This window comes from Terrapene carolina, unplaced genomic scaffold (genome assembly GCF_002925995.2).
Source record: "Terrapene carolina triunguis isolate 2854851 unplaced genomic scaffold, T_m_triunguis-2.0 Scaffold461, whole genome shotgun sequence".
NCBI classification, from domain to species: Eukaryota; Metazoa; Chordata; order Testudines; family Emydidae; genus Terrapene; species Terrapene triunguis.
Genome location: NW_020664812.1, coordinates 630,611 through 699,035, shown reverse-complemented (window position 1 = coordinate 699,035; position 68,425 = coordinate 630,611). Strand labels below are relative to the sequence as shown.

General features: G+C 49.5%; 1 protein-coding gene across 1 annotated transcript; it reads left to right on the top strand.

Moving 5' to 3' along the window:
* The first annotated feature begins 18,151 nt into the window (after positions 1-18,151).
* LOC112104440 (IgGFc-binding protein-like) lies at positions 18,152-48,623 on the top strand. Its single transcript, XM_029913115.1, has 19 exons — positions 18,152-19,328; positions 19,623-19,963; positions 20,767-21,340; positions 23,286-23,884; positions 26,922-27,489; positions 28,238-28,827; positions 29,342-29,915; positions 30,185-30,384; positions 31,000-31,141; positions 31,851-32,182; positions 33,843-34,416; positions 38,724-39,322; positions 40,153-40,717; positions 41,482-42,077; positions 42,603-43,173; positions 43,625-43,824; positions 46,080-46,460; positions 47,931-48,217; positions 48,572-48,623. Exons 1-19 carry the CDS (start codon positions 18,152-18,154, stop codon positions 48,621-48,623), a joined length of 8,922 nt encoding a protein of 2,973 aa, XP_029768975.1.
* Positions 48,624-68,425: the final 19,802 nt, after the last annotated feature.

Here is a 68,425-nt window from a genome sequence, read left to right as displayed (position 1 = left end):
GAAGACTACAGTGATAGAACAATACAGAAATGAGGATTTCACATCCCAGCTATTGATAAGTGAGTTCTTGCCAGACAGGATGCTATCACACTAAGTTTCCTTTTACATCTTCTAGGCTCTTCCCTTTCTCTGGAGGTGACAGGAATACCAGGACAGGATTGTATTCCTAACAGCCCAATAGCACCTTATTTCAATGTGACTAGTTTGGAATGTGAGGATGTGACCGTTCACTTCTCAGCTTATGGCTGCCTCTGCTGCTTAGCGAAAGGCCTTAGCTTAAGAACCAGGCCTCAGACTGTCCCTTACACATACAAAGAGTAATTTTAATTCTCTCTTTTATACCTCTATAACTAGCTAAGTAATAAGAATACACCTAAATTCTTAAAGTATAGGCCTTTGCAAACAGGCCTAAATATCTATATCCTAACACAGTCATTTCATAGATTCATAGATTCTAGGACTGGAAGGGACCTCGAGAGGTCATCGAGTCCAGTCCCCTCCCCGCATGGCAGGACCAAATACTGTCTAGACCATCCCTGATAGACATTTATCTAACCTACTCTTAAATATCTCCAGAGATGGAGATTCCACAACCCCCCTAGGCAATTTATTCCAGTGTTTAACCACCCTGACAGTTAGGAACTTTTTCCTAATGTCCAACCTAGACCTCCTTTGATGCAGTTAAAGCCCATTGCTTCTTGTTCTATCCTTAGAGGCTAAGGTGAACAAGTTTTCTCCCTCCTCCTTATGACACCCTTTTAGATACCTGAAAACTGCTATCATGTCCCCTCTCAGTCTTCTCTTTTCCAAACTAAACAAACCCAATTCTTTCAGCCTTCCTTCATAGGTCATGTTCTCAAGACCTTTAATCATTCTTGTTGCTCTTCTCTGGACCCTTTCCAATTTCTCCACATCTTTCTTGAAATGCGGTGCCCAGAACTGGACACAATACTCCAGCTGAGGCCTAACCAGAGCAGAGTAGAGCGGAAGAATGACTTCTCGTGTCTTGCTCACAACACACCTGTTAATACATCCCAGAATCATGTTTGCTTTTTTTGCAACAGCATCACACTGTTGACTCATATTTACCCCAGGTTAATCACACCTCAGATCTCACACCAAAGATAATGCTTGTAGATAATCCTATAATAAACGATCTATAGGTTTATTAAAAAAGGAAAGAAGAGAGTTATTTAAAGAATTAAAGCAGGTAAACATACCTATGCAAACGAGTTACAATCCTAAATTTCCAAAGGAAATAGAGCAAGCTCTGTATGTCCTTTAGGGCTATCCCAGGCTAAGCACTGGGGATCGATTTCTTATGCCTAGGAAAACTTGCTCTCCAGGATACAAGCAGGCAGCAATTTACAAGCATTCAATGAAGTCTAAACATTAAGCACATTTTTATAACTCTAATACCTCTTTTAACAATACCCACGCGCAGGTGAGCCAGACTGATTCCAGCCATGTATTTGGCAGTGTTCAAGTGAGGCATGGGGACCTGGGCCTGAGCACCTGGTCTGCCAGCGCCACACTGGTTAGTGGATGGATCATAAACCTCCAAGAGCAATCAGCTGGGGTAAGACGTGCTGGAATGGACACAAACTGTGACTGTCTTCTATCTGACTGATCACAGCCTGGCTTTAGGGTGCACTGAGCTGTAGGGATCTTGGGAGGGATGCTCTCCCTACAGAGTAGGTGCTGACCCCAATGCCGCAGCATGGCGCCAGGGGTGCTGCGCTGCAGGAATTAGGTTGGTGGCTTAGTAGGGGGTGCATTCCCCTCGTAATCCGTGCTGACTCTATTTTCCCATTTTGGGATTAGGGGAAGTTGTGCTATGGGGAGGGCTTAGTTAGGTGATTGTCCCGTGTCCCGACCGATCACTGGCCGGGACGCAATTTGTCTCGATATTTCGCTCCGCCGGCGGACCCTCCCACCTCCGTGTCCCGATATTTTCTTCCTCTCATCTGGTCACCCTAGGCTTAGTAGAGGGCATTCTCTCCATGCAATCTGTGCTGGCTCCAATACCCCAGTGCAGTATCAGGGGTCACAGTGCTGAAGGAAGTGGGTTGGGGGATTAGTAGGGTGCACATTCCTTTCAAAATCGATGCTGATTTTAATGCCCCAGCTTGGGACTAGGATAGGGATCGGCAACCTTTGGCATGCTGCCCGCCAGGGAAAGCCACTGGTGGGCCAGGATGGTTTGTTTACCTGCAGCGTCCGCAGGTTCGGCCTATCGCAGCTCCCACTGGCCGCGGTTCGCCGTCCCAGGCCAATGGGGGGCTGCGGGAAGTGACGCGGGCCGAGGGATGTGCTGGCCGCCCCTTCCCGCAGCTCCCATTGGCCTGGGATGGCGAACCACGGCCAGTGGGAGCTGCGATCGGCCGAACCTGCGGACGCTGCAGGTAAATAAAACCATCCCGGCCTGCCAGTGGCTTTCCCTGATGGGCAGCGTGCCAAAGGTTGCCCATCCCTGGGTTAGGGGGTGCTGTGCTGCAGGAAGCAAGGTGGGGAGACTCAGCAGGGGGCATGTTCCCCTCCTAGCCTGTGCTGACCCCCATGTCCCAGCAGTGTGTGTGTCATCACTAACACAAGCTCTCATCTGACTCATGATTTCTGAGGAAATCACACATTCCTGTTAACTAGTAAACACAGCCCAGCCGACTGATTAATATTTCCCTCTTTTCAGAGTAGCAGCCGTGTTAGTCTGTATCCGCAAAAAGAACAGGAGTACTTGTGGCACCTTAGAGACTAACAAATTTATTAGAGCATAAGCTTTCGTGGGCTACAACCCACATCCGAAGAAGTGGGTTGTAGCCCACGAAAGCTTATGCTCTAATAAATTTGTTAGTCTCTAAGGTGCCACAAGTACTCCTGTTCTATTTCCCTCTTGTTTGCCCAGCTAGAAGGAAGTAAGCTGCATGAAGGGCTTTCCAAGTAGTATGCTCCATCCCTCAGACCCTTTGCATGTGCCAAGCTGGCCCACACCCTAATGTGTTTATGGCCCCAATTCCCCAGATAGCAACTGCTTCAGATTGCTTGGCCTACCTGGGCTTTTACTGCCTTAAGTGCTGGGCTGGCTCACAGGCTCTGTAGACACAGCATCAGTACACAGAGATACTCTTGTTCTTATCTGAAGAGAGATGCCATATAACCCTTATAAAAAGTAAAAAAATGGGCATGGTTCTGATCAGGCCTAGATATACATCAGGAGTAACTTTGCTGGGGTCACTGGGGCCAATTCCCCCTCACTCACATCGGTGTAAATCAGGAGTAACTCCACTGGGTCAATGGCACCATTCCCCTCTCATTCACCCTGGTGTAAATCAGGAGTAACTCCACTGGAATCAATGGGGCCGATTCCCCTCTCACTCATTGTGGTGTAAATCAGTAGTAACTCCATTAATAGAAAAATTGAATAAATTTGCAGAATAAACACTTTGTCAGATCAGTATGGACATGGGCATGATAGATAGATAGATAGATAGATAGATCTAGTTCTCACTCAGTCCCCCTTCCCCTTGAGGAAAATACCATATGGTTTAGGTCACAGGAAATAAGAATTACAAAAGAAATCACTTATTGTGATCCTGCGATGCAGAAACAGGGCAATCTCGAATAGGAGCAGAGAGGTTATTTTACCTCTGTATTTGGCACTGGTGCGACTGCTGTTGGGATAGTGTGTACAGTTCTGGTGCCCTCAATTCCAGAAGGATCTTGATAAATTGGAGAAGATTCTGAGAAGAGCCGCGAGAATGACTGAAGAATTAGAAAACCTGCCTTATAGTGATAGATCCAAGGAGCTCACTCTATTTAGCTTAACACAGAGAAGGTTATGGGGTGACTTGATTATAGTCTATAAGTACCTACAAGGGGGAAAATATTTAATAATGAGCTCTTTCATGTAGCAGAGAAAGGTCTAACATGATCCAATCGCTGGAAGTTGAAGCTCAACATCGCATGCATTCAAATGGGTTGAACAGCACATCCAAGGATACAGGTGCCTCCTAGAGGTCTTCAGAAGGCTGCACTGTTTACTTCTTGTGATGAAGGGCCAGATACCTCAACTCATGCTGGAGGATCACCATTAGCTTTAGCAGTGTAGATCTTGTGACACACAGCGGGGCAGCTGTGATTCTTTTCAGTACAGATAGATCGGTATGTATGGGGATAGACAGATAAATATAGATCAGCACTATAGGCTTGTATAATCATAGAAGTGTAGGACTGGAAGGGGCCTCAGTAGATCATCTAGTCCAGTCCTTTGCACTCAAGGCAGGACTACGTAATAACTAGACCATTCCTGACAGATGTTTGTTTAACCTGCTCTTAAAAACCTACAATGATGGAGTTTCCACAGCCTCCCTAGGCAATTTGTTCCAGGGCTTAACCACCATGACAGTTAGGAAGTTTTTCCTAATGTCCAACCTAAACCTCCCTTGCTGCAATTTGAGCCCATTGCTTCTTGTCCTATCCTCAGTGGTTAAGGAGAACAATTTTCTTCCCTTCTCCTTGTAACAACCTCTTATGTACTATATCATGTCCCCTCTCAGTCTCAGTCTCCTCTTCTCCAGACTAAACAAACCCAATTTTTTCAATCTTTCCTCTTAGGTCATGTTTTCTAGACCTTTAAACATTTTGGTTGCTCTCCTCTGGACTTTCTCCAGTTTGTCCACATCTTTCCTGAAATGTACCCAGAACTGGACACAATACTCCAGCTGAGGCCTTATCAGTGCAAGAATTACCACTCATGTCTTATAGAATCATAGAATATCAGGGTTGGAAGGGACCTCAGGAGGTCATCTAGTCCACCCCCCAGACAGATTTTTGTCCCAGATCCCTAAATGGCCCCCTCAAGGATTAAACTCACAACCCTGCGTTTAGCAGGCCAATGCTCAAACCACTGAGCTATCCCTTCCCTCTAGCTTACAATACTCCTGCTAATACATCCCCAAATGATGTTTGCTTTTTTTTTTGCGCAACAGTGTTACACTATTGACTCATATTTGATATATAATTAAATTAAATTGAATAAGGAATATATAATCATATATAATGTGTGAACAAGTTTCTTTCATTCAGCAAGCTGTGATCTGATTTGGCACTTACTGCTTCCCCCCCCCCCCCCCCACGGGTGGGTGTCACCGTAGAACACTGGCTGCTTCCCCAAGGTGTTCCCTGCTATATAACACCTGGGTGTACAGGCACTGGGCTAGCCAAGTGCATGGGGCAGGTGAGTACAATCTTCTCCTTTCCCTGTTGAGGCAAAGCTGCTTAGATCACAGAGTGATAGGAGCACTACAAATACCATAGCTAGATAGCTCCGGTGGGGATGGATAGATAGGTAGATAGGGGTGTGTGGATGGGGATGGATAGTGTGTTTGGGGATAGCTAGCTAGAGGGTGTCAAGTATCAGGGGGTAGCCGTGTTAGTCTGTATCTACAAAAACAACAAGGAGTCTGTTGGCACCTTAAAGACTAACAGATTTATTTGGGCATAAGCTTTCATGGGTAAAAACCTCACTTCTTCAGATGCAGACTCCTTGTCTTTTTAGCTAGAGGGGTGTGAATAGGGATAGATAGATTAGATTAGATTAGATAGAGGAGTGTGTATGGGGATAGATAGATGGATGTGTATGAAAATAGATAGATGGAGAGATGTGACTAGGGATAGATCGAGGGGTGTATTTGGGGATAGAAAGATACACATTGTTTACAGGGTTGTTGTAGGCATGTTGGTTCCAGAATATTATGGAGACAAGGTGGGTGAGGAAATATCTTTTATTGGACCAACTTCTGTTGGTGGAAGGGACAAGCTTTGGAGCTGCGCAGAGCTCTTCTTCAGGTCTGTGTAGTTTGAAAGCTTGACTCACCCACAGAAGTTGGTCAAGTAAAGGATATTACCTCACCCAGCATGTTTCTCTCAGACAGATAGATAGACAGATACCTGCCATATGTGGTTCTCTGCTTTATGTGATTTTGGACGCAATACATCTAATGCTGCTTTGTTTCAAATTCTTCTCTTGTATTTATTCAGGAAGGGTTTGGGGTTTAGAGCAGAAAGGGCTGGGAGTCAGGATGCCTGGGTTCTGTCCCCAGCTCTAGGAGGGGAGTGGGGACTAGTGATGAGAGCAGGAGGGGGCAGGGAGTCAGGAGTCCTGGGTTCTATCCCCAGCTGTGTCACTGACTCTGCAACTTTGTTCATGTCACTTCAACTCTTTGTGCCTGACATTCCCCATGGAGAGAATCATATTTACCTACCTCCCAGGTAGGCCATTCTGTCCCCATTTCCCAGCTGAGGGAGGGGATAAATTTGGCATCTGATCCCCCTTAGTGTCCTCAGACACTGGCCCTGCCTTCTTTCTGCATTAATCTGACACATTTCCCCTTGTTTTCCAGCAATGGCAATGAAGGGGGCGCTGCTGCTCTGTGCCTGGCTGGTACTTCTGTGTGGTGAGTAAGGATCAAAATATCAGGGCAAAGTTTTCAACCCTGGGTGTCTGAAGTTATGCACGTAGGGGTGGGATACTTAAACTGGGGGGGCTGGTGCTCCTTAATCACTTAGACGCTGTTGAACATTCTGCCCTAAGTGCCTAAATATGGATCTAAGATGAGAGCTACTCGGTAATTTCCCCATTGAACGTTTTCTGTCGAAAATTGTGGCTTTGTGGAACATTCTGCGTAATTTCAATTTAATTGTTTCAGAAAAAAAATTGAAGCAAAGCAGAGAGTTAATTAGTTTTCAGAGAGAGCAGGAGAAATGTCTGCGTGGGATTGTACGATGGGTTGTAGGACCTAGCAGCCTGGGGCTAACTTCCGGTTTCTGTCTTACGTTCCTAAGGCTCACGTTCAGGGTTTCAGCCGGCCGCCATCAGTGGTCAGGAAGGGAATCCCTCCACATCCCCACCTCCTGCTCCTATGTATTCTGGGAGGGTTTTTTAATCTTGTTCCTCTGAAGCATCCGGGACGGCCACAACTGGAGATGGGACATTGGCCAGGGTGAGCCAGGGCTCTGAGGTGGCACCGAGTATTCTCTCTCTCAGGGGGTTGAGGGCTGGTTCTTGCTCATATGGCTCAAGGTCGAACTGATCACCATAGATGGGGTAGGAAGGAATTTTCTCCCAGATCAGATTGGCAGGGATGTTGGAGGGTTTCTGCCTTCCTCTGTAGTGGGTGGTGCAGGTCACTTGCTGGGATTATCTGGGTATATTTAAGTTAGGGTTAACAAATGATTAAAAAAATTAATTGCAATTAATCACATGTTTAAATAAATTAAATGTGATTAATCACAGTTTTAATCACACTGTTAAACAATAATAGAATACTAACTGAAATTTATTATAAATATTTTGGGATATTTTTCTACATTTTCAAATATATTGATTTCAATTACAGCACAGAATACAAGTGTACAATGCTCACTTTATATTATTATTTTTAATTACAAATATTTACAATGTAAAAAGATAAACAAAAGAAATAGTATTTTTCAATTCACCTCACACAAGTACTGTAGAGCGATCGCTTTATTGTGAAAGTGCAATTTACAAATGTAGATTTTTGTTGTTGCATAACTGCACTCAAAAACAAAACAATGTAAAACTTTAGGGCCTACAGATCCACTCAGTCTTACTTCTTGCTCAGCCAATCGCTAAGACAAACAAGTTTGTTTACATTTACGGCAGATTCAACAGTATGATTAAAACTGCGATTAATTGTGATTAATTTTTTTAATTGTGATTATTTTTTTGAGTTAATTGCGTGAGTTAACTGCGATTAATTGACAAACCTAATTTAATTTAATCATTTCCCTGCCATTGCAGGGGCCTCGGGCACTGGAGGTCCTCAGTCCCTCCTCTCGTCTGCCTTGGCATGTAATAGTTTATTTTCCTGTGGGTTGTAATACTTTGGTCTCATTTCAGTTGATGGGTTTAGTGTGCAGGTTCTTGGTGGTTTTTGTGGCCTCTGATGTACAGGAGGCCAGCTAGGTAATTTGGTGCTCCCTTCTGGCCCTAAATTCTATGACTCTATTTCATAGATTCTAGGATTCATAGATTCTAGGACTGGAAGGGACCTCGAGAGGTCATCGAGTCCAGTCCCCAGCATGATTTAAATGATGTCAAAATGGAATATTTGCATGTTTTCAGAATGAAATGTTTTTGATTTTTCATTTCAAAACAGCTTTTCACTTTGAAATGTATTTTCTTGTCTATTATACTTTTTCACAAAATAAAAGCATTCAAAATCAAAATAAAGCATTTCAATTTTATCAAAGTGTTTCGATTGACTCAAGATAAAATATCATTTTTGGGGGGGGAAAAATCAATGTTTCTTTCTGATTTGGGACAAAAAGAAATCTTGAAATCTCAGAATTTCCCATGGAATGAAATTTCCAAGTTTGGACCAGTTCTATTTAAGGGTCTAACTTTAGGCATGCAGATTTTAAATTTTTGTCTCAACTCCTGATAAATTATTGCTGCTATTCATTAGGTGTATTCAGGGCCGGCTCTGGCTTTTTTGCCGCCCCAGGCAAAAAAGCCTCCCGCTGCGCGCCCCCCCCCCCAGCAGGGGAGGGCGGCGAGCTCCGCTGGGGAGAGCAGAGCCCCGGCGGCCAGAGCGCCGGGGGGAGGGCGGCGAGCCCCGCCAGGGCTCCGCTCTCCCCGGCGGCCAGAGGCAGCGCCGGGGGGAGGGCGGCGAGCCCAGCTGGGGCTCCGCTCTCCCCAGCGGCCAGAGGCAGCGCCGGGGGGAAGGCGGCGAGCCCAGTCGCGGCCCCGCTCTCGGGCCGCAGCGCCGCGCCGCCCCCCTCCAGGTGCCGCGCCAAGCACCAGCTTGGTGGGCTGGTGTCTGGAGCCGGCCCTGGGTGTATTACAGTAGAACCTAGGAGCCCCAATCATGGATCAGGACCCCTCTGTGCTAGGCACTGTACATTATTATTGCTATATACTAGGTCTATTATGGCAGCATCTCAGCACCCCAGTCATAGACCAGGACCCCAATGTGCCAGGTGCTGTACATTATTTTTGCTGTTTATTAGGTGTACTACAGTTGCAGTTAAAGCTTTATAACAGTTAAAACACAAATTGTCAACATCCCATGTCAAAATATACAAAATAAATAGCCTGAAATCTAACTCTAATAAGTTCTCAAGCTGCATTTTTCTTACGTTGTCTATCCGTGCATTTTAGTTACTATCAATGGACTTTTTTTGTCAGTGTGTGCATGTATGGTGACATTTATCAATAAAAATATAATCCTCCCAAGCCTAACAGTAGACTGGTTTTAACACACTGGTAGCCTAACTATTCCCATGTGTCTTGAACCCTGGGGCTTCTTATTTGAACATATTCTTGTTGAACTCAAGAGCTCACTGTTAGGAGCCTCTGGGTTTGGGATAGATAGTTAAAGTGTGGGCATGCAGTACTCAATCATTCGGCACATGGACAGCATTGTGAGCAGGGCCGGCTCCAGGCACCAGCTGAGCAAGCTGGTGCTTGGGGCGGCAGATTGTTGGAGGCGGCATTCTGCCCAATCCTAGGGCGGCACGGCCGCTTTTTTGTTTGTTTGTTTGTTTTTTGTTTTTTGTTCTTGTTCCGCTCCAGCCGCCCTGCAGGGGGCGGCGGCGCGGAGAACCAGGGCAGTCCTCTTCCTTCCCTTCCTGCCGACCGGAGCGGAGCCCTCACGGCAGGCGGCAGGAGATGGCGCAGCGGGAGGGGCCGCGTGCTAGCGCCCCTGCTGTAGCCCTGGCCTCTCCCTTCTCTCTCTCTCTCCCCCCCGCTCCCCCCCCCCCCCCCCCCCCGCCCCCCGGCTGCCCCGCCGGTTTTCTTTGGTTTTTCCGCTCCCCCGTTGTGGCCGCCCGTTTTTTTTTTTGCTTGGAGTGGCCAAAAAGCCAGAGCCGGCCCTGATTGTGAGATAGACAGCCCTATAACTGATAATATAGAGGATTGAACCACTGGTCTTTAGAAGATAGGGCCAGGTATCCTGCGTAAGGTTCTGCCCCGGGAGAAAGTGCCAAACGGCAGAAGTGTGAGGAATCGTGGTTGTGTACCAGTGTGCAGAATTGGCTGGTACATGGTGGGGAAGGGGAAATTGATTATTTTCCCCTCTCCATGGGAAAAAATGGTTCCCATTAGAGTGGCTAAACATCATGGCTAATTGAGGTCTCATGAGTAAGGCTAAGGTTTTGTCATGGATATTTTTAGTAAAACTCACGGCGAGCTCATGGGCAATAATGAAAAATTCATGGAAGCCCATGGCGGCTGGGAGCTGAGGGGGTCCGCCTGCCTCCACAGACGGAAGGGCACCCTGCAGCTCCCTGCTGGCACTGGCGGAAGTCACGGAGGTCTTTGGAAGTCATGGATGCCGTGACTTCTGTGACCTCTGTGACTAAATCGCAGCCTTACTCATGAAAGAGTGAAGACTCAGCAAGTTAACCTACAGTTATTTATATTAAAGAATAGAAGGGGAAACACAACTTCTGAGACCACTGCTTCTTCTTATTCTCTTAGCGCTGGGATGGTGGAGAGTGAAATGGGTTAAGGGGTGACTTGATCACAGTCTACAAGAGGAGTGGCCAAACCGCGGTTCACGAGTCATATGCAGCTCTTTTACAGTTAAAGTGTTTCTCCATCACTGGCAATTTTTAAATTAAGATCAGATGTTTTTTCTAAAAAGTCTGCTCTAGTTCAAAGAGGAATTATTGTGGGGAAGTTCTATGGCCTCTCTTATGCAAGAGGTCAGACTAGATGATCGCAGTGGTCCCTTCTGGCCTTAGAAATAATGAATATGAAAGTCAAAACAAAATAAATCAAAAAGATAAAGTCAAAATGAAATATCTTTACCATATTGAAATGACATAGTTCCACATTATCAAATCAAAACATTTCAAAATGGTCCCAAACTGAATTGTTTTGGAATTTCCATTTCACTGGAAATTAATTGGAATTAATTCCCCCCACCTCCCCACTCCACCCAAAAGGTCAGAATTTCCTGCAGAACAGAAATCCTGTTTTCTGATCAGCTGTATTGTCTGCAGTCAGGAGGACCTGTGACATCTTCAGTAACTCCAATCCCCAAAGTTCAAAAATCACGAGTCAGACTCTGACCTCACAAATGATGATATTAGCCCCTAAATCTTAGTGGGCATAATTGGGAAGGTTAAGCTGTAAATAGGGGCTTCTCAAACAGTATGCTGGAGTCAGGATGTCTGTGTTAGCTAAAATAATCAGTGACACCCTGATGCTAGGAACTATGGACAAAGTAAATCTGGAATGTGAAGACCAGGATCCATGTGAACAGCACATGGACAGAGCACGCTGTCAGGGATTGGTTCCTGCAAAGTAACCGAGCCAGTCCAAAAATGTGTGGTGCAATGGATAGCAAATGCAATGTAATATGTAAATGTATATAAAGGAAGAGGTTTGCTGTGTAACTTTGGTTCTTCTTCAGGTAGTCACCCCTATGAGTGCTCCACTGTAGGTGCAGTGGTGCCTCCTGTGCCTGGGATCGGAGAGTAGCAGTGCCCGTGGGGCCACACATGCACTCCGCGCTGTGAGCAGTGTCTATATAGCGTTGTGCGCGCCAACCACCCTCAGTTCCTTCTCAACCACCTTTGGTCTGGGACTGAGTCCTGAGCAGAAATAAAAGTAGAATTGCAATCCGTGTTCTATAAACTAGACAGGATTTGAATCAAGCAGTGTCTCACCCTGATGGTGTAGTTCCTTCATACACAGGCTGGGATTCTCCTTTCCAGTCTGGCACCACCTCCCCAGTTCAGTCTTTGTTCTCCAGATGTGTTTCCAGGGGTTGAGTTGTGATGGGAGTGAGGACAAATGATGATGTCACTTCCCCTCTTTTATAGGTTCTTCCAGCTTGCTGGAAAGATCTTTTGCTATGACATGAGTCAAGCAGTGTCCTCTGTCTATATGCTCCTTCTGAGAAGTCTTCATTGTATATAGATCCTGTGATAGTCCTTGGTAGTGTGGATTCCCCTTAATGGGCCATCAGTGCTGTCTGGCTTCTCCATTGTACCTGAAAGGCTGGTTGTGGGTATTTCCAACTTCACAACATATTTCAGTAACACACACACACACAGCAAAACTTCGTAACTTCACATACAATGAGAGCATGTACAATCCAACAGGATATTAATGTTCAATAGATCAAGACTTTTAGAATGATGCCTCACAAGGCATACTTTGTACAAAACATATCATAATCATATCACTAGGGTAAATATGGGGGTACCAGGGTATTGCTTTGGGGTACAGAGTGTCACATTTTCCCAAACTAACCATGGAGCAGAGGCAGACACAAAGATGATCTCCATCTTCATCGGTCTCTAGACTGCCTGATATGGAACAAGAAATGCTAGTGGAACAGGAGGAAGAAACTGAGGAAGAGGTGACAGCACCAACCCACTTCTCCTCATCTTCCCCTGATGAGGCCATCATGCCACCACCTCCAACATCTGCAGACATTTTCAAGAACTGTTCGATAGGATGGTGGAGGAAGTCAGAGAGCAACAACACAAGTTGCCTGATATCCTGCAAGCCTCTACATCTGCCAAAATAGTACTGTCAGTCAACGAGACCTAGTTTGACCCCATCAAGGTAATCTGGCAGACCATAGCCTCAATATCATCCACCTGCAAGCAAGTGAACAAGAAATACTATGTCCCCACTAAAGACATGGTGCTTCTTTTCTCCCATCCTACTCCAGACTCCTGGTGGTCAATGTGGTACAAGAGAAGAGGTGGCAACACCACTCTATAATATCCCCTTATGACAGGGACTGGAAAAGGCTCGACCTCTTAGGTTGGAAAGCCTACTCGCCAGCTATACTCCAGTTCCACATTGATAATTATGAGGCACTCCTGGCAAAATACAATCATATAAACTATTCGAAATGCCAAGACGTTTGTCAACACCCCCCAGAGGACAAAAGGGAACAGTTCCAGGCACTGATCACGGAGGGAGAACTCCTAGTCCGTACAGCATTGCAAGCCTCTTTGGACTCCACAGACACGGCTGTCCACTCAAGCGTGGGGGGGGAGGTGAGGGTGTGGCTCCTCTCCCCTCTGTCAGGAGGCTGTTCAACTGTGGGAGTTCTATATAGCCCACTCCATTCACCAGGTGGCATCCTTCCTCCCCGGGGTCCAGAACATGCTGGCGGACCGCCTCAGCAGGTTCTTCTGCTTGCATGAGTGGCCGCTCCGGCCGGATGTCATCCACCCCATCTTCCAAAGGTGTGGGATTCCCCAGGTCAACCTGTTCACCTCCCGCAGCAACCGGAAATGCCTGGCGTTCTGCTCCTTCCAAGGCTGCTGCCCGGGCTCCCTCTCAGATGTGTTCCTGCTCCCATGCACGGTTCACCTGTTTTACGCCTTCCCTCCATTTCCCCTTGTGCACAAGGTCCAGCTCAAGATACGCAGGGACAGGGCGCGCGTGACTCTGGTGGCTCTGGCGTGGTCCAGGCAGCATTGGTACACCACGCTGTTGGAACTGTCCGTGGACGCTCCTGTCCTGTTGCCTCTTCTTCCTGACCTGCTCACTCAGGATCGCAGTCGCCTCTGTCATCCCGACCTGCAGTCTCTCCACCTCATGGCATGGATGCTGCATGGCTGAACCCTTCAGAGCTTCTGTGTTTGGAATCCATACAACAAGTACTGCTGGGCAGCAGGAAGCCCTCCACTCGAGCCACGTATCTGGCGAAATGGAAGTGGTTTTCGTGTTGGTGTGCCCAGCGCCGCACACCCTCTCTCCAGGCACTGGTGCCTCTCATTTTGGAGTACCTCCTGGACCTGAAGCTGCAAGGCCTGGCACCATCCCTGTGAAGGTTCACCTCGCGGCCATCTCGGCCTTTCACCTGGGCGTGTCTGGCTGCTCTGTCTTCGCCAGTCCGATGGTTGGTCATTTCCTCAAGGGCTTAGATTGGCTCTACCCTCAGGTCTGGCAGCTGGTCCCTACGTGGGACCTTAACCTGGTCCTTTCAAGACGGGGCAGCCCCAGCAGCGCCAGACAAGTAGCTCTGTCAGCGGAAGTCTCGCCCCGCTCGTACTGGGCATGCTCCAAATGCTCAGGGAGTATAAAAAGAGGGAACTCAGCTCAGTCTGGGCTGGCGGCCGCAGGAGAAGCACCTATAGGGAGAGCTCCAGCAGAGGACCAGCCCGCACTCTTGAAGCTACCGGGAACGGAGGCCTCTCCAGGCCGGTGCGAAGCCCCACTGCAGGAGGAACCAGAGGAGGCAACAGACCCCGAGACTGGCGGAGAACCAGGGGACCCGTGGGAGACCCCAACGGCTGAGCTGGTAGGAAGTGACCCGGGGGGGGAGTGACGGACTGGTATCTCGGCCCGGTAAGCCTCAGCGTGTTTTGGTAGGACCCCTCTGCTGAGTCAGTAACAAGGTCCTACTGCCCTGTGACGAGGGCTAATTCCCTGGACTCTGGCCACTAGGCCGTGCTGCCCTGTGACTCGGGGGTTAAACCCTCACACGGCCCCCGTTCGAGCCACTGGCCATATGCTCCCATCTATATCTCTCTTGGAAGACAGCTTTCCTTGTCGCTATCATGTCGGCGAGGCGTGTCTCCGAGCTGAGGGCCCTTACCTCAGAACCGCCTTACACAGTCTTCCATAAGTATAAGGTGCAGCTTCGACCTCACCCGGCCTTTCTTCCCAAGGTGGTGTTGACCTTCCACACCAGCCAGGACATTTTCCTGCCAGTTTTTTACCCTAAACCGCACTCTGGTCCCTGGGAACAGTGGCTGCACTCCCTCCATGTCCGCAGGTCCCTTGCCTTCTACATCGAGCGCACAAAGCCATTCAGGAAATTGACCCGGCTTTTCGTTGCGGTGGCAGACCAGATGAAAGGCCGCCCGGTCTCCTCTCAATGGATCTCTTCATGGATCGCGTCCTGCATCCGCCCTTGCTATGAGCTGGCCGGTGTACTGACCCCAGCTCTCACCGCTCACTCCACTAGGGCCCAGGCCTCGTCAGCGGCATTTCTGGCCCAGGTGCCGATCCAGGAGATCTGCAGAGCAGCGACTTGATCCTCCGTGCATACTTTCGCCTCACACTATGCCATTGTCTGGCACGCAGCGTTTGGTAGCGCGGTACTGCAGTCCACGTTACCAGAGCCCTTTAAATCCCCGCCATGAAAGCCGGTGCGGTCCGGCACGGCGTACTGGCTCTTGCCGGTACGCCGTACCGGACCGCACCGGCTTACTTTCACCCCTGCACCCCCTACAACTTAAGTCTGATCAACTCAGCATAGTTTTGCCAAATAAAGGAACCTGAGTAATGAAATCCAGACTCAAACTGAGTGCTTTGGATCCCAGAGAACTGGATGAAGTGTTCTCCCAGAACTGGACAAGGTGTTCTGGATAAGCCAAGTAGAAGAAGATTCTTGGAGGGAATCCCAACAATGAGATTTTTTAAAATGAAGACGATAGAGTGTGTTTGGACTGTCTTTTCATTTTTGAACCCCCACACTCCCTGTGTGTGTGAGAGACACTGACAATGCTGCTGGCTCTCGCAGATGTACAATGACATACGGGGTTTTGACCCTGCTGCAGAACCTTTTGCTAAAGGACCCGATAGAAAGCAAAGTGCTCAGATCTGTATAAAGTGCCACCAGACTGTGCTGAGCTCACAGATTCTCCCTGACCCCTCAAAATGCCAATTAACTAATGCTGTACTCCTCCTCTGGCCCCACATCTGCCACCCCACATCCTGTTTTGACAATTTCACAACAAAAACAATCTGTTTCTTTCATTTCAAAGTGACTTTTTGTTTTGACCTGTAAATTTACTTATTCTAAAACTATGTGAAAAAAAGATCAAAATTGGAATGAAATGTTTTGAAATGATCAATTCAAAATGTTTCAGTTGATTCAAACTGAGAAAAAATTCAGAGTTTTGGTTTGCAAAAATTTTCATCATTCCACATTTCATTCCAATTTGGAATGGGGAAAAAATTAGAAATATTGAAAATTCTCAATGGGAATATCATTTCCTATCCAGTCCTTATCATCAAAGTGCTTTATAAAGCGGGTCATTATCATGATTCCCATTTTACAGTTGTGGAAATTAAGGCACAGAAAGGGGAAGTGCTTTGCCTACAGTCACCCAGCAAGCCAAGGTCAGACCTGGGAACAGAAACCATGTCTTATGAATCCCAGTGCCCAATTTTAGCCACAATACTACACTGCCCCTAAGCACCATTCAAAGTTGCACAGGTGTCTTCAGACGGTTAAATAGTCCAGCTGGCTTACGGTTTTTTAAATTAAAACGATTCTTATTAAAAATGGCCTTTTTAAAATAACTTTTGCAAAACTGATGGGTTTCCCCACCTTGAAATTTTTTGTTTTTTGAAAAATGTAAATAGAAACAATAAACAAAAATGTGGCCTGTTGGTTTTACTATTTTTTTTCTTTTTTGATTTTTTTTTCATCTTCCTTTTTAGCCTTCTTGTGCTGAGTCATGTCTATGTTTGGTCTTCTTCTTCCTCTACTTATCTATGGTAATTCATTCCTTTTTTATTTGGTTTTCTTCTTTGATTGAAATTCTTAATACTTTTTGTTCTTCTTTCTCAATCTTCTTCAAGTTGGATTTTTTCCATGCTCATTCTTCTTCCGTCTTCTTTATTCTCAACCTTTTTATTCAAGTTTGGATTTCTTCATGTTTCTTCTTCATACTGTTCCATCTTCTTCATGCTCAATCTTCTTCTGCTGTGTTCTTTTGTTCAATATTATTATTCAAGTCTGGATTTCTTCATGCTCATTCTTCTTCTGTCTTCATGCTCAGTTTTCTTCACTTTGGGATTTCTTTGTGTTCACGTAACCCACACACCTCCTGGGTGTGGTGTTCTGTCCCATCTAGTGGCATCGAGACCACTTAGAGAGAGAGAAAATGAGTCTGCTCTACAGCCTTAGCTAACAGCCAGTTGGCTTTTAGCTCATGCTGTAGAGCAGTGGTCCCCAGTGCGGTGCCTGCGGGCGCCATGGCGCCCACCGGGGCATTTATGTGTGCCCACCTAGTGCTCAGCAGGGGAGAGAAGCCACAGCCCCACACCTGCCGGGGACAGAGACAGGGTTGCAGGCTGCGGGCGCCGGTGTTCTCTGTCCCCGGCAGGCGCGGGGTCCACCTAGTGCCCAGCAGGGGAGAGAAGCCGGGGCCCCGTGCCTGCTGGGGACAGAGTACTCTGGGGCTGCGGGCACCGGTGTTCTCTGTCCTTGCGGCTTCTCTCCAGCTTCTCTCTTCTCTCTGGATTCATATATTATGTAATATTAAATATGATGTTTTTTGTATAATTTAATGTACAAATACAAAATAAGCCTTGAAAAATTGTTGGCGCCCGCCACACTCTTCTGAAAACATGAATGTGCTACTGGCCGCAAAAAGGTTGGGGACCACAGCTGTAGAGGCTCATGCACTAACCTCCAAAGGTCCCCAGTTTGACCCCCGCCCACCAACGTCTGTCAGCATTGCACTCACTATCTTGTTCTAGCTTCTTCTTGCTCAATCTTTTCTCTCGTTAATGCTCAGTCATTCTTCTCCATCAGTTTTGAGTTTCTTCATGTTTGGTTCTCATCTTCTTGGTTTTCTGGTCTTCCTCACATTTGGTCTTCCTTGTCCTTGTGTTTGTTGGCACTTCTTTGTAGTCTTCTTCTTTGTGTTCATATTCAGTGGTTCTTGTTTTTCAAATTCAGGCATCTCTGCAATGGTTGATTTGCTTTCTTCGTTTTTCACATTTAACCTTCTTCTACCTTTATTAGATCCTTGTATTTGCTCTTCTTCATGATAGATCTTCTTTTCCATGTTCTCCCTTTTCCAGGAGGAGAGTGATAGTCTAATGGTTAAAGCAGAAGCATCTGGGAATCAGGACTTCTCATTTCTACTTTTAAATCTGGAAGGAAAGTGGGATTTAGGGTTGAACTAAGAGGGCCTAGGAATCAGGACTCCAGAGTTCTATTCCCACCGCGGGTGGGTGACTAGTATCTCTTGCTTAGAGCAGTGAATCTGGAAGTTGGGACACTTGGGTTCTTTTCCCAGCTGTGATTTGGTGTGGAGTTTCTGATCTTCTTTCTTAACCCACAATCTGTTACTTTCAGGTCTTTGCAGAGCAAGTTTCCGTGGGAAAGAATTCATTACGGTCTTCATGCAAAACTATGTCCAAAATGTCAGAGCAGATTGCAAGCTGTTCATCACTGGTTACCATGCCTCCACTACGGTTACTGTGACGGTGAACAAGGGTACGTTCCGGAAAGTGACGCCTGTTGGAGAAGGACAGACAGTGACCGTGCAGATCCCAGCCTCGGTAGAGATGTTTGGGAGCCAAACATTTGATAGCACCATCCTGATTCAGGCTGACAAAGACATCTCTGTCCTGTCAGTTAACTCAAAGCCCAATTCCATCGATACCACTGTAGTGTATCCCATTGAGAAGTTGGGTACTGTATATTACGTTGTGACTCCCCCTGGCAAATATGGAGGCAGCTACAAAGAGTTTGCTGTCGTAGCAGGGCAGGCTCCCACTACAGTTGATATTTACTTGAAAGGGGCTGTAATGTTCAACCGGTGGATGTATGCTGCTGGGAGCAAACTCACTGTTGCCCTCGCTCCCTACCAAGCCTTGCAACTGCAAAGTGCTGCAGATTTATCTGGCACCAAAATCGAGTCTCGGGAACATGTGGCCGTCTTGACTGGGCACAGCTGTGCTGAACAAAACACCGTTTGTGATCACGCTTTCGAGCAGCTCCTGCCCGTCTCCAGCTGGGGCAGCACATACATCGTCCCTCCTCTGTCCTTCCAGAACAAGTATGACATTGCGTACATCGTCGCCTCCCAAAACACGCGCATTGACTATCAGTCAGGGCCCACACGAGCTTCCCGCAACATATTGGCCGGGCAGGTTGTTGAATTTGAAGTCCGAGTCTCTCACCCACTTTACATCTCTGCTAGTGCCGGCATCCAGGTTCTTCTCTTCTTCACTGGTTCTAAAAATGGGAAATCCACATATGACCCGTTCCTCATCAACATCCCACCCGTCACGAACTACTGCCAATCCTACCACATTGATGGGGTGAAGGATTTTGAGAACCATGTGCTGATCATAGTCAAGAGCTCAGAGTCCAGCAGGATCATCTCTGATCAGAGAGCCATAGGAAATGTCCAGTGGAGGCAGATCCCCGGCACGGAGTATTCTTGGGGAGAGTACAACTTCGGCACAAAGATTAGTACCCTTTCCATACAGCACCCGACCTCTCCCTTCGGTCTGCTGAGCTTTGGAGGGAGGGTGCGCAGTGGATATGGCTCGGCTGGCCTTTGTGCACGCAGTAAGTAATTTTTGTGTTTCTATAATTCCCAGGCAATAAGTAATTTTTGTGTGTGTTTAATATCCAGGCAACACTCCACCCCCCAAGAACTGCATAGGATGGGAAATGACAACAAATATACACAAAGAGGCTGTACACTGCTTGAGATCCAGCTTTGCCTCCTTTGTTACAAGGCCCCCTCACCCTGCACAGAGATACCTAGTGGCTGAAAAATGCAGTGCAAACAAACAAATCATCCTGCCAGTACATGGCATACGTGAGTTCTTGTATAACTGGCTGGTTGAATCTTTCTAGGTAACCCGACCCTGTACTGCAGCACTGTTCAATGCAGGAAGAAAGAGACGTGTCAGATTGTAGATGGCCGCCCGGAGTGTGTGGCTGAGTCAGAATCCACCTGCTGGGCTCAGGGAGACCCACATTATCACACCTTCGATGGGCGGAATTTTGACTTCATGGGCACCTGCACCTACACCATCGCCAAGACCTGTGGCTCAGACTCAACTCTCCCGTCGTTCAGTGTCAAGGCCAAGAACGACAACAGGGGCAACACGCGTGTTTCCTATGTTGGTTATGTGACGGTTGAAGTCTATAATGTCACTGTCTCAGTGGTCAGAGATGAGACTGGATTTGTGAGGGTAAGAGAGCAATATGAATAGATAGATACTTTGTTTTCTGCTTATGTTTTAAGGATAGATTTGGTAATGCTAACATAAAATCGCATTTGCTAGAGGCAGCTGCTGGAAAGTTTTACTATAGAGATTCACACTTCTACTTTAGATCTGAACAATGACTCACTGCTATTCCAGCCTCCCTTCCCCTTCATCTCTACTTCTCCTTCCCCCCTTCCCCTTCATATCTGCCAGTGCCCCTCAGTCCTGACCCACAGCCCCCTGCTACTCCGGCTCTGGGCTCTCCTCACACAAAGTGGTGCCAGTGCCTCTCAATCTCAACTCACAGTCCCCCAGCAACTCCAGCCCTGGGCTCCCCAAATACACACAGATCAGCTGATGGTCATCAATCCAGCCCCCGAGTCTCCTCCCCCCACACTATCCCAGCCCTAGGCTACCCCCACAGCCCCATATACATACAGCTTTACTATCCCAGCTCTGGGATCCCTTCCCTCTCATAATTCTGCTCACGTAACTCTCTACCTCTGTCTTCAGCAGAGCATGACAAGCTACATGGTGGCTTTATATAGAAAAATCTGTGTCTGAGATTTCCAAGGATGACTTGGGTATGTAACTACATTGCAATTAATGGGAGTTGTGTGGCTAAATCCCCTAGCTAACCTTGCAAATCTCAACCTATTATTATTTATTATTTGTAGTGCAGTGGCACATAGCAACCTCAGTGCAGGGCCAGTAAGTCCTTCACTGTGCCAGATTCCTTTGGGTAATGCACCCAAAACAATGTCTGTTTCTTGTGGTTCCTTTCCCAGGTGAATGATCAGCGCTCCCGCCTTCCCATCTCTCTGCTCGAGGGGAAGCTGAAGGTGTATCAGAGTGGAGGTTCTGTGGTCATTGAGACTGACTTTTCCCTGAGAGTCTCCTATGACTGGAAGAGCTACCTGGTGGTGAAGATCTCCAGCAGCTTCTCGGAGAGCGTGTGCGGCCTGTGTGGCAACTACAACGGGGAACCTGGGGACGACTTTGCCACCCCCACGGGGGCACTAGCTGCCAGCCCCGTTGAGTTCGGGAAGAGCTGGAAGGTGGAGGATGGGGACAGGTTCTGCTGGGACGACTGCCACGGGGAATGCAAGAGCTGCTCCCCAGAGCTGGTCGGCAGGTTCAAAGCTGAGCCCTTCTGCGGCTGGATCACCAAAGAGGGGAGTGGCCCCTTCAGCCGGTGCCACTCCGTGATCGACCCCAAAATTTACCTGGACAACTGCGTCTATGACTTGTGCATGAACGATGGCCGCAAGGAGATGCTGTGCTGGGCGCTGACAACCTATGCTGATGCCTGCCGGAGAGAGGGGGTGGCCATCTCCGAGTGGAGGATATCCACAGGGTGCTGTGAGTATACCCAGGGTGACAAAGAGATGCTGGCTCATGAGCTAAAGGCAGCAGGTTTTAGTAGCAGAGTTTGAAGCCAATGGCAAAATGGAAACAGGTCCCCCAAGAGGTCTAAAGTGATTTGTAAAACTAAGTGTAAATATCATGGCGACTCTGAGATATCATGGATGTGGTAGGACTGCACAGATAGATGTTTAAGGGGCTTTGGAACATCACAATGAGAATTGATCTCTCTGTATCAAACCTCAGTGGTCCCCAGTTGGCTTCTTTTGAATCTCTGTCTTCTTTTAATACTTGTGCTGTTTGTTAGGCACCTATAAACTATTTCCCTGGTGGAAATCAGCATGATTTCTTTGATTTCAGCAGAGGTTCTGGCCTCACCCTTGGCTGTTGGGGGAATTTGAAAAATGGCCAATGCAAATAATGTAAAGAAGCGGGGGGAGTGAATAAGAAGGAAACAGTCAAAGGTGTGCCTGTGCATAGCTTGGCTAACTGATGACTCAGGCCAGGTCTATGCCTGAAACATTTGCCAGTATAATAATGGCAGTTAGGACTGTGATTCTTTGTGACATTTTTATACTGGCAAAAAAACCTAGAGTAGACGCAATTACACTGGCAAACATAGGACTGGAAGGGACCTCTTGGATCATTGCGTTCAGTCCCTCCTGTTGCAGCCATCCCGTCATACAATCCTGTTCATAATTTTATCAAGCTCCATCTTCAAATTAGTTAGTTCCTTTACCCAACTGCTCCTATTGCAAATCTGTTCCAGAACTTCACTCTGCTCTGATGGTAAGAAACCTTCTAATTTCAAGTGCAAACTGACTCATGGCCAGTTTAGCCTCCTTTGTTCTTGTGCCGATGTTGTCCTTTCGTTAAAATACCTTTTCTCCCTCGATGTATTTATGGAGAGCAATCACATCATAGGCACCGACTTCCTGAGTTCCCCGGAGGTTCTTGACCCCCGTCTCCACCCCAGGCCCTGCCCCCACTCCGCCCCTTCCCCCAAACCTCCACCCTGCCCTGCCTCTTTCTGCCCCTGTTTCTCCCCCTCCTCCACAGCACCTCCTGCATGCCGCTGAAGAGCTGATCACCGGCGGGCGGGAGGCACTGGGTGGAGGGGGAGGAGCTGATCGATGGGGCTGCCGGTGGGTGCTGAGCACCCACTATTTTTTTCCCCTGGATGCTCCAGCCCCGGAGCTCCCATAGAGTCAGCACCTAATCCTTTCCTTTGCTATATTAAATAAGCGAAGCTCTTTTAGTCTACTCTCGTAAAATAGGCCCTCCATTCCCCATATCATCCTACTAGCCCTTCGCTACACCTACCCTAGTCTGATTTGATCTTTCTTCAACATGGATGACCACAGCTGGACAGAGGACCCAGCAAAGACCTTTTGCCATTATAGCTTAATTCATTCGGGGAACTGGTATGAGCTATATCAGCATAAAAACTCTTTTGCTGGTATAAGCAGTATCCCGACTAGGGGAGTTTGCTGGTATAGGTATACTAGCATACCCTTTCTCGTGTAGACTCACCATAAGCAGTGGATGAGACAACCCTCTCAGGATCTGAAGAGTGAGGAAGTGGGTAGGGGAAATGTTCAAGGTACTCCCAGTGGGTATATCTAACAGTAATGGGACAAGACGCAGCAAAGGGGAAATGATGAAGTCTATCAGCCTACAGAATTATCTTCTCCAGTAGATGGGTGGGAGCCCCATTACTTCAGTCTTTTAAAGGTAAACTGGACAAAGCCATGGACTGAAAGTGATGGGGGCTGTAACATCTCTAGGTCTATGGGTCAGAGCTCACTCTAGGTTCAGGAGTATCATTAGGGGCTGCTATGATGCAGAATTTCCAGCTGGGCCTCCTCAGACCTGTGCCAAACTGTTTAATGCTACAGGGAGCAATGTTCCCAGTGACCTCGGTGTCCTGTTCTTTTGACAGCTCTGCCCTGCCCAGAGAACAGCCAGTATAAGGCTTGCGGCTCTGCATGTCCTGCCACCTGCAATGACCAAGCGGCCCCTAACAACTGCTCTTCGCCCTGCGTGGAGACCTGCCAGTGCAATGAGGGCTTCGTGCTGGATGCTGGAAAATGCATCCCCAAGGCTGGATGTGGGTGCGAGTTCCAGGGGCGTCTGTATGCTCCCGGAGAGCAATTCTGGGGGGATGGTGCCTGCACCAGACGGTGCCTCTGTGACCCCCAAACCAGGCAAGTGAGCTGCCAGGCCACAGGGTGCAGGACTGGGGAGCAGTGCCGGGTAGAGAATGGCATCCGGAACTGCTACCCTAGCAGCTACGGAACCTGCTCCGCTTCGGGGGATCCTCACTACATCAGCTTTGACGGGAAGAAGTTTGACTTCCAGGGCACCTGCCTGTATCAGTTCGCCGGGATGTGCATCAAAAGCCAGGACCTGGTGGATTTCCAGGTCCTAGTTCAGAATGACCATCGGGGCAGCCAAGTTGTGTCCTTCACCAAAGTTGTGCAGGTCAAAGTCTATGAGGTCGACATTGTGATCAGCAGGGAAAACCCTGGCAGAGTCATGGTGAGTTTATCAAACCTTTCTATCCTTTCCTGGTCAGTCATCAGAAGTGTCTTCCTTTGCCATGTTTAGCCACCGAAACTTTCTTTCTTTCCTGTGGTCAGTCATCCTTCTTTTCTTCTTTCCTAAGTTCACTCATTTTACCTTTTCTTTTACCCAGGACACTGTGATTAGATGTTTAATTCAACCACATTTTTAACACACACTGAAATTGCCAATGTATATTTTGGACTTGAGGTGGCTAACGGTTTTCATACCAAAACTTTTTTGGTAAAAAGTGCAGGTTTGGCGAAACAAAAACACTTTGTGAGATTGTGTCAGTTTCACCAAATTGTTTCAACTGGAAAGAACCCTAAAAAAAATAAATCCAAACAATCAAATGTTCCATTTTGACATTTTAAAACATAAATTCAGTTCAAAATGACTTTTAATTTCAAATTTTCCTTTATGATAGTTTTAGAAATAAAATTAAACACAAGACCTGCTTGAAATTCAACCAAAACATTTTGTTTTGGGTCAAATGGAAAGTTTAGTCCCATCCCATCACCCTCCCTCCCCCCATTTGCTTTTTCATTCACTGAAAATTTTGGAACCTTTCATTTTGGTTCAATGTGATTTTTTTTTTTTTTTTTTTTTTGGTTTTTGTTTTTGGAATTGCCACCGAACTGAAAAACCCGTTATTCTCCCAGCTAGAATTTGGAGTTGTCTGGAGCTGCATCCAGCTAGGACATGCCCACATCTGCCTCCCTCTCAGTTCTAGGGTTGCCAACCTTCTTATTTCTGAAAACTGGACCCTTTTCCCCATCTCTTCCCCCGAGGCGCCGTCCCCCATTTGCTCCTCTTTCCCGCCTCCCCTTGTCACTCACTGCTCTCCCCCCTCAACTCCAGGGTGAGCAGCCCCAAAGGACTTGCCAACCCCACCTCCAGCAGGCTGCCTGGTAGTGCAGGTCAGAAGAGCTCTGTAGCCACCAAGGAGCAGCTCCACTGAACTAGGAGGCAGCCCTCCTGCACGGCAGCCTCCCACCTCCCTCTGCGCTGCCTGCCCAGCAGCCCCCTTCCTTGCCCGCTCGAGCCCTTCCAATTGGGTTACCAACTTTCTAATTGCACAAAACTGAACACCCTTGCCCTGCCCCCTGTCCTGCTCCTTCCCTGAGCCCTGCCTCGTCTCTTCTCTGAGGCCTGCCCCCACTCACTCCAACCCCCTCCCTCCGTCACTTGTTCTCCCCTACGCTCACTCACTTTCACTGGGCTGGGGCAGGGGGTAGGGATGCGGGAGGGGGTGAGGGCAACAGCTAGGGGTGAGGGTTCTGGGGTAGGGCCAGAAATGAGGGGTTCAGGGTGCAGGAGGGCACTCTGGGCTGGGGCAGGGGGTTGGGGTGCGGGGGGGGGCTGAGGGCTCCAGTTGGGGGTGTGGGCTGTGGGGTGGGGCTGGTGATGAGGGGTTTGGAATGCGGGAGGGGGCTCAGGGCTGGGGTAGGGCATTAGCGTGTGGGAGGGGGTGCGGGCTCTGGGAGGGTGTTTGGGTGTGGGAGAGGGTTCCGACCTGGGGCAGGGGGTTGGTGTGCAGGGTCTGGGAGGGAGTTAGGGTGCAGGAGGGGGTTCTGACCTGGGGCAGGGGGTTCGGGATGTGCTCTCCAGCCAGGTGGCACTTACCTCGGGTGGCTCCCGGTTGGTGGCTCAGCAAGGCTAAAGCAGGCTCGCTGCCTGCCCTGGCTCCGCGCTGCTCCTGCAGGTGGCCGGCATGTCCACTTTTCGACTGGACTTTCCGGTTGAAAATGGCACATTTGGCAATCCTGTTCAGTTTCCCCAGCTCAGATGTAATTTCATGTAGATAATCAGCCAAACCTTACTTTTGGCATTGCTACTATACAAATAAGGCCTTCTCCGTGTATGTCTGCATGGCAAGTGGAGCTGAGTGAAATGTGGACTGTGAACCACAGAGGAAGTTTAGATATTTCCAAATTGTGTTTTCATCCCAAAATGGGGTAAAAAGTTGAAATGTCAAAATATTACATTTTAATATGTTCAAGTGAATGAAATATTTCAAGCAACTCAAACAGAAATGTTCTGATCCAACTTGTTGAGCCACATTTCAAGATTAAATTGTATTTCCCTATTGCCTGATAGGAGCTGTAGTTCTTGACACCATTTTCTCCTTGGGGACTATATCACCCATAATACAACTAGAGTCGTGATACCCATGATGCTCCAAGGAGCGGAAATCTATTACAGGGAGTTGTAGTCCTCCAGGGAGTCCAGCCCATAGGAGAGAATGGGGACTAGAACTACAACTCCCATAAAGCAATGTACAATAGGGAAAAGAAGCTAATTTCTTTTTAATTGACTCAAAATGAAACATTGTGGGGCAGTTAAAAAATGAAATATTCCAGTTCAGGTCGAATTGACCCAAAATGAATATTTCATTTGGGTTTTCTTGTCAGGAAAATAGATTTTTTTTTCAGGAAATCAAAATTTTCTGACTGCATTTTCTGCTGTAAAAATCATTCTGATGGAGAATTCTGACCAGCTTTTGCAAGTTATTTCTCCTCAGATTCATTAGCTTTCTTCCTTTTCTATGTTCATTTGTCAGCCTTTCTGTGTTTCTTCTCTTTTTGTGTTTAGTTGCCATAACTTTCTTTCTTTGGCATTTTGTCATTGTACCCCTATCTCGTATTCTTCTATCTGCAGTCATCGGTGATTGTGCATTGCGCTTCATTTGGGAGGAGGTTTGTATTGGCAAATTTAATCAGTCACCCTGCTGACAAAACGTTCCCAAATTGAAAATGTTTGATTTTGGAATCAATAAAATTTCATTTTCAAAAACTACTTAATCTCCAAATGGAAACATAGTTAAAAAGAGTTTTTTAAAAAAGGAAAATAAAAAATGAAGAGAATGAAAATGAAATCAAAATTCACCATTTGGGTTTTGTTTTCAACCAGCTCTACCTGTAAAGTTCTTTAGAGGGCCGGGGTTCTGCAGGTTCAAAGTTGCTTGCTCAGTGTCAGACCATTCTTACTGATCCTTTGGCATTGGTCCCAGGTGAACAGCGTGCTGATCAACCTACCATATAGCACCAACAACAGCAAGATCTCCATATATCGGAGGGGGCAGGAAGCAGTGATCCAGACTGACTTCGGTCTCACCGTCACCTTTGACTGGCAGGGCTGGATCACTGTCACTGCTCCAAGCACCTACGCTGGAGCCGTGTGCGGTCTCTGTGGGAACTTCAACGGGGACAAGGGAGATGAGTTGACCACGAGGGGCGGCACATTGGCCCCAAACCCAACGGCCTTTGGGCAGAGCTGGAAGGTGAAGGATATCCCCGGCTGTGTGGAGGTTGCCAAGGATGAGTGCTCAGATCTAGCAGCTATTGAGAGACGCCAAAGAGGAATGAATGGGGAGTGTGGGATCCTCCTAGACAAGAGTGGCCCCTTCCGAGAGTGTCACAGCAAAGTCGACCCTGAGGGCTACTTCCAAGACTGCGTGTACGATTATTGCTTATTCAAAGGCCAACAAGCCGTGATATGCCAGCTTATCACCAGCTATACTGCAGCCTGCCAGGCCACCGGGGTAACTATATATGCCTGGAGGACCAACTCCTTCTGCAGTAAGTGGAAGCAGCTTGGGACCATCTTCTGGGATGAAAGTTAATGTACGAGGGAAAGAAAACAGGGTCTTTGCTCAAGGGAAAGACAAGTTGGTTGGTGTTCAGGGAAGGGGATATGAGATGTTTCTGCCCTAGGGGGTGCAGGCTCTGATCCAGCCCCAGGGTTGGGGGACTGGCCAGGTCAGGATGGGCATGGGAGATGATATGGGGCTTTTCCCCTCTAGGGGGCACCAGCTCTGATCTCACCCCAAGACAGGGGACCTGACTGGCTCAGGGGCAGGGAATTGGAATTCAGGGCCTGTTGCCTGAAGGGTGCGAATTCCAATCCAGGCCCTGCCTGGGGTCGAGAAGTTGACTCAGTGTGGGTTGTTCAGGGAATGGGATATGGGGCCTGTATTTCATAAGCATGTGAATCTCATGCAGGTCCTTACTGTACAAATGAGCCTGTCACAGAGCTCATGGTAATAACTGGAACTAAATACCCCTGAGTTGCCAGTGTCAGAAAAGGCCAAGAGCTGAAGGGGCCATGGAGACTGAACTCTCCTCTGACAAGGGGTCCTGCAACAACATACTGGCAAGGCACAGTATGAAGGAAGCTTGCCTGGCAGCTTCCCATACTGCACCCAACAGACTCCATTCTCCAGGGCTGTCATCAGGCTCCCTTCTCCAGCCCTGGCATTGTTACATAGTTCAGAATCCATCTAGTTTTCTTTTATGGGATGCTAACGTCTTGTTGTTTCAATGGCAGGTCTCTCCTGTGCCCAAAACAGCCACTACGAGGTCTGTGCCCGGGGCTGCCAGTCGACCTGCAGCAGCCTCTACGCCCCAGTTCAGTGCTCGGCCCAGTGCTGGGAAGGCTGCGTGTGTGATGAGGGCTTTGTGCTCAGCGGTGATGAGTGCGTCCCTATATCCCAGTGTGGATGTGTCTACCTGGGATTGTATTATAAGGCTGGGGAGACCTTCCACCCAACGTGCCAGGAGCAGTGTGTGTGCCAGGCCAGCGGAGACGTGGTGTGTAAGGGGTTGACCTGCCGCCCTTATGAGGAGTGCAAGCTGGTGAATGGCATCCGGAAATGCCAGCCTGTCGGATCCGCAACATGCTCCGCAGCCGGAGACCCCCACTACCTCTCCTTCGATGGAGTCGCCTTCGATTTCCAAGGCACCTGCACCTACATCCTGGCCAAGACCTGCACCAACACCGGGAACCTGATGTCCTTTGCTGTGAAGGCGGAGAATGTGCCCTGGGGCAATGGGAAAGTGTCTGTCACCAAGCTGGTGTCCGTGGAGGTCTACGGGCTCACACTCACCCTGCTGCAGAACAAGAAGGGGCTTGTCATGGTAAGTCCTGCTCAAGATGATCCTATGGATTTGAAACCGGCCAAGGGGCAGCCCCAGTGATGTGGCAATGCAAGAGGCACTTGTCTCACAGGTCAGTCATTAGAATTAACTCTCTGGGGAGACCCCAACTGAGATCAAAGACAGAGTGTGTGATCCTGACCTCATTGACACCAATGTAAATCCAGAGGCCTCACACTGAAAAAAGTGGACTATGGATTTTGAATGGTACAAGTGACACCAGAATCCAGTCCTCACCCCATTGCAGTGAGTGGATGATTGCAGATTAACCCCAGGGAACTGAGATCAGAATCCAGACCTGACCCTGTTACACTGAAAGAAGTGACTCTGGTTTTACCTTGGGATCAGTGAGATGAGAATCTGGCCCTAACTTAATTCAGTTCAGTGGAGTCACTACAGATTTAACCAGGTGTCACTGGGACCCTATCTTGTGCCCATAAGCCACCCCTACAGCATCCACGCCCCCGGCTCACAGGGAATGCTCTGTCTCTTTCAGGTGGACGGGGTGTCCCACAACCTGCCTGTGGTCGTGGCTGATGGGCAGCTCCAAGCATATCAGCATGGCGGGAATGTGCTGGTGCAAACGGACTTCGGCCTCACCGTGAGCTACGACCTGGTTTACCAGGCCAGAGTCACCATCCCAGGGAACTACCAGGGCCAGATGTGCGGCCTGTGCGGGAACTACAACGGGCGTCGGGATGACGAGTTCCTGCTCCCCGATGGCAGGGCGGCCCCTAACGTGGCAGCGTTCGGTTCTGCCTGGAAAGTCCCGATCCCGGGGGCGGCCTGTGAGGACGGATGCGCCGGGAACAACTGCCCGGTCTGTGAGGAGAGGAAGAAGGATGTCTTCAAACAGCGCAACTACTGCGGGCTGCTCACGGCCCCCGATGGCCCCTTCGCCGCCTGCCACAGCACAGTCAGCCCCACTGTGTATTTCAACAACTGCCTGTATGATCTGTGCCTGGGCAACGGGGACTCCCAGATCCTGTGCCAGAGCATCCACAGCTATGTGACGGCCTGCCAAGAGGCCCGGGTCACTATCCAGCCCTGGAGGAGCACCTCCTTCTGCCGTAAGTGCCATGATGCTGGTATAGCACAAGGGCCTGTCCCACTCGCTCCCCTCCCTCTGCAGGGCGGGGACAGTGATTCTAGGTATCTCATTCCAGGCCTCTGGGCTTCTTCAGAGACTCCTTTGGGTGGGAACCAACAACTTCATGTTCCGTTATAAAGGTGACCTGGTCCTCTCGTTACTGTTAGATTCTCCTCTCCTTCATGTCTGTCCCTCTAAGCTGTGGGGTGAGATCTCTCCAGCCATCAATTACTTCTCTCTCTGCTTTAGCTCTGAGCTGCCCGGCCAACAGTCACTATAAGGTGTGCGCCGACCTCTGCACCACCACCTGTGCCAGGATCACCGACGCCAGGAAGTGCCCAGACACCTGCGCCGAAGGCTGCCAGTGCGATGATGGCTTCCTCTTCGATGGCCAGGGCTGCGTGGCTCTACAGAGCTGTGGGTGCTTCAACAAGGGGATATATTACAAGGTACCGCCCCCTGCTGGGGTATTAACTCCTATACGTTCGCTTCCTCCACGCCCTGCTCTCATCAGCCATGTTGTGTCAGTCCGTTGTCACTTGCCAATGGCCAAAACATAAATCTCTATAGAAAGGCAAACAACACTAATGGTGCAATTCTCTTTCCATGAACCCTGGCTCTGAAAGGGGAGTTTGGTCTAGTGGATTAGAGCAGGGTGGCTGGGAATGATAACTAATAGCTTCTGTCCCTTGCTCTGGGAGGAGAGTAGGATCTAGTGGTTTAGAGCAAAAGGGGGCAGGGACCCAGGACTCTTGGGTTCTATAGCCGGCTCTCAAGGAGAGTGGGGTCTCTGTCAAATCAAGTCAGGGATTTTATCATTGGCTTTTGGATCAGGGACTTGACAGTCAAGAGGTAAAGAAAAGAGCAAGGGGGGTGGGAGCCAGGACTCCTGGGTTCTGTTCCTGGCTCTAGGAGAAGAGTGAGATCTGGTGAGTTAGGGAGGCTGGGAGACAAGAGATGTGATTTCTGTACCCATATATGGGCTACATATAACTGAAAACCTCCTCACTGTAAAACTATATTTGTCTGGGTTACATTGTATTATTTCTCCTTTTTTCAAACAGCCCAACAACACGGTCCTGAAGAACAAGTGCCAGCAAAGCTGCACCTGCATTCCTTTCCAAGGATTCACCTGCGAGGCCCACAGCTGTGCCAGTGATGAAACCTGTGAGATCAGAGATGGAGTCATGCAATGTATCAACAAAGGTAAAAGAGAGTGAGTGAAAGAAGAAGAGAGGTGATTGTAGAACTGGACATTAGAGGAGACTCAATGGAGTCACAACAGCTGAGGGTCTGGCCCAGAGTAGAGTTTCTATCCTTAGATCTAGGAGGGGAGTGGGGTCAAGTGGTTAGAGCAGGGGGGCTAGGAGCCAGTTCTCCTTGGTTTTATCCCTAGTTCTAGGAGGGGAGTGGGATCTAATGAGTTTTATGGGTAGGAGATGGAGGGCTGGGAGGCAGGACATGTGAAATCAAGTAATTGATTTTATCCTTGGCTTTTGGATCAGGGACTTGACAGTCAAGAGGTAAATAAAAGTCTCCTCTGTTCCTGCCTTTTGGGTCAAATGTTGAGGTCCTTACTCTCCCTATTTACTTAATCCCTACTCAGGCAGAGCTTCTATCCTGCATCTTAGCAGGAGGTTAGACTACATGACCCTTTCGGTCCCTTCTAACCATCTGATTCCATGATTCTACAGAAGCCAAGGGAATTTCTTTCTCATCAATCACTGAGCAGGGACATAGTCTAGGTCTGTCATCTGTAGCAAACTGTCTCTCATTGAATCCTCTCTGGTTGGCCCCTCTTCCGAATGACTTTGGTGGGCCAGTTGGTTCTGGACAATAACTGAGCCTATGCTGAACCGAGCTTGCCTGGCATCTAGCTCTCACTCATGGACTGCTGGGATTTCTCCCCTTTCAGATCCTTGCAAAGTCCTGAAGTGCCGGACCAAGGAGACGTGCAAGATCGAGAACGGCCGTGCAACGTGTGTTCCCAACTACACTGGAACCTGCTGGGGCTGGGGGGACCCGCACTATCACACCTTTGATGGGCTGAAATTTGACTTCCAGGGCACCTGCACCTACACCATTGCCAAGTACTGTGGGACCGATCCCACTCTGGTGCCCTTCACCATCAATGAGAAGAACGATAACAGGGGGGGCAACCAGGCTGTCTCCTATGTGCGTCTGACCAACATCTATGTCTACGGGTACATCATCTCCATCTACAAGAAGGAAGTTGGGAAAATCAGAGTGAGTACAAACTGCAAAAATGATTGGAGAGGTTACATTTGGAATAAAAACTTCCCCCCGTCCACCCTCCCAAATATATCTATCTTTGAATCCATCTCCCCTTCCATCCTCGTACACATCTATCTGTCCTCATACCTGTGCATCCATCCTCCCTTCCACCTCCGTACAAAGCTCTTTATCTATCCATCCCCATACACATCTATCCATCACTCTGTCTATCCCACACAGACATCTCTTTTTCTCTCCGTCCATCCTATCCATCCTCATGCACATCTATCTATCTATCTATCTATCTATCTATCTATCTACCTACCTACCTTGTTGAAGACCAAGTATTTTTTGGAGAATTGCAAAATCTTTTTTGTTCCATTCATACAAAAAGGACCAATATTTTTGTTTGCTTTTCAAGAATTTCCACTGAATCATGTCATTCATTTTGAAATGGGTAATTCAAATTATATTTAGAAATTTCAGAATTGAAAACTTTTGGATTGTCATTGAAAAAAATCCGCTTTTTGTGGTCTCAAAGTGTCCATGAAAAGAAAAAAGATCCAAAATGCTAACATCACATAGGAATCTGAACAGCCAAAAATGAACCGATTTTAAATTATATGCTCCAGGCCCCTGGGTCCTACCAAGTCATCAGGGCAATCTTGTCTCCATGAACCACATGGGCCACCTGGTCCCCTTGGGCCTCCGAGAATTCCTGTTCCACTAGTCTCCCTAGGCCACATTGTCCCTCCAAATCACACAGACTAACTGGTTCCTTGGATTGAGCACATTGAAGGACAGTGATGACCAAATGCAATACAGGGCCATGGTGGTTGAACACCAGGAAGAACAAAGATGATGAGGACCAAACCTGGTACAGTGCAAAGATGACCAAAACCAACACAGAACAAGGATGAGGATAACCCAACCCAACAAAGGGTGATGAGAAATGACCACAAAGAAGAACAAGGACAATAATGACCAAACAGAAAGAAAAACAAAGATCATGATGACCAAACTCAATAATGGGCTGTGATGAACGTCCATAAAAAAGAACAGAGACTACAGTGATCATACTCAGTAAATGACAGGAACAACCAAAAACAAAAACAAGGATGACCACGGCTGAACACAATAAAGAGTTACAGTGACTGAACACAAAGAACAACATGACCACGCACAAAGAAGAAGAAGGATGCTGACAGTTTGTATTCAAAGAAAACCGATAATAAAGAAGCCAAGTTTTTCATTTAAAACATTTTGACCATCTCTCTCTCTCTTTTTCTCTCTGGTTTTGTACTGCCAGCCAACACCACAGTATCTAAGCATCCTCTGCATAAAATATATATTGACAATAGTAAATGCTCTGGTGAAATCCATGGAGTTTTGGGTGGGTTTCAAGCTGTGAATGTCATTGTCATTATGGTGGGAAAGCTTTATGATATGGGAGGGTCTTCCAGCATTTCCTAAAGTTGGTCAGACTCTAGATTTATCTATACTGCACTGGGAATACATTCCACAGCCAGGTCCCTTGGACAGAGAACATTTTATCGCTGAGCTCTCAAGTACTTAATTCTGGGCTTTCCAATCTGTATTGTCCCAGAAGAGCAACTTGTAAGAGGTGAGATTGAAAGAGAAATAATGATTGGTTCTTTCCTCCTATCTCTAGATCAATGACGTGATCACCAGCTTGCCGGTGACCCTTGAAGACGGTAAAATCAAGCTCTACCAGAGCGGTCTCAATGCTATCCTGCAGACAGACTTTGGTCTGCAGGTGTCATATGACTGGAATTGGCACCTGATCATCACCCTCCCCAGCAGCTATTATGGGGCCATGTGCGGCCTTTGTGGGGACTTCAACCAAAACCGTGGAGATGACATGACATCACCCAATGGCACCAGAGTCTCTTCCATCGTGGAGTGGGCCAAGGGTTGGAAAGTCAAAGACCGGGACCCTTTCTGCTGGGATTATTGCCCAGGGAACTGCCCAACGTGCGATGAGAGCAGGAAGGAGGCCTATGGGGGCGACGAATACTGTGGTTTGATCAGCAAAGCACCGGGAGGGCCCTTCAGAGAGTGTCACCCCAAAGTGAGCGCTGAGGACATTTTTGACAGCTGCATCTACGACGTGTGTCTGAACGGGGGAGCCAAGAACATCCTGTGCCAGGCGCTGGAGGCCTATGCAGCCATCTGCAAGAAACAGGGCATCACCGTCTATGACTGGAGGACACCGTCCGGCTGTGGTGAGCTCTGTGGTTTGCTTTCTTTATTGACAAAAGCAGCAATAAGACAAGCCAATCTTCTTACTCTACCGCTTGAGGAGATGTTGAGGGGGGTTAGCATCAGGCAGATAAGCTTAGATACTGCACCTTGGCAACTAGGCACTATGGGGATCTGTGCACTAGAAATCCCTGGAACAGACTAGATAAGTTGACAATGGATAGACACATGGGTTTGGTAGATTAGATTAGAGAAAGAGAAAGACTCAGTATATTGTTGGGAGGAATAGATGGATTGCATGGATAGGGAGATTAAATGGATTAGAGGTAAAGATTGGTAGATTAGACATTAGACAGATGGATGGATAAATTAAATGGATTAGGTCATAGATGAGACAGATATAGATACTCATGGGTGTACACATCAGATGTGTGGTGCAAACATCAGGTGTACACAATAGATGGAGGCATGGGAGACAAAGAAAATGACTGACTGATCAGTAAGGAGAATTTCCATCCCATGGGAAATTCTGATGTTTTAATATTTCCATTTCTCCCCAAATGGGCCCAAAATGTCAAAATATTCATGTTCTGAAAAAAATTAAATTCAAAAATGTCCAAATGAAATATTTAGATAGAAGCAAACATTATGATATTCCCAAATCGAATGTTTCAGATTGGGGTTCTGAAAGGAAACATTTATTTCACATCAGCATTAATCTCTGCTCCTGCCGGAGCAGCCACATAGGAGCTGTAGTTCCGGAGCCCTCGTACTCCCATTCTCTCCTACGGGCATTGCTCCCTAACCATCTCCCATGATGCACCATGGTCTCTCCCTGCCCCATTATGGACCACAAGAATTCTGCCATTTCTTTTTAAATTTCCCACAGAAAATTTAAATTTTGACAAAGCCACATTGTCTGATGGAAAAATATTTTTTTCAAGCTTTTTTCAGCCAGCACTATTAGATAATTGCATAAAATCATACAACTGGAAGGGACCTCGAGAGGTCATCTAGTCTGGTCCTCTGCACTCAAGGCAGGAATCAGCATGGACAAGCTGGTTGGGGCATGGTTAAGGAATCATCACTGAGCAGCTAAGTTCCCTGTAAGCTGCACAGCCGCACGGCCGTGCAGCAGTCTAGCAAGGGCCGTGCAGGTGGGGAGAGGTGCCCCTCCCCTGGCCCGGCCCAGCCCCGCCGGTGCTGCCATGGCTGGGGAGAGGCGCCTCTGACTTGGCCCTGAGCTGCTGCAGTGAGAGAGGGCTGGGGGGAGTCCTCTCTCCCCACTGCAGCCCTGGAGCAGCCTGCACCCCAAACCCCTCATCCCCAGCCCCATCCCAGAGTCCTCACACCCCCCACAACCCAACCTTCTGCCCCAGCCCTGAGGCCCCTCCCACACTCCAAACCCCTCATCCCCGGCCCCACCCTAGAGCCCGCACCCCCAGCCAGAGCCCTTATCCCCCCACAAACCAACCCTCTGCCCCAGCCCTGAGCCCCCTCCCGCACCCCAAACCCCTCATCCCCGGCCCCATCCCAGAGTCCTCACGCCCCCACACCCCAACCCTCTGCCCCAGCCCTGAGGCCCCTCCCACACTCCAAACCCCTCGGGCCCACCCCCGCAACATGAATTTTGGTGTGTGCACCAATATGGAGGTGATTCATTCCACACATGGTGGGAAAAATGAGAGGGAACACTGCTGAGCAGGTGTGTTTCCAGAGGGATTGCTAATTACCATTTTATCAATGACCCAGATGCAGGAGGGTACAAAAGGGGGGGCAACAAGGGGCATGGGCCCCCCAATAATTGGCAGGTGGCACAGAGCTCTTTGAACGCCCGGGGGCCCCACCAGGAAGAGCTCAAGCTCCTCCAGCCCCCAGGGCTCTGGCAGGCTCGGCACGCGAGCTCCTCCAGTGCTGGAACCCCGACGGGAGCTGACAGTTCCTCTGTCCCTGGGACCCCGGCAGGGGCACAGAACTTGTCCCTCCAAAAATGCTGGAATCTAAATTCCTGTGCACGCCCCTGCCCAGAAGAAAACATCAAATCATCACTGATCAAGTTTGCAGATGACACAAAAGTTGGGGGAGTGGTAAATAAAGAAGAGAACAGGTCACCGATTCAGAGCAATCTGGATTGCTTGGTAAACTCAGTGCAAACAAATTATATGTGTTTTAATACAGCTAAATGTAAATATGTAAATCTAGGAACAAAAAATGTCGGCCAGACTTACAGGAGGGGGACTTGATCCGGGGAAGCAGTGACTGTTGAAACGATTTGGGGCTCATAGTGGATAATCAGCTGAACATGAGCTCCCAGTGTGATGCTGTGGCCAAAAGAACTAATGCAACCCTGGGATACATAAAGAAGGGAATCATGAGTAGGAGCAGAGAAGTAATTTTACCTCTAGCTTTGGCATTGGTGCGATTGCTGCTGGATTCCTGTGTCCAGTTCTGGTGCCCACAGTTCGAGAAGGAGGTTGATAAATTGGAGAGGGTCAGAGAAGAGCCAGGAGAATGATTAAAGGATCAGAAAACCGGCTTTATAGTGATTAAGCTTAGCAGTGGTTAAGGGCTGACTTGATCACAGTCTATAAGTATCTAAATGGGGAACTAATATTTAATAATGGGCACTTCAGTCTAGGAGATGAAGTTATAACGCCCCCCAATAGCTGGAAGGTGAAGCTAGACAAATTCAGACGGGAAATAAGGAGTAAATTTTTAACAGTGAGAGTAATTGACCATTGGAACAACTTGATAAGGCGCATGGTGGATGCTCCATCACTGACAATTTTTCAATCAAGATTGGATTTTTTTTTAACAGGTTTGCTGTAGGGTTTATTTTGGGGCTGTTCTCTGGCCGGTGGTATACAGGGCTAGATGATCATAATGGTGCCTTCTGGTATTAGACTGTAAATGTAGCCTATACTTAGAAGACCACGGTTCCAATCCCTGTTCTTCCAGCTGCTTCCTGTGTGACTTTTGACAGGTCACTTCTTCTGTTTCCATGTGTACAATGGGGATAATAGCACTGCTTTCTCTCACAAGGAGGAGGGAGGGTAAATATATTCTATTTTGTGAGCTGCTCAGATAGTATAGTAATGTATGCTATATAATTACCTAAAATAGGCAGATAGTCTTTGATGCAGTGGATTTCATGATTTATTGGATTATATGGATGGATTAGATCAGTGGTCCCCAATGCGGTGCCCGCGGCGCCATGGTGCACGCCGGGGCGTCTACGTGCGCCTGCGTACTGGCCGGCGGACGAGCATCCGCCGAAATGCCGCCGACAAGCAGCGTCATCCAGAGGCGTTGCCACCGAAATGCCGCCAATCTTCGGCAGCATTTCGGCGGTGACGCCTCTGGATGACGCTGCTTGTCGGCGGCATTTTGGGATGCTCGTCCGCCGCCACGGTCCTCCGTGGCGCATCATCTGGTGCCCGCCAGACGAAAAAGGTTGGGGACCACTGGATTAGATAAATGGATTTTTTTTTAATGGATGGATTGAATGCTTTAGAGAAGTGTTCCTCAACCAATGAGTCACAACACACCCCTCCCCCCCAGCAGAATTCACAAAAGACAATTAAGGGGTGTTGGGAGGCATTGAGCATTTTATTACAATCAAAAGTAAAGAAAATCTCACTTTCTCCTCTCCCTGTGCATCCTAACGCTTCAAGGTCAAGTATTCTCAGCCAACCTTTGGAAACACATCCACATTCCAGTTATGTAGCTGTATCATTGTATTCATCAATATATTTTTTGCTCTTACCAGTAAATGTAAGGAGGTTGTGAAAATGAATGACGTCAAATAAGGGGTCGTCAATATTGTGTAAGAGGGATGTAACTGAGGAACAGAAGAGAGGTATGGATTTGGTGGGTGGATTGGATGGAAGAGAGTGATGAATCAGAAAGAGATGGAAAGGTGAGACCCATCCAAAATACTACCTGGAAATACAGGATCTACTTAACTGCTCGACTTCAATGGCACAGGTGCTAAATCCTAGGCCATCTGGCATGGGTGGGGCTTCCAGATGAGGCCTTGACAAGTGCGGTCTAGTCTGCTCTGGGTGCACTTTGCAGATCTTCTTGGATTTTCTATATGAAGAGAGCATTTCCCTGCTCTCCCAGCTAGCAAACACCCTTGCCCAGTGGGGTTGTTCCCCGTGCTGTGCTCCAGAGGTGGCCTTGCTGTGGCTACTTGTACATCGGGCCTGTGATATAGAGGATGCTGATTGCACATTAGAATTTGTCTCTGGCTCTTGCTGCATCTAAGCAGGTGTTTTTAGTTCATTTCCTGTGATGTTAAATCTCCCCCTCTCTGACCCCCTCCCAGTCCTGCCCTGCCCTGAGAACAGCCACTACGAGGCCTGTGGGAACGCCTGCCCGGCCAGCTGCTCCGACCGAACTGCCCCCTCCTCCTGCCGGGAGCCCTGCGTGGAGACCTGCCAGTGTGACGATGGTTACGTCCTCAGCGCTGGCCAGTGTGTCCCCGTGGGGAGCTGTGGCTGTGACTACAATGGCCGCTACTACCAACCCAACGAGGAGTTCTGGGCTGATGAGAACTGCCGCTCTCGGTGCAGGTGTGACCCCAGCCTGGGCATGGTGGTTTGCCAGGAGACCAGCTGCAAGGCCAGCGAGAGATGCGCCGTGATCAACGGGGTCCGTGACTGCCACGCAATCAGCTACTCCACCTGCACGGCCTCCGGGGACCCTCACTACACCACCTTCGACGGGAAAAAGTACGATTTCATGGGCACCTGCATCTACCAGCTGGCTGGGGTCTGCTCCGAGGACCCCACGCTCACCCCGTTCAACGTCAAGGTGGAGAATAACAACCGCGGCAGCAAGGCCGTGTCCTACACCAAAACGGTGACCTTGGAGGTCTACGGCAGAAACATCACTGTCAGCCAGCAATATCCCCGCAAGATCAAGGTAGGGATGCAGAACTACAGGGTAATTTTGGAAGCTGTGAGCAGGAACTCTTGCTCTTGATAAGTTGCCCCTGATTTCAGTCCTCACTGTAGAACCAAGTCCTGTGTCCATTGTACACTGAGCTGGTGGGTGTGTGGGAAGTAACTGAGGGCCCCTTTGTGAATATAGAATGAATGATTTTCTCCTCCCCATAAGTGCAGTTATGCCATTGTAACTCCTCTGCACTCAAACAACTTACTCCTTTAGCTGGGGATTGGGCGCAATGGACTCCGATGGAGCTATGGCCAATTCATGCCACTCTGATATCCGGCCCCATTGACTCCAGGGGAATCAACAGCCCTAAAAGCTTCCTCTGCTAAGGTACCTGACCCTGACGTGTGTTGTGCTAAGGCCCTTTACACTGCTCTGCCAGCCAAAGTTGAAATAAATTGCACTTATACTGCCCAAGAGGTGTGAAAGGGACTTACTATAACTGGGAATTCAGACCTTGACCATCCCTGACATGTCTTTTCTACATGGATCGCATCTTTGTGGACTGGATGAGGGATAGCTCAGGGTTGTGAGTTCAATCCTTGAAGGGGCCATTTAGGGATCTGGGGCAAAAATCTGTCTGGGGATTGGTCCTGCTTTGAGCAGGGGGTTGGACTAGATGACCTCCTGAGGTCCCTTCCAACCCTGATATTCTATGATTCTGTCCTTCTACATTCTCTCAAGACTAGACCCCACACCCCTTGCAGAGCCAGGGATAGAACCCAGGTGTTCTGGATCCCCACTCTCTGCTTGCAGTGTTCATTCAAAATTAAGCCCCGGTCCTGCCACATCTGTTCCAGGTGGATGGAGTTTTCATGGACCTGCCGTTCTACCATGAGGAGAAGCTACAGGCCTACGTCAGTGGATCCCACATCGTCATCAAGACCGCCTTCGACCTGAGGGTGACCTTCGACGGGAGCAGCGTGGTCCGGGTCACTGTTCCCAACACCTACACCAATGCCCTCTGCGGCCTCTGTGGCAACAACAACCAAACTGCCAGTGACGACCTGACCATGAGGGACGGGAGCCGGGCAGCCAACGCCATCCAGTTTGCAGAGAACTGGAAGGTGGGGGAGGTCCCTGGATGCTTGCCCAGTTGCACCAAGGACTGCCCAGTTTGCAGTGAGGCTCAGAGACAACCCTACAAGGGAGATCGGTACTGTGGGGTCATCATCAGAGGGGACGGGCCGTTCAGAGAGTGCCATGAGGTCATCGACCCAGCCCCTTTCTTTGACGACTGTGTCTTTGATACCTGCCAGTACAAGGGTCACCGTGACGCTCTCTGCAGTGCAATCAGTGCCTACGTGACAGCCTGCCAGGCCAGGGGCATCCAGATAGGGCAGTGGAGATCGGCCTCATTCTGCAGTGAGTGTTGCTAATTGACTTCGCTTTATGTGTGCATAGTGTGCATGTGCAGCGCCATCTACAGGGTGGGCTCAGAATGGCTCAGTCATGCGTCAATGGCCCTATAGAGTTATCATCTTGCAGTAGTTTTCCTCCAGTGTCACGGACAGTAAGGGTCACCTGCTTTAACTTTATTCTGTAGTAACGTAATGCTGTCTGCTTGCCGGCACCTTTCTCCCAGGTGTCGGAAATACTTTACAAACACTAGTCATCCTTCCCATAAGAGAGCAGGAAAATAGAGGCAGAGAGAAATAAAGTGATTTGCTCAAAGTCACACGAGAAGCCAATGCCAGAACCCAGGAATCCTGACTCCCAGTCCCCTATCGCTACAATACACAGCAGCCCACTGCCAGAATTCAAAACACATTGGAACAGATCCCCTTGTCTGCAGCTCTTACCACTAGACCAAACATCCCTCCAAGAGTTAGAAAGAAAATCCAGAGTCCTGACTCCCAGCCCACACTGCTTTAACCCTCTAGACCTGGCCGTCCTTCCACATCTGGGATACAACCCAGGAGACCTGACTCCCAGCCTCCCTGCTCTAACCACTAGGCCCCACTCCCCTCCCAGAGTTAGGAATAGAATCCAGGAGTCCTGGCTCCCAACCCCACCAGAACAATCCTATTGTAAGTGATATGACTTGAGAGAGATTTTTTTCAACTTACCTTTGCATTTCTTCTTTCTCTCATCCCTATCTGCACGTTCTCTCTGATCTTCTCCTTCAGGCCCTACCTGCCCCCGTAACTTCCACTACGAGCTCTGTGGGAACGGCTGCCCTGCCACCTGCCACGGCCTCTCGGCGCCGGACGGCTGTGACGCCCCCTGTGCCGAAGGGTGTTTCTGCGACGCCGGGTTCCTCCTGAGCGGAGACCGGTGCGTCCCCATCGCGCAGTGCGGCTGTGTGCACCAGGGCAGGTACTACAGGAAGGGAGAGGAGTTCTACGCCAGCACCTCCTGCCAGAAACGGTGCCGGTGCAAAGACAATGGGATCGTTGAGTGCCAGGAGGCTTCCTGTGGAGCCAACGAACAGTGCAGGGTGGAGAATGGAATCCTAGGCTGCCACGCCACGGGCTGCGGCAAATGTGTAGTGTCTGGTGATCGTCACTATCTGACCTTTGATGGACGGGCCTTTGATTTCCAGGGCACTTGCACTTACAGTTTAGCCAGAGTCTGTAGCAGTGACGCTGGGCTGGCAAACTTCTCCGTGGTGGTAGAAAATGAGAGCTACGGTAATGGCCAAGTGTCAGTGGCACGGATGGTGGTGGTCTCCGTTCATGGTTACACCATCACCATGGAGAGAGGAAGGAAGTGGAAAGTCATGGTAAGTCCCTGTTTGAGATTATTCTCATTGTAGCCTAGAACAGTGGCTCCCAGCCTTTCCAGACGACTGTACCCCTTTCAGGAGTCTGATTTGTCTTGTGTACCCCCAAGTTTCACTCACTGAAGAACTACTTGCTTGCAAACTCAGACATAAAAATACAAAAGTATCACAGACACACTAGTACTGGAAAATCGCTTACTCTCCCATTTTTACCATAAAATTATAAAATAAATAATTTGAAATATAAATATCATATGTACATTTCAGTGTATAGTATATTGAGCAATATAAACAAGTCATTGTCTGTCTGAAATTTTAGGTTGTACTGACTTCACTAGTGTTTTTTATATAGGCTGTTGTAAAACTAGGCAAATATGTGGATGAGTTAATGTACCCCGTGGAAGACCTCTGCATACCCTTGGTTGAGAACCACTGGCCTAGAGTGACTAACATTGTGTGTTGTAACCAGGATACAGCTGCTGAGTCCCCACTAGTGACAGGTGAATTTCCCTCTCATTGGCACAGGTGGACGGGGAGCTCTACACTCTCCCGCTGTCTATGAACGACGGGAAACTTCGGATCAACCAGGAGGGGAACAACATCATTGTCCAGTCTGCCTCTGGCCTCAAAGTCCTTTATGACACCTCCTATTATGTCCTAGTCTCCATCCCCAGCTCCTACAAGGGACACGTGTGCGGCTTGTGCGGCAACTTCAACGGTGACAAGAATGACGATTTCCTGCTGCCCAGTGGGAAGAGCGCCCAGAATGCGGATGAGTTCGGGGCCTCCTGGAAGGTGCCCGTTGATGGTGCCACGTGCACCGACGGCTGTGGGGAAAGATGCCCGGTCTGTGATGCAGCTAAAACAGCGCCGTATCAGGTCGATAGCTCCTGTGGGTTGCTCAAAGCGACATCAGGTCCCTTTCAATACTGTCACTCACTGGTCAGCCCTACCGAGTATTTCAACCATTGTCTCTATGACATGTGTGCTGCCAATGGAGCAAGAGAAATCCTCTGCCAGAGTGTCCAGGCCTACGCGACCGCATGCCAGGCAGCTGGAGGCACAGTCAGTGCCTGGAGAACAGCCTCCTTCTGCCGTAAGTTTACAGAACAATCTACAGCCTGCTCTTATTTTCAGCTGTATTTGCAGCTAGTGAAGTGGTATCACAATCTCTCTGCTTGTCAGACACCTTTGCGAGGAGTGAGTAGCTGGTTGGCAGCATGCTGCAGGGGGTGGGATGGGTGAGGCAGGCCTGGTCTACACTACACCTAAAAATTAGATTGACCTAGCCACATCGCTCAGGGCTGTGAAAATTTCACACCCTGTGTGACATAGCTAGGTCGACCTAACTCCACAGTAGACACAGCTGTGTTGATGGAAGAATTCTTCCATTGACCGAGCTATCGTATCTCAAACGGATGGGAGAGCCCCGTCTGCTGATGTAGGAAGCATTTACACCAGGGTGCTACAGCAGAATAGCTGCAGTGCTGTAGTGCAGACATAGCCTCAGGTTTTCATCCTTTTCTCATTCGCTTCTGTCTCTCCAGCTTTCACCTGCCCGGCCAACAGCCACTACGAGCTGTGCACTAGATCCTGCGATTTCACATGCGCTGGCTTGTTCTCTCCTGCCCAATGCACTGCGAAATGCTTTGAAGGCTGCCAGTGCGACGCCGGCTACGCATTCAATGGGGAAACGTGCACGCCCATGGAAGGATGCGGCTGCGTGCGTGACGGACGCTACATCAAGGTGGGTGCTGGGATATGAGTCGGCTGTCATCCTCGATGCTGGCATTTGGCATCGGATGCCCTTGTAGGTGTGGGATTGTCCTAGCTTCCCACAGGGAGTTACAGTGACTGTGTGTCTGTGCCCTTCAGTGCAGCGACACATAAAACCTACAGCTAGGTCCTGCCTTCAGTCACCCATGTGACTTCCGCTGCAGTCAGTGGCACTTGGTTAGATGAGCATCGAAACACCTGCCCTGTGTGATCCTTGCACGTGGAAATGAAACTATGCCATGCGCTAGGGATTCATCACAGGAAAACTATGGGATTGGATGGAAAATGGCATATGGAGCCTTTCCCCACTAGAGGGCGCCGGCCCTGATCTGGCCCAGCATGGGACACTGGCTGGCTTAGAGGGTTGGGAAAGGGACATATTGCCTTTCCCCTCTAGGAGGCTGCAGGTCTAATCCTGACCCCAGTTAGGGTAAGTGGCTGGCTTGGAGGATGGGGAATGGGACAGGTCCTTTCCCGTCTAGGAAGTTCATAAACTTATCATGCTCCGTCTTCAACCCAGTCAGGAAGCACTTCACACAACACACAGTCAACCTGTGGAAGTCATTGCCAGAGGATGTTGTGAAGGCCAAAACTATACCTGGGTTCAAAAAAGAATTAGATACATTCAAGCAGGATAGGACCATCAATGGCTATTTGCCAAGATTTTCAGGGCTCCAACCCCATGCTCCGGGTTATCTCTAACCCTCTGACTGCCAGAAGCTGTGAGTGGATGACAGGGGATGGATCACACACTAATTGCCCTGTTCTGTTCATTCTCTCTCCAGCATCTGGCACTGGTCACTGCCAGAGACAGAATATTGGGCTAGATGGACATTGGTCTGACCCACTATGGCCATTCTGATGTTCTCACTCGAGTTCAGTGGTTCTTTCAGCCCAGGTTGGCCGGCCCATCCAGGGGGTGGGGTGGGGTGGGAGTGGAGTGGGGGTGTGGTTGGACCCTGGGTGCTGCTTACACTCAGGCTGGTAACAGGCACTTTGCCATGAAGACACAGGCTAAATCACTGATAGCCCTCCGGTGCCACAATTCACTGAGGAAGAATTCCAGTGTCATGGATTCACAGGGACTGGTCTATGCGCCAGCCTATAACTAGTCCCTTAGGGCGACCTCTTTAGTGTGCCGGGCCCCAAGGACCCACCAGCTCCACAGGGGCAGGTCCATGGCCCTGTGAGTCCGCAACTGGCCCTTTGGGCACCAGTGATCCCTTGTCTCTCCACGGCTCCCTGCAGCGAGTCCAGTCAAGCCGGACTCCTGTGGGAGTTTTGTTCTTACCTCTTCAGGGTGCAAAGCTCTCAGTGAGAATTTGCAGCGACACCAGGCGGCCTTGTCAAGGTAACAGCTTGTTAGTCCCCTGGCTACAGCATCTGAAAGGTCTTGGGTTAGCGCAGAGAAGCAAAGGTCACGGCAGAGTTCAGACTGGCTAACGCCCGGGCTTCCTTGAGCCATGCTGCTGGAGGAACCATGTCACTTCCTCTCTTTGTCTCTGTCCCTTTGTCTCCATCCCAGGAGAGAGCCCCTGTGAACTAAGCTCTTCACCCAGCCACCTGGCACCTTTCCCCTTCATTCTCCAGCTCAGGGCCTTTGCTCTGCTTCCTTGCAGCTAAATTCCTGTCTTTGGTAGTTGGTCAGTGCGGGTGAATGTCCCGGCCTTTGGGGTTTCCATTGTCTCTTCCAGACCCTCTGTTCACAAGCCTAGACTTTATTCCATTTGTTAATGACTCTGGCCTCCAACCAGGCGACTACATGAGTCCAACACCTCACCCCTTCCCTTTACACTCAGTGCACAGCAGTACAAAGCGCCGAGGGAAACTGAGGCACACATAGACCTGATAAAATATTACCAAAAGTCCCACATTTATTGCAGCACAAAGCACCACGGGATATGCCCCCAGAAGTCCCAGCGGCACACACAGTGGAGCTCAGCACCAGGGGGGACAGAGTAATTTGGGTAGGGTTTGCGGTGTGACCGCTCACACCTGGGCTAGGCTACCCCAGAGAAAGAAAGATCTCCCAAGATAACTCTGCAGTAAAGACGGGGCAGGGACTGTCTCTCACTATTTATTTGTACAGCACCCAGTGCAATGGGACCCTGACCTCGGCAGGCTACAGTAATGTAAATAATCAAAGGGAGCTTTGAGTTGATCCCATCCCGGGCCTTTTCTCCTGCTGCTTTCCTGTAACAAAGTTGTTTGGGAATTTCCCTGCAGGCCGGGGAGAGCATCATCTCTGGTGCTTGCTCCGAGAAGTGCACCTGCCAGGCCTCAGGCGGACTCGTCTGCAAGCCACACAGCTGCCCCGACAAAGAGATCTGTGCGCTCCAGGACGGGGTGCGCGGCTGCGTGACGCAGGAAGGCCGGTGCACACTGCTCCCCGGAGCCCAGCTCACCTCCTTCGACGGCGCCTCTGGAGGAGATCTCCACAGTGGAGCTTACGAGCTGGCCTCTCTCTGCAACGACAGTGCCCCCTCCTGGTTCAGGGTGGTGGTGGACATCAGGGCATGCGGCGACGGGGCAGCAATGGCTGGGACGACCGCCTACATTTTCTTCCGAGATGCTTTCATAGCTGTGAAAAGGAACAAGGAGACCTGGGTAAGAGGGGGCCACGTTAGAACAGCCTGAGTCGAAGGGGCAAGAAGTTCATTCAGCTGCCACCGAAATGATGAAAAGACTAGAAAGTACAGTGATGTTAATCCTCTTAACTGGGGCTGATCTGGGCATCAAAGATCAATTCATTCAGCCTCATGAACCCCCGGTGTTGACAGGACGTGGTGTGCAGGCTGTGGGGGATGACCTGAGTTATGGATGAACAATTATTCAGTAGCAAAGACTGAATTAGAACCCAGGAGTCCTGACTTCCCCCTATTCTAACCCACTAAAGCCCACTCCCCTCCCAGAGCTGGGGATGCAATCCAGGAGTCCTGACACCCAGCCCCCCTCACCCCTGCTGTGTTCCACCTCTAAGGTTGGAGGAGAGGCAGGGAACTGCTCTAGGAAGGGTCTCTGTAACCCAGTAGGTTCCCTGGGAGATTCCTCCTTTCGCTGGGGCACCTCTCCATTGGGGGAAAGACCCCCCCTTCATGGGGGGACCTGTCCATTGTGGGAGCAAGATTGCCCCCAGGGGACTGAGGGAGGAATCAGAGGCAGTATCATGGTGTCACACTCAGAACTCGGTAACCTGAACAGCTGTTTGCAGTGTTGTTGTAGGCGTGTCGGTCCCGGGATATTAGAGACACAAACTGGGTGAGGTGATACCTTGTATTGGACCACCGTCTGTTGGTGGAAGGAAGGAGCTTGCAAGCTGTACACGCCTGAAGAAGAGCTCTGTGTAGCTTGAACGCTTGTGCTGCTACCAACAGAAGTTGATCCCATAAAAGATATTACCTCACCCACCTTGTCTCTTTCTTGATTGGCTGCTGTCATTTATGCAAATAAGTGCAGGTATCATTCATCAAATATGTAAATTAGGGTATTAAAACATTTGCATAAAATCTTTTCCCACTAAGAAACATAATTGCTCACAGGTCAATAACATTGAAATCAGGAGGGACTTTAGCCAATCAAGTTGCCTATGCAAATCAGTGCACCTTCATTGGGTATTGACAGAATTGGAAACATTTGCTCTCCAGAGCACTGTTTATTGCTTGGCTTCTCAGTCAGTCATAGTGTTTTCTGCACCTCTCAGTGTAAGACTATTGCCTTTTATTGTGGCCCAGACTCTCTAGTCCCCATTGCCTTATAATGGGGCCCACAGTCACTAGACCCTTTTGCTTCGTAACGTGGCCCATAGACTCTAGACCCCAGGCCCCATTGCCTTCTAATATGGCCCATAGATTCTAGACCCCGTTGCTTTTTATTGTGACTCATAGACTCTAGATCCCATTACCTGGTATTGGGGCCCATGGACTCTAGATCCCACAGCCTTACGATGGGGCCTATAGACTCTAGAGCCTGTTGCCATGTAATGTGGCCTATGGACTCTAGCTCAGCTCCTGGCCTATTTCTATTTCATTCACCTCCCCATTCCCCAGCTCTCCTCTGACCTATGTCTGTGTGTTCCAGGTGAACGGGCGCCTGGTGCAGCTGCCGGTGAACGTCTCCGGTGCTGTGTCTGTGAGCAGGTCTCAGGGCGGCGTGGCCGTGGTCCAAGGCTCGGGGATGCAGGTTCTGTTCAGCCCCAGTGGGGAGGTGACGGTGAGAGTCAGCGAGAGCCTGGCTAACAAGCTGTGCGCGTCCTGCGGGAACTTCAATGGCGACGTCTCCGATGACCTGCGGCTGCCCAGCGGGAAGGTCGCAGGAAACATCGCTGAGGTCATCGATGCCTGGAAGGCCAGAGACTTCTCCGGGTGGTGAGTGGCTCTGCAGATGCTGCCCTTTCCATGATCTTTCTGTGATGGTCTATAGGTACCTCCCTGGGGGGGAAAGAGTGGTTGAAATTCCCTGGCCTGTGCTGACTAGATGATCTGGTCCCTTCTGGCCTTAAAATCTATGAATCAATTGCAAAGGAATCTTACTGAGACATCTTCCCAGTCCTGAAGGAGGCTGACTAACTCCTCTCCTGTTTTTTGTCTTCTAGTGACGTCTAAACAAAATCCTGGCTGCTGAAGCATCTTCCCTCCCTGGAGTGAACTCCGCTGCCATCTTAGCTAGGAATTGTTCATAGGGCCATAACTGTAGCCCTCATGACTTTCTGTGTCCTCTAGGGTATTTAATGAGGAAAAAGACTTTGTTCTGATTGTCAATAAAAACAAATAAACCTGCAGACATGATTGTGAAGCAATACACTCATTTTTGCAAACTTCATCCAGTGATTTTATTATAGCAGCCTGTTTCTTTCTATCTTAAGGTAATTTCCTGACTCAGAAGAAGAGAACAAGACAGTCTTTTTGTTCCGTGTCTGTACAGCGCTGAGCACAATGGAGTGAAATCGCCATACAAATAGTTAACAATAATAATAGTAATAATACTGCATCCTGCTACTAAAACTTGTTAGTAAGGATGAAGCTTTATCCCACGAGTTAGAGAAGTCCGTGTTTCTCGAATGGACGGTCCTGAGTTGTATTCCCCATGGTAGCTTCTGTCTTTGTGTTACATTGGGCTTGGGGGGAAAAAAGATAACAGATGTGCAGGAGTTAACAAGCTGGCTACATCATTGGGGGCAGAGTTGGAGAGGCTTCAGCAAAGAGCTACAAGGATGCCTGAAGAACAGGGCCAATAGAGCAAGACTTAAGGAGCTCAATCTTCATCAAAAAAAAGGTTAAGAGATTATTTTACCTCTTTATGTGGCACTGATGGAACCACAGCTGGAATACTGTCTCCAGTTCTGGTGTCTACAGTTCAGGAAAGATGTCGATAAATTCTAAAGATGTTCAGAAGAGAGATACGAGAATGAAAGGAATAGAAAACACACTTTTATAATGAGAGACTCCAGCAGCTATCTATTTAGTAGAACAAAGAGAAGATTAAAGGGTGACTTGATCCCAGTCTATAAGTACCTACATGGGGAACAAATGTTAAATAATGGGCTCTTCGATCTAGCAGAGAAAGGTTCAACACAATCCAATACCAGGAAGTTGAAGCTAGACAATTTTATACTGGAAATAAGGTGTAAAGTTTTAACAGTGAGCGTAATTAGCCATTGGAACAATTTATCAAGGGTTACAGTGAATTTTTCGTCACTGGCAATTTTTAAATCAAGATTGGATGTTTTTCTAACAGATCTGCTCCAGGAATTATTTTGGGGAAGATCTCTGGGCTGTGTTATAGAGGAGGTCAGACTATATGATCACAATGATGTCTTCTATCCTTGAAAGCTATGAATCTAAAAGGTGTCTGGACTAGTGCCTGTAAACTAGAGCAGTGTGAATAATGAATGTTTCAGTTTGCTGGCAATTTGGAGAAATAAAAAAAATCATTTTGATTTTGAGCGTTTCTTTCCATTTCTGATTTTTTTTAAATATCTGTGTTTGAAGAATGTTTTGAAACAAAAAGTCATTTTAACCTCAAAAATCAAAAATGTTTCATTTAGAAATTGTCACAGACTCCCAGGCCGTGCCCACTCTTGGCCCCGTGCGGTCACTGTGGGACCCTTCAGTGTGACAGCCCTTCTCGGGGGTCCGCTCTCTCTCGGAGTTTAAGCCCCTCCGCCTCTTGGAGCCGCACCTTTCTGAGCCATAGCACGCCTGTCTCTCGCTGTGGGCCCCCTCAGGGAGTCCACTCGCTCTGGACCCCCGGGGCCTCCACTCCCAGAAGGAATAATGCAACCCTCCTATCTAGATGGGAGCGACTCTCAGCCAGCGTAAAACAGGAGGGTTTATTGAGCGTCTGAACACAGCATAGGAAACTCTCAGGGCCCTCAGGCCTGGCCTCCCTCAGGACAGCACGTCCAAGTCTCCCCTGCATCCAGGTGGGCTCTGCCTGCTCTCTCTCCCCAGTCCCAAGCCCCTCTGCAGGCAAACCATTGGAAAAACCAAGGAAACCCCCCACTTCATTACATCTCTCCCCCCTTCGAGTCTGAACGGAGCAGGGTCACTTAGCCAGTGACCTCGGGAAGTTCAGGGCCCCCGCCCTGTGATAAAGCATCGGCTATAACATTGGCACTCCCCCTCACATGGCCCACCTCCATGTCATAACCCTGGAGGAGCAGGGCCCATCTCAGCAGCTTGGCCTTAGCCCCTTTCATTTGGTGCAGCCACGTCAGGCGTGAATGGTCAGTGTACAGAGTAAAGCGCTGCCCAAATAGATACAGCTGCAGTTTTTTAAGGCCCACACCATGGCCAGGCATTCCTTCTCTATGGCCACATAGTGCTGCTCCCGGGGCAGCAGCTTCTTGCTCAGGTACACAATGGGGTGTCTCTCCCCCTTAGTATCAGTTTGCATCAGCACCGCACCCAGCCCCATGTCTGAGGTGCCAGTGAACACCAGGAAGGGTTTGTTAAACTCTGGGTTTACCAGCACCGGACTTTGGATAAGTGCCCCCTTCAGTGCATAGAGAGCCCTCGGGCACTGCTCGGTCCAGACCACCTTCTCCTGCTTTCCCTTCCTACAAAGTTCTGTGAGGGGAGCTGCCAGGGAGCTAAAGTGGGGCACAAACCTCCGGTAATATCCCGCCATCTGAATGAAAGCCTGGACCTGCTTCTTAGTCTGGGGAGTGGGCCAGTCCTTGATTGCCTCCACTTTGGCCGGCTCCGGCTTCAGGTGGCTGCTCCCCACCTTGTGGCCCAGGTATGACACCTCTGCCATCCCCATCTTGCACTTTCCAGCTTTTATGGTCAGTCCTGCATCCTGGAGGTGGCCCAGCACCCTCTTCACCTGGGACACGTGTTCTTCCCAGGTCTGGCTAAAGACACAGATATTGTCAATATACGCTGGAGCAAAGTCCTCCATCCCCCTTAGCAACTGATCCACCAGGCGCTGGATGGTGGCAGATGCCCCCTTGAGGCTGAAAGGCAGGACCAGGAACTCAAAGAGCCCTATTGGGGGGGTGAAGGCAGATATTGCCCTGGCCTCTGGGTCCAAATGCACCTGCCAGTAGCCATTGGTAAGATCCATGGTAGTGAGGTACTGGGTGCCCCCCAACTTGTCTTGGTCCTAGGCATGGGGTAGGCATCGGATATGGTGATGGCCTTGAGCTTCTGATAGTCCACACAGAACTGGATCGACCCATCCTTCTTGGGGATCAGCACCACGGGCAAGGCCCAGGGGCTGGAGGACGGCTGGATCACCCCTAAGTCCAGCATGTCTCCGACCTCTCTATCCAGGTCCTGGGATGTTTTCCCAGTGACCCTGAATGAGGAACACCTGATGGGAGGGTTGGCTCCTATCTCCACCCGGTGGACAGCCAGGTTAGTGAGCCCAGGCCGGTTGGAGAACAGCTGCTGGTATGAATGCAGCACTGCTCTGATCTCTGCCTGCTGGGCCAGGGTTAGCTGGTTTGAGAGGGGAATTGATTCTAGCGAGGGGTCAGCCCCAGCCTGAGGGAGGAGTCCCGCCAGGGGATCATCGCCCTGTTCCTCCCACTGCCCACACACAGCCAGCACCAACTTCTCCCTGTCCCAGTATGGCTTCATCCTGTTGACATGGTACACCCGGTGGCTGTGTGCCTGGTTGGACAGTTCCACTACATAGTTCACCTCGGTTACCTGTCTGATGACCTTGACGAGGCCGTCCCAGGCAGCTTGTAACTTGTTCTTCCTCACGGGGATGAGAAGCATCACCTGGTCCCCGGTGGCATAGGAGCGGGCACGTGCTGAGCGGTCGTACCAGACCTTCTGCTTCCTCTGTGCCCTGGCTAGGTTTCCCGTGGCCAAGCCCATGATCTCCACGAGCTTTTCCCGGAAAGTCAGTACATACTCCATCACTGGTTCTCTGTCAGGAGAGGCCTTCCCCTCCCACTCGTCCCTCATCAAGTTGAGGGGTCTCCTCACTCTCCTCCCATACAGCAACTTGAACGGGGAAAACCCTATGGATTCCTGGGGCACTTACTTGTATGCAAACAGCAGGTGGGGTAAATACTTGTCCCAGTCCTGTGGGTGATGGTCCATAAAGGTTTTCAGCATCATCGTTAGGGTCCTGTTGAACCTTTCCACCAGCCCATTGGACTAAGGGTGATACACCGAGGTCCAGGTGTGTCAGACCCCACACTTCTCCCACAAGCACCGGAGCAGGGTTGTCATGAAGTTAGACCCCTGGTCTGTAAGGACCCCCTTGGGGAACCCCACTCTGCTGAAAATGGTCAGCAGCACGTCTGCCACAGTGTCTGCCTCGATAGAAGACAAGGCCACTGCCTTGGGGTAGCGCGTAGCGAAATCTACCACCACCAGGATGTATTTCTTCCCCGACCAGGTTGCCCTGCTGAGGGGCCCCACTATGTCCATAGCCAACTCCTGGAAAGGCTCCTCTATGTTGGGCAAAGGTCTCAGAGGTGCTTTACACGTATCCCGGGCCTTCCCCACCCTCTTCAGGAGTCACAGGACTTGCAATACTGTTGGACGTCAAAGACCCCCGGGCCAGTAAAAGTTCTGCAGCAGCCTCTGCCTGGTACGCCGGATGCTCTGATGCCCCAAAAGGGGGATATCGTGGGCCAATTACAACCGTCTGCGGCGGTACCTCTGGGGGACCACCAACTGCCTCCTGACTTTCCAAGGTTCAGTTTGCCCCAAACCAGCCCATTCCCGGTACAGGAATCCCTTCTCCCAGAGGAATATCTCCTGGCGGTCCTCCCCCTGGGATCCTGCACTGCTATGGCCAGCCAGGGCCCTCAGCTTCTCTAAGGAGGGATCCTCCTGCAGCTCTGTCTGGAATTCAGCTGCTGGGTTTGAGGATGTGTGTCAGCCCAATGCGGCTCTGCCTCCTTCCAAGAAGCAGTCAGACCGGCTGATGCACTGTGCTTCCCCTATCCCTCCAGGATAGGAGCAGAGCGGGCAGACGGCACAGATCAGTAGCTAGTAGAGGTTATGGGGAGGTGTGTGGTCCAGTGCCTGGGTTGCTGGTCTTGCACTCTGAAGAGCTGAGTTCTAATCATGACTGAGCTGTCTAGCAAATTGCTTCATCTATGTTTACGTCTGGAAGTCTATGAAAAAAGGGAGGCCACTGAGTGTGCTGCTCTCTGATAGACAGCGAGGGGAGTGTGACATTTTATACCTTGGGGGAGCATACTATAACCCCCATATTCCTCATTTACATATAATCGTGATCTTACTTATAAAGCATGCCTTGTAAGGTATCAGGGGAAAGGTTATGATCGGCTGAAAGTCATTTCTCTATCCATAGATGTGTATCATTAATGCATATGAAGTTATGAGAATTGTGTAGTATGGTGTAGAATTTGTGTAGAATTGTGTAGTAGGCAAGTCTCCCAGCTGCATAGGTAATCCATCTCCCCCAGAGGTGGTAGTGCGGTCGACGGAAGAATTCTCTTGTTGACCTACCCAGGGGCACCGGAACCTTTGTAAAAGTGTGGGAGGGAAGCCAGAGTGGTGGAGGAATTAAAATACTACTTAAATATCCGGCAGAGAACAACGGTAACATAAATAACCAGAATATAAAATGTGACCACATTATATTTCAGGTATAATTATAGTATGAACAAATGAAGAAAATAAGACAACTTTAGTTCTAAACATCGAGACTACATTTTATTTTTGAACTTCATGTAATGTTCTTCACTTTCATTTATCGTTTTCTGCGTATACTCAGGATACAGATGCTAAAATTAAAACACCCAGGCTCAGAGTGAAGTAAGATCAAAGCAGAAGGCTACTAGCATCAAGATTGACACTCCTCTCCTAAGTGGCCAAGATTCATGCTCTCAGTACATTCGGATGCACCCAACAGGGCTATAATGACAGGATTCACATTAGAGAGATGAGGTGGGTGATTTTGACTGGGTCCCCGGGGTGCAACCTGGACTGTGGGACTCCTGAGCCCTCCAAACCCACCAGCCTGAGCTGCCTCTCACACTGTGATGCTGTGACAAGCTACAGCCATCCCCAGGCAGGACACACCCAGCTGGGTTACATGAATGATCTCCCAGCCACTCCTGAATCATCAATAGGGAGGCTCCAGCCAATTCCCCCCAGCTCCCCAGTCTTGCATCCCAGGACTGTACTGTCTTGCACTGGTCAAAAGCCTGGCCAGTGTAAGCTCATTACCCAGTTCGCCACTTCTTCATAGGAAAGTGGACATGCACCAGCCTTTGTAATCTGAGCTGAGATCCTCCAAGCACTTCCAACTAAAACACACTGTTTTCGGTAAAATAGAAAACCGATTCTTAGATTTTAAGTGATTACAAGTAGCAAGTGTAGAGATCGGAGTTTGTACCAGTTAAAAGATAGGAAACAAAGGGTAGGAATAAATGGTCAGTTTTCAGAATGGAGAGAGGTAAATAGTGGCGTTCCCTAGGGGTCTGTAATGGGATCAATACTATTCAACATGTTCATAAATTATCTGAAAAAGGGGTTAAACAGTGAGGTGGCAAAGCTTGCAGGTGATACAAAACTACTCAGAATAGTTAAGTCCAAAGCAGACTGCGAAGAGTTACAAAGGAATCTCTCAAAACTGGGTGACTGGGCAACAAACTGGTAGGTGAAATTCAATGTTGATAAGTGCAAAGTAATGCACATTGGAAAACATAATCCCAACTGTATATATAAACTAATAGGGTCTAAATTAACTGTTATTACTCAAGAAAGAGATCTTGGAGTCATTGTGGATAGTTCTCTGAAAACATCCACTCAATGTGCAGTGGCAGTCAAAAATGCTAAAAGAATGTTGGCAATCATTAGGAAAGGGATAGATAATAAGACAGAAAATATCATATTGCCTCTATATAAATCCATGATACGCCCACATCTTGAATACTGCGTGCAGTTCTGGTTGCCCCATCTCAAAAAAAATATATTGGAACTGGAAAATGTTCCGAAAAGGGCAAAAAAAAATGACTGGGGTATGGAACAGCTTCCATATGAAGAGAGATTAATAAGACTGGGACTGTTCAGCTTGGAAAAGAGATGAATTGGCGGGGTATGATCGAGGTATAAAATCATGACTGGTGTGGAGAAAGTAAATAAAAAAGTGTTATTGACTCCTTTTCCTAACACAAGAACTAGGAGTACCTGATTAAATTAATAGGCAGCAGGTTTAAAACAAACAAGAGGAAGTATTTCTTCACACAATGCACAGTCAACCTGTGGAAGTCGTTGCCAGGGGATGCTGTGAAGGCCAAAACTATAACTGGGTTCAAAAAAGAATTAGATAAGAACATAAGAACAGCCATACTGGGTCAGACCAGAGGTCCATCCAGCCCAGTATCCTGTCTACCGACAGTGACCAATGCCAGGTGTCCCAGAGGGAGTGAACCTAACAGGTAATGGATAAGTGATCTCTCTCCTGCCATCCATCTCCACCTTCTGACAAACAGAGGCTAGGGACACCATTCCTTACCCATCCTGGCTAATGGCCATTAATGGACCTAACCTTCATGAATTTATCTAGTTCTCTTTTAAACCCTGTTATAGTCCTAGCCTTCACAATCTCCTCAGGCAAGGAGTTCCACAGGTTGACTGTGCGCTGTGTGAAGAAGAACTTCCTTTTATTTGTTTTAAACCTGCTGCCCATTAATTTTATTTGGTGGCCCCTAGTTCTTATATTATGGGAACAAGTAAATAACTTTTCCTTATTCACTTTCTCCACACCACTCATGATTTTATATACCTCTATCATATCCCCCCTTAGTCTCCTCTTTTCCAAGCTGAAGAGTGCTAGCCTCTTTAATCTCTCCTCATGTGGGACCCGTTCCAAACCTCTAATCATTTTAGTTGCCCTTCTCTGAACCTTTTCTAATGCCAGTATATCTCTTTTGAGATGAGGAGACCACATCTGTACGCAGTATTCAAGATGTGGGCGTACCATGGATTTATATAAAGGCAATAAGATATTCTCTGTCTTATTCTCTATCCCCTTTTTAATGATTCCTAACATCCTGTTTGCTTTTTTGCCCGCCGCTGCATGCTGTGTGGATGTCTTCAGAGAACTATCCACGATGACTCCAAGATCTCTTTCCTGATTAGTTGTAGCTAAATTAGCCTTCATCATATTGTATGTATAGTTGGGATTATTTTTTCCAATGTGCATTACTTTACATTTATCCACATTAAATTTCATCTGCCATTTTGTTGCCCAGTCACTTAGTTTTGTGAGATCTTTTTGAAGTTCTTCACAGTCTGCTTTGGTCTTAACTATCTTGAGCAGTTTAGTATCGTCTGCAAACTTTGCCACCTCACTGTTTACCCCTTTCTCCAGATCATTTATGAATAACTTGAATAGGATTGGTCCTAGGACTGACCCTTGGGGGAGAGTTACCCCTCTCCATTCTGAAAATTTACCATTTATTCCTACCCTTTGTTCCCTGTCTTTTAACCAGTTCTCAATCCATGGAAGGATCTTCTCTCTTATCCCATGACAATTTAATTTATGTAAGAGCCTTTGATGAGGGAACTTGTCAAAGGCTTTCTGGAAATCTAAGTACACTATGTCCACTGGATCCCCCTTGTCCACATGTTTGTTGACCCCTTCAAAGAACTCTAATAGATTAGTAAGACATGATTTCCCTTTACAGAAACCATGTTGACTTTTGCCCAACAATTTATGGTCTTCTATGTGTCTGACAATTTTATTCTTTACTATTGTTTCAACTAATTTGCCCAGTACCGACATTAGACTTACCAGTCTGTAATTGCCGGGATCACCTCTAGAGCCCTTTTTAAATATTGGCGTTACATTAGCTATCTTCCAGTCATTGGGTACAGAAGCCGATTTAAAGGACAGGTTACAAACCATAGTTAATAGTTCCGTAATTTCACATTTGAGTTCTTTCAGAACTCTTGGATGAATGCCATCTGGTCCCAGTGACTCGTTACTGTTAAGTTTATCAATTAATTCCAAAACCTCCTCTAGTGACACTTCAATCTGTGACAATTCCTCAGGTTTGTCACCTACAAAGGACAGCTTGGGTTTGGGAATATCTCTAACATCCTCAGTCGTGAAGACTGAAGCAAAGAATTAATTTAGTTTCTCCGCAATGACTTTATCGCCTTTAAGCGCTCCTTTTGTATCTCGATCGTCCAGGGGCCCCACTGGTTGTTTAGAAGGCTTCCTGCTTCTGATGTACTTAAAAACCATTTTGTTATTACCTTTTGGGTTTTTGGCTAGCTGTTCTTCAAACTCCTTTTTGGCTTTTCTTATTACATTTTTACACTTAATTTGGCAGTGTTTATGCTCCTTTCTATTTACCTCACTAGGATTTGACTTCCACTTTTAAAAAGATGCCTTTTTATCTCTCACTGCTTCTTTTACATTTGTTGTTAAGCCACGGTGGCTCTTTTTTAGTTCTTTTACTGTGTTTTTTAATATGGGGTATACATTGAAGTTGGGCCTCTATTATGGCGTCTTTGAAAAGTGTCCATGCAGCTTGCAGGGATTTCTCTCTAGTCACTGTACCTTTTAATTTCTGTTTAACTAACCCCCTCATTTTTGCATAGTTCCCCTTTCTGAAATTAAATGCCACAGTGTTGGGCTGTTGAGATGTTCTTCCCGCCACAGGAATGTTAAATGTTATTATATTATGGTCACTATTTCCAAGCGGTCCTGCTATAGTTACCTCTTGGACCAGATCCTGCTCTCCACTCAGGACTAAATCGAGAATTGCCTCTCCCCTTGTGAGTTCCCGTACCAGCTGCTCCAAGAAGAAGTCATTTAAAGTATCAAGAAATTTTGTCTCTGCATTTCGTCCTGAGGTGACATGTACCCAGTCAATATGCGGATAATTGAAATCCCCCACTATTACTGAGTTCTTTATTTTGATAGCCTCTCTAATCTCCCTTAGCATTTCATCATCACTATCACTGTCCTGGTCAGGTTATCGATAATAGATCCCTACTGTTATATTCTTATTAGAGCATGGAATTACTATCCATAGAGATTCTATGGAACATGTGGATTCATTTAAGATTTTTACTTCATTTGATTCTACATTTTCTTTCACATATAGTGCCACTCCCCCCCTCCTACCCCACATGACCTGTTCTGTCCTTCCGATATATTTTGTACCCCGGAATGATTGTATCCCATTGATTGTCCCCACTCCACCAGGTTTCTGTGATGCCTATTTCAGTAGCACATGTAGCAATACCCCATAACTCCACATACAATGACAGCACATTTAATCCGACAGGATATTAATGTTCAACAGATCAAGACTTTTAAATTGATACCTCACAAGGCAGACTTTGTACAAAACATATAAGACAGCGGTGAATATGAATGTTCCAGGGTGCTGCTTTGAGGTACAGAGTGTCAAAGTGAGATAATATCTTTTATTGTACCAGCTTCTGTAGGTGAGAGAGACAAGCCTTCCAACTAACACAGAGCTCTTCCTCAGAATCCTCTCACTTCACGGAGGCTTTGACTGACTCATGTTTGGCCATCAGGAGGCAGCTGTAATTAACCAGAGGGAGAGAAGTGGGTTTGTTGACTTTCTTCTGAAATTCCAAAGAACCAGCCACTCCCACCACACAAGCCATGCCAGTGATTTGATCGTTAATAGGCCCCTTGCAGCAGAGGATGAGTTATTTATTGGATTCACAGTGTTCTTGTAGCCGTGTTGGTCCCAGGATATTACAGAGACAAGGTGGGTGAGAGATTATCTATTATTGCACCACGGTCTGTTGGTGAAAGAGACACGCTTTTGAGCTTACACAGAGCTCTTCTTCAGGTCTGAGAAGGCTTGTCTCTTTCACCAGCAGAAGTTGGTCCAATAAAAGATATTACCTCACCCACCTCTCCTCTCTCATTTATTGGGTGCCAGAACACAGACAGAATTAACTAGCCCAGTGCTGGCTGAGCTTGTGAATTTCAGATGCACTAACAGAGCTGTCTGGTTTCTTACATATAAAACAAGTTAGGAGTTTAGGGGCCAGGGAATCGAGCGGTGAGTTTGCTAAGGAGCCAGCCAGTCATTCAGGAATCTGCGCAGGAAGAAGAGCTCTGTGTAAGCAAAGCTTGTCTCTCTCTCATCAACAGAAGTTGCTCCAATAAAAGATATTAGCTCACCCACCTGGTCTCTCTCATATCCTGGGACCAGCATGGCTACCACACCACTGCCTACAAAAGTGGAGGATTCACACTGACAGCCCAGAGTTACCATCGCACCAGGGCACTATTTTCAGGATTCAGGTTCCTAGCATAACGTCGTCATCACACCACGGCGCTGACAGTACCAGCGCAATGAGATACAGATAGCATGGTCCGAGTGCCAGGAATTCACAGTACAAGCACCCTGGGACGCACACAGCCGGGTCAGAATGCATGCTCACAATATAGTGGAGATACAGTCAGGGACTGGGTGCAAGGGTTCAGCTGAACACAAGGGCACCTGCAAACAGCTGTACTAACATCAGGATCTACACTATTGGCCTAGGAGGATTGCACGTCAGGGCACTAAATCACAATCCCAGTGCAGTGGGATCCAAGCACCAGGTCTTTAGTACCAGAATGGGCACTCCCAGAACGGTGGGGTGGAATTAAAGCAGTTAGAGGAGGAAAGGCTCTCTGTGATCACCCTGTCTCAGTCTATCTCCCTCACAGCACGTTTGGTTCAGTCTCCTTTTAAAAGTTCCAAGCGTTGGGGTTTCCAGCCCTTCCCTCGGGAGACTGTTCCACATGTAAGCGGGGGAATGGTCCCGTTACTGTGGGGAACTTTCCTGGCTTATACACTACCCTGGTGAAATGGGCTAGTGAAAGGATCTGAGTCTTCGCTCCCACTCCCTTTATCCAGAGGCCTGCCTGACCTCAGGGGCTCCCCTTCCATCTCCTGTGCGGCAGAGTCCTCGTAACCCCAACAAGGCTGGGCCCAGGATTCCTGGGGGGCTTGAACCCCAACCTTGTTGTGGTCACATAGGGCAGGGTCTAGGGTGTGCCCACTCCGGGGTGCTCTCTCCGCACTGGATGCTTCCCTGACCCGCTGATCGTTACATACAGTTCAAAGCAAATGCAATTTATTAAACCGCAACCAATTAAAAAAAATAAGGAAAAAATGGGAAAAGTTAAAGGAAAACCCGTCAGCCCGCTCTGTGGCACGGGGACATCACAACCAGCGTCTCTGGGATGTCAGGGAAATTCAATCATCTGTTTCTCACATGTCCCAGGCCCCTGCCCAGGCTCTGGCTGTGCTGCAGAGACGCTGCGGGTTGGACACTTGCTCTGGTGGTGGCCACACGCCCTCAAGCTTTAGGTGGCAGGACCTTCTTCCCAGCGTCACCCCCGCCCCGTCAGGGTGACGATCCCCCTCCAAGTCTGGCCTGCAAGGCCTCTTGGCTGGGGGCATCTCCCTGCGCTGGGTCCGCTGCCCAGGGTCCCCCTCGCTCTCCCCAGCTGCTCACCGCTCCCGGCTCCAGACTGCTCCAGCCCCAGCTCCACTCTACTTCAACACGGCTGCAGCTACTGCTCTGCCTCCAGCTCCTTGGGCTGCTTCTCTGGGCCCTCCGGCTCTGGTTGCCACAGCTCTGCCCATCCCAGCACAGGTCTGCTCTGTGGGCTGCTTCTGTGCACTGATCTGCTTCCTGGGCCGCTTTTCTGGCCCCTCTTGCCGGCGTAGGGCGACCAGACAGCAAATGTGAAAAATCGGAACAGGAGGTGGGGGGTAACAGGAGCCTAGATGTAAGCAGAGTCAGGATGAGCTCTACCCTGACATCTGGTGGTGAATTATGGCGAGTGTGGAAAAGAACTCCAGGGGCTGATCTTGTTTGCATAGGCACACCCACTCGCTGGCATGAAACAACAGCAACTGAAAGTGGTTACTTTGGCTGGTGTGGGATCCCCAGTTTCTCTGTTATTGGGGCAGGAAGAATAAAGTTTTGTTACCCTGATTCTGTGAATCAAGGCCAGTGGAACTGTTGTGTGACAGAAGGACTGAGTGAGACCTTCACCATTACCTAAGTAGCACTTGTTTGACAAGGGGCATGGGTTACAAAACCCAGTGAATTGAGAGAGAGGATAGGGGATGGGTATTTGTACTTGAAGGTATGGGCCCCTGCTGAGAGCTTGAAATACCAATTTGGCTCTCTGAGCTAAGGTCAATTGTAACTGTGGTGCCAACATCCCCCGCATGGGTGACCTGTGCGACGTGGCAGTGATCACCCACGCTTTCCGCCTGCTGACATGTCCCGACGCCACAGTGAGGAACATTGCGGCGAACGCCCTGCGTGATGCGACAGAGAAGCGGATCGGCAGAGCCCCCTCCAACCAAGACATCGCCACCTTCCTGAGCGGCTCCCTGGATGGGGAATTCGGACGGGACGGGCGCGACATCGCTTCACTGTGGTCCCGCACTCACAATGCCACGCGTCGCCTGGGGAAGCGCATCGGATGCCGCTGGGAGTGGTGCGAGGAGCGCCAGGAGCTGGGAGTCCGGGTGCCGCAAATCAGGTCCGACGATAACACCATCGTCACCCCGACGGCCAGGGGCTTGCTGGAGAGGACTCTGAAGGCCGCCATCCGCTCGCTGGACGTGGAAACCCTGAAGCGTAAACCGGACCAGGGTAAAGCCTTTGAGTTGACCAGCAAGTGGGACGCCAGCAACCACTTCCTCGCCGGGGGAGGCTTCACCCGTTTCGCCGACTGGCGGTTCATCCACCGTGCCCGGCTCAACTGTGTCCTGCTCAACGGAGCTATCCGCCACGGGAACCGAGACAAGCGTTGCAGGAAGTGCGGCTACTCCAACGAGACCCTGCCCCACGTCCTGTGCAGCTGCAAACCCCACTCCAGAGCCTGGCAGCTGCGCCACAACGCCATCCAGAACCGCCTGGTGAAAGCCATCACGCCACACCTGGGGGAGATCGCTGTGAACTGCACCATCCCCGGTACCGACAGCCAGCTACGACCTGACGTGGTCGTCACCGATGAGGCCCAGAAAAAGATCATCCTCGTCGACGTCACGGTCTCCTTTGAGAACAGGACTCCGGCATTTCGCGAAGCCCGAGCTCGTAAGCTGGAAAAGTACGCCCCCCTGGCTGACACCCTGAGAGCGAAGGGCTATGAGGTGCAGATGGATGCCCTGATTGTCGGAGCCCTGGGCGCCTGGGACCCCTGCAACGAGCCTGTGCTGCGGACCTGCAGGATCAGTCGACGCTACGCACGTCTCATGCGGCGCCTCATGGTCTCAGACGCCATCCGATGGTCCAGGGACATCTACATCGAGCACATCACCGGCCACCGACAGTACCAGGAGGCGTGAGCCAGAGTGACATCGTTCTCCCACTACGAGAAAGGGACCAAGTGACCTTCTCCGTTGGATCATATGAACTGGAACCATAAACTCCCTAAACATTAAATCTCACCAAATGAGGGTCAGTCCATCCTCATCATCATATCCACTCATTATTATCCACACCTGAACATAGCCGCTTTATGAACTTCATACCCTCATATCTCAATGTCTGTACTTTGACCCATCAACCTTTTACCCTCAATCCGGGATATTGCAGATTATGTATTCCTCATGCCACCTTACCTTAAACCAAACTTTGCACCCTCGATAATCTGTATGTTATTCCCTGATAACCAGAAACTTCTATGCTCAAACTCTGTTCACAATTTATTTTTAACATCATCTTAATAAAATTTTTAAGTCTCTTGGTCTATCCAAGGCCGTGATCAAGTGTCTTGATGTTTCTGGTCTTTTGGCCTTGAGATGAAAATCTTGCCTTTGTTTCTGGGACCTTTAAGTGAAAAAATTCTCTAAGTTATATCTTCTCTTTCTCTCCACTGTTGAATGTCAGAACTAACTTTGATTCCATTAGGAATCTAGTTACAGACTGCTGAGCTGAATTCTCTTTGGGCCAGTGGTGCATCAGCACTGGGGCTCCCCTACTCTGAGCTGAAATCACAAAAGAGTTAAAGTTATTAAATGCTTTGTTAACTAGTGAGAGAGCCTGAAGCTATATTGCTAAGCAGCTGGCAGAGCAATTTGTGGGGATGACTGGAAGAGCAGTGAGTGGTGCGGAGCCTTGTGGGGACGGTTGGTGTGGCCCAAGGAATGGTGAGCAGAGCTGTTTGCGGGGATGGCTGGAGCGGCTTGTGGGATGGCAGGAAGTGGACTGGCTTGTGGTGAAGACTGCGGTGGAACCCCATGGAGAGGCGGCCGGCCAGTCTTGGATCACGTAAGGTGCCCCTTAACACCCTGCATGCCCCCCTTTTACTCTGGGGCTGCACTGACCAGGGACAGAGACTTTGGGGGTTGTTGGACTTTTGGGACTTTGGGTGGTTGCTGGACCCAAGAGACTTTGGGGATGTTGGACTTTGGGGACTCTGGGTGATTTTTGGGTTGCTGGATTCAAGAACCAAAGGGAAAGGACACAGCCCAATTTGCTGGGGTGGGTTTTCTGCTCGTGGTTTGTGTTATGAATCCTGTTTGTGGTGTTTTTCCAATTTTATGCTGATGTCGTTTACCTCATGTTATTAAACATTTTCTGCTACACTCAGACTCTGTGCTTGCGAGAGGGGAAGTATTGCCTCCTAGAGGCGCCCGGGGGGTGGTATGTAATTGTCCCAGGTCACTGGGTGGGGGCTCGAGCCGGTTTTGCATTGCGTTATTGAAACGGAACCCCTAGATACAGAACCCGGCCCTTGTTGCTGCCAACTTAGATGGGCAGAAGGGTTACATATATAAGAGAGAGACTGAAAAATCGGGACTGTCCCTATAAAATCAGGACATCTGGTCACTCTAGGCCGGCGCAGTCCTGCTCTCCAGCTCACCTCGGGCCCCTGCTCTCTCCTTAGCTCGGCCCCACTCGGTCTGACCAGGCAATTCCAGCTCACTAGGAGGAGGGACCCCTCTGGCCTCCTGACTCCCTCATTAGCCTGCCCGCCCTGTCAATCAGGCTGACCTGGAGCATTGGCCTCTCCCCATTGTTCCTGGGGATCGTCAGTCTCAGGGTCCTGATTTCCCATCGACCCGTCCCCTTCCTTTTGATACTGGGAGCTAGCCAACCAAACCCACCCCACTGAGTTTTAGTAAGGGGACAACAGTCCCCTTACACATAGCCTAAGACATAGATCATACTGCCAGGAAGGTCCCCCGATAGCTTTGAGTTTTCCCCTCTTAATTTCATAGAATCATAGAATCTCAGGGTTGGAAGGGACCTCAGGAGGTCATTTAGTCCAACCCCCTGCTCAAAGCAGGACCAATCCCCAAGTAACTCATCCCAGCCAGGGCTTTGTCAAGCCGGGCCTTAAAAACCTCTAAGGATGGAGATTCCACCACCTCCCTAGGTAACCCATTCCAGTGCTTCACCACCCTCCTAGTGAAATAGTGTTTCCTAATATCCAACCTAAACCTTCCCCACTGCAACTTGAGACCATTACTCCTTGTTCTGTCATCTGCCACCACTGAGAACAGCCGACCTCCATCCTCTCTGGAACCCCTTTCAGGTAGTTGAAAGCAGCTATCAAATCCCCCCTCACTCTTCTCTTCTGCAGACTAAACAATCCCAGTTCCCTCAGCCTCTCCTCGTAAATCATGTGCTCCAACCCCCTAATCATTTGCGTTGCCCTCCGCTGGACTCTCTCCAATTCGTGCTGTTACTCAGAGTACTGGTTTGTGCAGAGCAGGGTAACGGTCCCAGGAGTCACCGTCCCGGCAGTGAGAGAGCTGCACACCGGCCCCAGCCAAGGGGGATCCTCACTTCCACGGCCTTGGAGGACGGTGTCTGTTTCACCAGAGGATGGAGAGAGAAGGATGTCGTGCCCTGGGCTCTGGAGAGGACGTGTACATGGGGAAGGGTGCAGACATGCTTGACTTGTTGCAGACAGTTTAAATCGCAACAGGGAGATGTCCCGGGAAGGGAGGAGGCCCAGGCGAGTCGGGGGCTCTGGGTGTGTCCCTAGGATCCTGGATTGGGATCCAGCAGACATAGAGACTGGGCTGTAGAGAAGGTGTCCCCATGGGGCGGGGGGATCCCAGGCTGGGGGTGCATTGGTATCCTGGGCTGTAGAGGTTTCCCCCTCAGGCAGGGGGGATCCCAGGCGCTGGCGGTGGGTGTCCGGGCGGGATACCAGGCTCTGTGCAGTGGTGCTCTGTGCGGGGCAGGTGCAGGGGGAGGCAGGGCAGAGGCTCCCAGAGCCCCCAGGACCTGCTCACTGCACTCCAGCCCTCCACTCTGCACCACAGCAGCCGCAATCAGAAGCCGAAAGTTGCAAAGTCCTGTCCCGGCCTCTGCAGGGAGAAGAACCCGGGGCAGAGCAAGAGAGCAGGTGACCCGGAGCAGCCCCTCTCCAGCGGTGTTGCGGAGCGAGCTGTCGGGTGACCCAGATACTGGGGGGGCTCCAGAGTCTGCTGGGATGGGGGCGGGAGGCTTGGATGAGCCACAGATTTAAACGCGGCCTAAAGGGTAGTGAGAGCGAAGATGGGTCCCAAGGGGCAGGGGTGTCCCCCCCACACACCCAACTCAGCTGAGGCCTGCGGAGCCGGGGCTGGGAGCTGCAGCCTGACACGGAGCCTGCCCGTGAGATGCAGGTAGGTGGCAGCCCCGGCTGAGCAGGACCAGGGCCTGGGTTGATGACGTGGCGCTCCCCGCCCTCACCCGCCCCTAAGGCTGTTTTTTTTTGTGAAAGAGTGTCTGGGCCTGGTCCTCCCCGGCCCCCAGTTCTGATGCCCCTGGACCTGGCGCTGTCTACACCGGGGGTTAGGTCGGCTTAACTCTGCTGCTCAGGGGTGTGGACTTTTCACACCCTTGAGTGATGTGGCTGGGTCGACCCAATATTTAATGTGGCCTGAAGGGCTCATTAAAAAGGCCTGGCCAAGGCCGACCCACATATCAATGGAAAATCCAAATGACAATGGAGAACCCAAATACCTGAACATAGATGCTAGTTTAAGTGGGGGAATGGTCCCGCTATTGTGGGGCACTTTCCTGGCTTATACACTACCCCGGTGAAATGGGCTAGCAAAAGAATCTGAGTCCTCGCTCCCACTCCCTTTACCCAGAGGCCGGCCTGCCCTTGAGGGCTCCCCTTCCATCTCCTGTGTGGCAGAGTCCTCGTAACCCCAACAAGGCTGGGCCCAGGATTCCTGGGGGGATCAACCTCCAACCTTGTCATGGTCACGTAGGACAGGGGCTAGGGTGTGCCCACTCCGGGGTACTCTCACTGCTCTGGACACTTCCCTGACCCACTGATCATTACATACAGTTCAAAGAAAATACAATTTATTAGACAGCAACTAATTTTTAAAAAAATAAAAAAATGGGAAGGTGAAAGGAAATCCCGTCACCCTGCTCTGTGCTATGGGGACATCACAGCCAGCATCTCTGGAACGTCAGGGCAGTTCACGGCCTGTTCCTAACACGTCCCAGCCTCCTGCCCAGGCCCTGGCTGTGCTGCAGGGATGCTGCGGGTCAGAAACTTGCTCTGGCGGTGGCCACACAACTTCAGGCTGTAGGTTGCAGGACCCTTCTACCCAGTGTCGCCCGCCCCCCCACAATGGGGGTTATGATTCCCCTCCCAGTGTGGCCTGCAAGGCCTCTTGGCTGGGGGCGTCTCCCTGCGCTGGGCCCATTGCCCAGGGTCCCCCTCGCTCTCCCCAGCCACTCACTGCACCTGGCTCCAGACAGCTCCAGCCCCAGCTCTGCTCCCAGCACTGACCTGCTCCCTGGGCTGCTCCTCTCGGTCAGCCTGGCGCAGCTCTGCTCAGCTCCGCTGCTGCTCTGGCCAGCTAGGGTGGCCAGGTATCCAGTTTTCGACCAGAACGCCGGTCGAAAGGGACCCTGGTGGCTCTGGTTAGCACCGCTGACTGGGCCATTAAAAGTCTGGTCAGCGGTGCAGCAGGGCTAAGGCAGGCGAGTCCATACCTGTCTTGGCTCTGCGCTGCACCCTGGAAGCAGCCAGCAGGTCCGGCTCCTAGGCGGGGGAGCCACGGGGCTCCGCACGCTGCCCCCTCCCCGAGCACTCCCATTGGCCGGGAACTGGGGCCAATGGGAGCTGGGGGGGGGGGGGCGGTGCCTGCAGGCAAGAGCAGCGCGTGGAGTCTCCTGGCCTCCCCGCCTACGAGCTGGACCTGCAGCATGGAGCCAGGACAGGCTGGGAGCTGTCCAAGGTAAGCCCATGCCCCAACCCCCTACCCCAGCCCTGAACCCCCCCAAACCAAGAGCCCCCTCCTGCACTCCAAACCCCTCATTCCCAGCCCCACCCCAGAGCCCTCACCCGTTCCCACACCCCAACCCCCTGCCCCAGCCCAGTGAAAGTGAGTGAGGGTGGGGGAGAATGAGACACCGAGGGAGGGGGAATGTAGTGAGCAGGGGGCGGGGCCTCAGGGAATGGGCAGGGCTAGGGTGTTCGGTTTTGTGCAATTAGAAAGTTGGCAACCCTCTGGCTGGCGCGGCTTCACTCCCCAGCTCAGCTCTGGCTCCAGCTCTCTCCTTACCTCGGCCTGCTCTGGCCCCTGGCATCTCCAGCTCACAGGGAGGACAGGACCCTGCACTCCTGACTCCCTCATTGGCCTGCCTGCCCTGTCAATCAGGCTGACATGGAGCATTGGCCTCTCCCGCCTTGGCCCTGGAGACTGTCAGTCTCAGGGTCCTGATTTCTCATTGACCCTTTGCCTTTCTTCTGGTACTGGGAGAGGGCCAGCCACAAACCCCCTACGGGTCAGTGAGGGGCCAGCAGTCCCCTGACACTAGTGTTGCAGGCACAATGTGCCCGAGGCAAAGCAACAGGGGTTCTTGCCCGGCGTGCTTCGCGCCAATAAACACACCAGGTGGAGAAGCAAACAAAGTTTATTTGAGATCTCAAAGCGGTGCAAGGAGACTGGCACGTCTCAAATCAAGCACACTAACAGAAACAGTTTTTTTCCTTTATACCTTTACAGTCAAGCTTCACCCTCCCCTTCCCCCGCTACCCCTCCCTTCCCTCCCCTCCATTCCTCTCTCTTCACCCCTCCCGTCCCTGGTAACAATTACTAATGTAGAACCAATGTGAATAAAATTGTTTTTAGTTATCCTGTACCA

Excerpts from the sequence above, each read along its gene's own strand:
- LOC112104440 (XM_029913115.1), top strand. The coding sequence starts at position 18,152 with ATGCAAAACTATGTCCAAAATGTCAGAGCAGATTGCAAGCTGTTCATC. Across the intron at positions 19,964-20,766 it reads ATGAGACTGGATTTGTGAGG|GTGAATGATCAGCGCTCCCG; the intron begins GTAAGAGAGCAA and ends TTCCTTTCCCAG. Across the intron at positions 46,461-47,930 it reads AAAGGAACAAGGAGACCTGG|GTGAACGGGCGCCTGGTGCA; the intron begins GTAAGAGGGGGC and ends TGTGTGTTCCAG.